Below are 72089 nucleotides of genomic sequence, written 5' to 3' on the forward strand. Positions count from 1 at the left end.
CTCATTTAGCTAGAGTCATGGAGTTCAGCTTTCTGCCTTGGAAGAGTGCGGGTAAAGAGAAGGCTTGAGCAGTCTGCAGTCTGTCACTACTTCTCAAGCCCTCTTTTTTTATATGCCTGTCCATTCTGTTATTGTGCTGTCGTATCTCCATTGATCTCAATACCATGCTGTTGTAGCTGAGCTCGAAGCAGTGCGTTGTCATTCTTCAGCTCCTCAATCTATGACAACAGTATATCTCAATTAAACAACATGAACAACCAAATGCGAACACTGACAAAAATATTTTACTTTACTATATTCACTATCAAATTGGCTGAAATGGAGAGAGACAAGTTAACTTGCCCAAATAAGATATTTCATTTTTCATACCCAATTTATTATACTGTGGTATGCACTGAGAAATACACAACCGAGTGCAAGGTGTTTCACATGAGTGTGTACCTGTTGTTTGAGTAGCTCGTTGTCCGCTTGAACTCTGACTACTTCTTTGAAGCTATCTTGAAGTCGCTGGTTATTTTGTCTCAGCTCTCGGATGTAGTCACATGCTTTCGACAGGATCCCTCCTTTACTCTGAAGAGAAGACACTGCATATGACTTCTATTACAAAAAGAAATATTTCAAAACAATCTGTCATGGAGGACCAGTTTCCCAGAACTGGATTAAACATAGAACTGTATTAGAAATGTATTTCAGTTAAGAATTTCCAACAGAGCATACTTTTCCAAGACCAGGCTAATTCTTTACCCATGAATCTGACCTAAAGGCTGCGTCTTAATTGAGCTGGTTTTATGGAGCTAATTCGGCATAGGAGAATTGACAACACTCACTGCTCCAGTCTTAGTGCTGTCTATGTTGCAGTCGGGGATGATCTTTGAGAGAGTGACAATCCAGTTGTTAATCTTGTCTCTTCTCCGCCTCTCCACTGCAAATACAAGAATCCCATAGCTAAACTGTTAAAGCTATACACAGTTGAGATAAAAGATTTGTGAACCTTTTTGATTTACTGGCAAAAATGGTTCCTAAACTATTGTCTGATCTTCATCTAAGCCATAACAATAGATAAACAGTGTGAGTTAACAAAGAATACACGAAGATGTGTAGTAGTCTTTATTTAACACATAGGATGAAAAAAGAAATGGCCAGAAAATGTATGTGATTCTCTAGGACAGACTTCTTCCTCAGTAGGTCATTTAAATCAGGTTTCCCAGTCAATGAGATGACATTCAGATGTTGTTTAAAGGTGTCCAGTCATGTATATAAAACACAAAGATTGGTTACCAACAAAGTCTGCCCACAAAATCAGATCTGTTGAAGTGGAATATGGCTCAGTCAACGGAAACTGCTGCAGACTTCAGAAGACACGTGCACTACTGAAAAAGAGTTAGCATCACTGCTACTCCCCTGGAGGTGGGCTGCCAGCAGAGATCACAGCAAGCGCATGCTGTATTATGGTCAAGGATGTGAAAAAATCCAAAGTTAACAGCTAAGGATCTGCAGGCATATCTTGCCCTTTATAACATCTGTGTCCTTGAGACTTTAATAAAAAAGACACTAAACAAGAGTGAGACTTAAGGGAGTATATAACAGAGGAAACCACTACCCTCCAAAAACAACATTACTGCCTGTTTCAGGTTTGCAAAAACCAGAAAAGAAACCAGGCAAGCCTAGTTCAGCCACCCAGCAGTTAAAAGTGATAACTGTTGTTGCCCTCACTTGACACAAACCCCAGTCTCAAACGTGAGAGACCTCAACCACCACGTCATGGTGCTATACATTTGCCCAGTGTCGGTATAGCATCTCGACATTAGATGCATTTTGTCACGCATTAACATCACGCCAAATTTGAATATTTCGCTAGACATCATTTTACTACGGTTACCGGCACCACAAATAGCATAAATAAAATGTATAGCTTTTGTCACCGGCCGTTATAACAGCTTATTAACCAGTAATAGGCATACTAGTATCTACTAACTTACTACGGGGAATAGTCATAAGAATTGAGCAATTGCTAGTGAGACTAAAGGTACACTGCCAAAGCTATTTCATTTCATGGCACAAAAACATTTGTTTTTGCCGGACCGCATAAGCGGAGCCGGCTATGAAGAGCAAATATCTCTAACATAGTGATTGACTGACTGACTGACTGCCCCTTGTTAAATAGCATAGTGGTTAGACAAGCAGACTTGTGAACTATAGGTCCCGAGTTTGTATCTCCTCGCAGGAGAAGTGAAGTACACATTGTGAATTATAAAATTTTGCCAAAAACTTCACAGGCTAAAACTGAAATTGTATATGGTTATATTGTGACTGTTTCTGGCATGGAATAGTTAATCTTCAGTCTCGCTAGTAATTGCTCAATTCTTGTGATTATTCCTAGGAAGTTAGTAGATACAAGTAAGCCTATTACTGGCTAATAACCTGTTAAAACGGCCAGTGGCAAAAGCAATACAGTTCATAGCCGCTATTTGTGGTGGAGGTAAACTTAAGAAACGTTAGTCAGTTTACCCAAACCTCAATGGAGTCTAGCGACGGCTAAAACACGTAATGCCGTCACGTAATGGTTAAAGACAGTGCCTCTCATGTGGAAGACCTAAGTTTGAATCTATTGAGAGCAATGACATTTATTAATTATTTCTGGTAGATTCCACGATTCTCTCGTCTTTTCACTTGATGAAAAAGTTATCGTCGCCTTTATTGATAGTTATTGTATAAATGTCATTCACAAATGAAAGAAAAGAGTATGTTGTTTTGCCATGAAAGAAAGAAATATGTTATTATGCCATGAAATGAAATAGCTTTGGCAGACTCAAGCAATTTCTCAATTCTTATGACTATTCCAAAAAGTTAGTAAATCTTATTACTGGCTAATACGCTGTTAAAACTGCCAGTGTCAAACGCAGTACATGGCCACTATTTGTGGTGGAGGTAAACTTAGTAAGAAACGTTAGTCTGTTTAACTGTATCAATGTCATTCACGATTGGCCAAATAACTATTAAAAGAGCAAGTGGCAAAAGAGGATTTGTTCAGAGACAAGAGGCTATACTGACAGCCAGCAAATGTACAGCTCCCTGGTGTAGTGGCTAATGACACAGCCTTTCACGTGGGCGACCTGATTTGAAATCTCGAGGTGGCAATGTTTTCTATTGCGGGACGGCTGAACTAGGCTTCTCGTTCTTTAATTCGTGAATGACATTGATACAATAACTATCAATATAGGTCACAATTACTGACTTTTTCATAAAGTGAAAAGACGAGAGAATTGTGGAAATCCCAACTCTTTTACTGCCCAAGGGGTTTTGGCCTAGCCTATGTTACCCCAAAAAGCATGCACGGATGCATACTTCAAAACTTCACCAGAAATGGTCACAATAGAACCATAAAGAGTTTTATTCAAGGCTTACAATAACGTAGCTACTGAAGGTTTTTGTCTAGCCAGAACAAATCCTAATGCATATTTTGTTTTGACTGTGACGAGATTTGAACGCGGGACCTATTGTTTGCAAGTCTGCGTCTCTAACCACAATGCTATTTAAACAAGGGATAATCAGTCAGTCAATGACATTCGCTCTTCTAGGCTAGCTCTGCTTATGCGGTTCGGCAAAAACAACTTTGATTCTAAAACTCTACAGGAACTAGTGTTTTATGGACAGACATGACATATACATTTTTTGGCAGAAGGGCACAATGTTGTGTATTTGTGTAGAAAGAATACTGCGTACCAACACCAAACATCATCCCAAACGTGAAGCATGGTGGAGGACGCATCATGGTTTGGGCTGCTTTGCTACCTCGAACCTGGATGGCTCCTAATCATTGTGGGAATTAATTCAAATATGTATCAGGAAATTCTGCAAGAAAGTATCAGGGTAACAGTCCATCATCTGAAGTTTAAAGGTGGTTGGGTCATGCAGCATGACAATGATCCATAACAAATCTAAAACAGCTTTTCTTCTGTATAAGCCATTCTAAATCAAAGTCCTGACCTAAACCCTACAGAGCAGTGTTTCCCAATCCTGGTCCTCGGGACCCAAAGGGATGCACGTTTTTGTTTTTGCCCAGGCACTCACACACCTGATTGAAATGAAAGACTTGATGATAGATTGATTACGTCAATCAAGTGTGTAACTGGTAGGGCAACATTTGAATCAGGCATGTTAGTGGTAGGGCAAAAACTAAAACGTGCACCGTTTGGGGTCCCCAGGACTAGAATTGGGAAACACTGCTATAGAGATATGGCATGACCTGAGTCAAGCCGTTTAAGATTAGAATCAACTTTACTGTCATTGAACAAGTATGAGTACCACAAAATGCAGTTAAAATCTAACCAGAAGTGTAAATAGAAGTACTTAGAAGTATATGTATATTAAAAGTGTAATGCATAGATGTGCAATGAAGGCAAATACAGTACAAATGACAATACTAAATGTGCAATTAAGGCAGACAGATGTTGTATTAAGTATAGTGTATGTTACAAGTAGGATTATAGTTGTGCAGGTACAAATGGCAATTCAAAATAGCGTCCTATATGTGCAATTGAAGCAAATTGAAGGACTAAGGTAGCATGTGCAACTGGGATGCAGAGATAGCAGCAATGAGGTCCCTGAGGTAGACATGCTTAAGTAACAACTGTAAAAATGCAAGCACGATGGCAATTATAGATTTGCAAAAAGGCAAAATTAATGTGCAACAGAAATGCAGAGATAGCAGCAGTGCGGTTCCCGAGGTAGACACGTACCTGTAACAACAGAAAACTTCTATTATCAGACATTGCAAGGCAGTGTCAGAGTAGTACAAAGCGAGTAGTGCAACAAGGTCCCTGAGAGGCAGGGGTATGTTTAGTGATGGGTCATAGAGTTCACCAAGTTCCTTGGTTCTTTGTGTTAAGGGCCAGGTTGTTGTCAGCGCAACATGCTGCCAGGCACTTGACCTCCTCCCTGTGGGCTGAACTCGTCATTGTCACTGACCATGGTGTCATATACGAACTTGACGATGGTGTTTGAACTGTGTACAGGAACACAGATGTGGGTGAAGAGGGAGTACAGGAGAGGGCTCAGCACACAGTCTTTGTGGAACACCAGTGTTCAGGATCAGGGTGGAGGAGGTGATGTTGTCTAATCTGACAGACTGGGGTCTGTTGGTTAGGAAGTCCAAAATCCAGTTCCAGAGAGAGGGGCTGATCCCCAGGTCATGAGGTTTGTTGACCAGCCTAGAGGCCATGACCGTGTTGAATGCTGAGCTCAAGTCTATGAATAGCATTCTCATATTGGTGTTGGTTTTGTCTCGGTGGGTCAGGGCAGAGTGTAAAGTTGTGGAGAAGGCGTCCTCTATAGATCCGTTTGACCAGTAGGCAAACTAGTATTGATCCAGTGTTGGGGGAGGCAGGACTTAAGGTGAGCCAGGACTAGTCTTTTGAAGCACTTCATTATTGTGGGGTTGAGTGTGACAGGTCGGAAGTCATTCAGGCTAGATGCAGTCGACTGCTTCAGAACAGGCACAATGGTTGTGGTCTAGAAGCACGTTGGGACAACCGCGATTGATTGAAAATGTCAGTAAAGACCTCGACCAGCTGCCCAGCACATGCTCTGACCACACGCCCGGGGACACCATCAGGACCAGCAGCCTTTAATGGTGGTCTTCTTGTTGTCCCTGTCGAAGTGTGCGTAGAATCTGTTTAACTTGTTGGTGAAAGAGATGTTGCTGGCTGTAGGGGTAGGGTTCTTTGGCCGGTAGTCTGTGATGGCATGGATGCCCTACCACATGCGTCAGAGTTGTTGTTGAAGTGTTCCTCAATCCGCAGTTTGTGGTCATTCTTAGCCACCTTGATGCCCCTTTTCAGGTTGTCTCTGGATGAGCTGTAGGCCTCTGCATTGCCGGATCTGAAAGCAGTGTTGTGTGCCTTTAGCAGTTGTCTGACCTCTCTGTTCATCCACTGCTTCTGATTGGGGATGGTCTTTATTTGTTTATGGGTGGTGACATTGTCGGTGCAGATCTTGATGTAATCCAGAATGGAGGAAGCATATGTTTCAATGTCCATATGGGAGTCAAGGGTGGCTTGAGTGGCAAACAAACTCCAGTCTGTGTTGAAACTTGTGCTGTAGAAGTGAGTCTGGCCACACTTTGACTGTCCTCACTGATGGTTTCACACGTTTAATGAGGGGTAAATACTTCAGAAGTAGGAACAGTGAAAGATGGTCAGACTGTCCTGGGTGGGGGAGGGGAATGGCTTTGAAAGCCTGTTGTATGTTTGTGTACACATGGTCTAGTGTATTGTCTCCTCTGGTGGGGCAGGAGATAATTGGTGGAATTTCAGAAAAATATTTGAATGGTTAAAATCCCCTGAAATCACAGAAACACCATCCAGGTGTTCCGTCTGGTGTTTACTAAATGGCAGCCTGCAGTTCCTTCATTGCTAGTTTTGCATTAGCATTCAGGGATATGTAGACTGCCATAACAACAATAGACGTAAACTCCAGAGGCAAGTAAAACATCCTGCATCTAATCATCAGGTACTCCAGATTGGTTGACCAGTGACTATCAGTTTAAGCAACACATCCCGATAATATTAATGAACGGAAACAGTTCTGTGAGAATGAATAGTAAAAAATACCTCTTAACCATTGTGCAGGTACTTTCAGCAAATGTCTGTTTGAAGTTATTGCAGAGTACGGAAATTCTACAAGTTAATTAACATTGTAGTTCAAGTACTCTTTCCAGCCTATGCTGTTCATGTTTGACCAATGTTTTAACTAAAAAAATTAAATCACACTGTTCCTCTATTGTAAAGATTTAGATGAAGACCAGACTAGATTTTAGGAGATATTTATTCAGGAATCCAAACCTTTTCTAGCAACTGCAACATGACTCATGCTCCCTTTTGTGAGGCTAGTCGTTACCACTCACAAAATATACTTATCAATGGCTGAGTTTCAAAATAAGTGTACAAATGGCTTTGATTTCAGGAAATAATTTGCTTGAAGCCAACACTTTGAATTGCAAGGGGCATGAAAAAAGGTATCCACCACACTGGGAACAATCCGTGTGCCTTGGTGGATCATCAAGAGTTGATAAATTACTCCCATTCGCAAGAAATTGCTATAGTATTCAGACTAGGGGAATACTTAGTGCCGCCCCCTCACTTTGTCAGTGAAAGTAGTTATTTGAAAGGAAGCTGTACAGCCTGGAAAAAACTGAGATTATGTTGTGCTTTTTTACACATTGATTATGTGGTATAATGGCGTATTGACTAGTTAAACAGTTTAATGCTGTTATTTGCATTTTTGCCCCAAGTGTTATATACTTTTTTCACCTTCGTTGTGTTGAGCTCTCCTCCTCTCATCCCGTGGTGCCCGTGGGCCATCGATCTTCCTGCATAGAGATACAAAGGCAAATAGATGGTCACATATAATGCCAAAACTATGTACAATTCTTTCAAATAAATTCTTCACAAATCCAAAGTTTTATGATGAACACATTGCTTGTAGTATTTCTGCAATGTACTCTTTTTCTAATTCTGCAAGATTTCTGTTCCACACCAAACACTTAACATGACTGCACAACACGGTCAGATTGGAGTTTTTCCTTGCCGTGTTTAAGAATACTCCTTCAGTCAGCCTATGACCCAAATATATATGTAGAACTGTATCGTATTCATCAAGGGACACTAGGATATATCATTCACGACTAGCGGATTCACATTCACGTCTGACTGTCTAACAAATATGGGAAGGAGGTCAGCTTTACAGGATGCGGAAGTAATCCTCACCAGTTTGAACTGCCATGGTGTAGCATCTCATTTTCACCGAGGTCTCTGGGGATGGCAGGTAAGTGGGACAGTTTTTGTTTTCTCACGTTTTTATTTATTTTGTCAAGGTACACACAATAACAAACCAATTATGCCAAAATCAAAGGTAAAATAAAAGAGAGGTGAAACTGAAGGTTCAGCCGGGAAAGTCGGTTCCAATATGGATCTGGGGGGCAGGAGAAGTGGGCCAAATCACATAGATTGGGGAGCATTGCGGGGCACTTACTGTGTATGTACTACTAAACTCCATGGCAAGTAGTGCAATACTCACGTGGTGTAATTGTGTGTGCGAGGGGCAATAGTCCGTGGAGTTCCTGCTTGCAACATGTCCGGTGAGCTCATCATCACGTAGAACTGACCTGGTATCAGATAAGGGGATTTATATACTGAACATAAATATGAATGCAACATGCCATTGTTTTAATAATTTTTTCCCCCACCATAATGCCATGTATAAGCATTACTAGTGAATGGTCACACTATAAGGGTTTTTTATACTTGAATGAATGACTACACACCTCCGGCCTGCGTGAGTGTTGGGTCAGACTGCACGGATACTGCTGTGGCTGTACCATCACTGACTGTGGCAGCAGGGAAATAGGCAAAACGTGTCTCCCCTCCCACTGTCTCCCCCGCTGGACTACCTCCATTACTGAATGGGTTTTGAATGACAGCCTAGGGAAGGGAGGTAGAGAGAAAGAAAAGAGAATCAGCGGGAGGAAACGAGAGGATGGCGGTAAAATTAAATGAGACATTAATACGTCCTTAAGATTACGTGGCAAAACATTCCCACTTTAGTGCGTTTGCACACACAATCACATACATACCTGTGCAACTGCTTGCTGTGTTCCAGTAAATGCAGCTGTAGAGACAACACTAACTGCCCCTGTGCCATCGCCAGCTGCCTCTAGCTGGTCATCGGTCACCTGAACCACTCGATAGGTCACCTGGAAAAAAGGAGGCGAAGGGTCAGGACTGGAGGACACATTTTTTTTTTAGAGAGAATCTATGATTTTATGTGCAGGCAATAGATGCAACCTGTATTTGACCTGGTGAAATGTAATGTCTTGGCTGACCCAGAACTACAGTCTGATATAATTAGTCCAGTACTAAAGTTTTAGGTGCATACCTGTAAATAAATTAAATGAAAAAAGGATGGGAACCTGAGCAAAGAGTTTCATTCCTTTGAATCTGCAAGGTTAAAGCAAGGCTGTGTAACTAATGTCCCATCCCCTTTTGAAATTTGAAAAATGCTCACATCTGAAAAATGTGATTGTTCAGTGTCATGTATCCCTTTGACCTGTGACAGACCTATGGTACCATTTATGTTTAAGTAGTTTATTCACATATTGCACTGACCAAAAAAAGGGAATATGTAAAAAATAAATAAAAATAAAATACACAAAACTTCAAACCTCACCCAGGGACAACTAGCTATCCATTTGTTTGATCAATTCCAGAGCTGGCACCCCTATAAAATATGAAAGAGCTGGCTACAATAAAATATGAAAACTCTGAAAGAGAGTGTTAAGGACCTAGGATCTACAGATTTGTTTTAATAACTGTTTATTTAATCCTGGGTGTTAATGTTTTTGAGCTCACCTGTCCTCCACTGTTCTCTGTGCGAAACTGGTATTGGACATTATGATCCGCAAAGGCTGCAGCCTGCGGTACACTTGTTATGGTAACTGCAGTCTGCTCCTCTGTTCCCACACCCTCTGTAAATATATATATTTTTTAAACAGCATATTGGTACACACACTCACGCTCTCAATCTCTCACACACACCAGAAATCCCAATATAAACAGAGGAAATCTCTCATGCTCTCACTAAGAGAGACCTAAATTGGGAGAGCATGGTCCTTGAAACACCAACGTTGTGGGTACAAGTGAGATTATAAAAGCCAGTATAAAAACAAATGCTGTTACGAGTCAGTTACTCTGGAATAAGACCATGTAAGATCATTTTATTCAATTTTTTTCATTGCAACTCTCTAATCAGGGACTTGTTAAGACCTGGGACACCAGATAGGTGCAATTGATGATAAGTTAGAACAGAAAACCATCAGTCTCTGGCCCCTCTAGGATAGGAGCTGAATAGCCTGGTTTTAGTCAATTATCTTATACAGAGTGACACGTGCATACTAAAATGTATTTAAAAAAAAGTAGGAACACACAGATGCCCCCTGATACCTACCTTCCAGTTGGAGAACCTCCTCTGTTTCCTGTTTCTCGTGACTGATGGAGAAGATAGTATTCGGTTATTAACCAAATTATATTGAACAGCAGCCCAACAAATATCCATAGCAACACCGCCCCCCAGTGTTGTGATTACAGTTCAAAGTACTTGGAAAGTGGACTAGTCACCAAATTAACTGAATAAATTAAATTGTTAGATTATGTTAGAGGTTGGCTACCAAACAAACACAAAAGTTTTTGTAATCAGTTAATACAACTCATGCATCACAGTAGGGCAACACTAAACTTTCCCTACAATTTGAAATAAAGAATGATGTCAATAACGCCCCCCTAATGTTTCAAACAGAGGCTATTGACTAAACCCATATGGACGATTGGAAACATTTACAAAATTTTTGCAAAGGTAATTTCGTATATATTATAGCCAATTCTACCTGCACATTATATCATATCATGATCATCACTGTGGGTCACAAACAACTGAAACAATAACAGGACGATAGTAAAGAATACAATATTTACTGACCTTACAATATGAAGTTCTATATAGTAACGGTTGTAACTGTTAGGACTCTTATTTTGATACGTTTTTTTATTAACTAAAATATTATCAAGTACATTAAAATCGGTTGTACAGCTAGGTGAAGCTGAACTACAATGTCAACTGTCGCTGGTCTCGTTTGACAGAACATCTAAAAAAATATTTGTTGCAAGTACATCATTACATTAATGCAAAGTACAAAATGTTAACCACAACACGATAAAAGTTTCCTCCATAGATTTGTGCTTTACAAAACCAAACGACAGAGAATAAGTTGTTTGTATAGCTAGCGCTAATGCTGCAAAGGAAGATGGTTGCTGAGCTAGGCCTTGGAAGCCATTGCGAGAACTGAGCATAGGACGCGTTCTTACCTCGTAGAGCTGTCCAAACTCTGTTCAAGCATATCCATGAAGCTTACAGTTCAAAATGTGATATTCAGCAACACTGATATGCGGAGATGGAAGTACTGATCACGGGGACAAACACACGGGTCATGTGAGAAAGACAATCCAGGACACGTGAGGTACCGACTGGGCAAGGAGTTAAAATGGAGACCGATGAAAAACTAGGACTAAGTGATTTTCGACTGTCGGTTCTCTCGACCATTACATGTTTCCTCTCTCGCGGTATAGGCAAGACTTCTGGCATTTAAAGTGTATGTATTTGTTTATCTAACGTATTTAATATTGTGACCTTCTAGAAAATATTTCCCTCCGTTTAATTTCTTACGTTTTTTTGTGTGTGTACTTGTTATAAGCTTTCCCCCAGTTTAGCATGTTCACTGAACGCTAGTGGTATTATTGTGTATCCATCCGCAAGTCAGCGGCAACAGCACAGCAGGACTACCTTAGTACAGTAGTGTAGTTACACCAAGGCCGTTATTATAATACATATTATAACCCCCACCCCATATACTGATATAAAAAATATGAATACAATAAAAATGTGCCATGCTACGGCAGGAAACCACACACCGCTGTCCAAAAGAATTATTAGCAAATGTAATCATAATCATAACTAAACTCAACAAATTGCCATTATTACTGCAATAATGTAGTAATTAGTATTATTGTGTACTGCTGATCTGCGTGTGGTTTGTCCAAATGGTGTTGCCGTACCCCAGCAGAAGCCGTTGCACAAGTACTGTGAGTAGCCTAGGTAAAATCCATAAATGTCTAACAATGTATTGTCTCTATATTTCGTTATTTTCAATGATGTTAAACAATTGAAAACTAAAATGTAATATGTGTTCCGTAGGCTGTATCACTGTCGATTGTGATAGTTTTAACGACAATGTCAATACGTCATTTTGCGCGGGAACTTTAGCCTTGCGGTAGTAAATAATATTTTGCTAAAATGTGTCAGTATTGTGTGTGGAAACAAATGTTTTTTGTGAAAACGGCCCGATTTGCTAGTGCTAATCATTCAACCACCACTAACGTTAGCTATCATAGATACGTTACCTGGAAAGTTCATTAGCCACACATTCGACCAGCAACCGTGTTAACGTATGGATTCAACTAACGTTTGTCTTCATTACGTTATATTTGTCAGAAAGCCCACGTGTAAAAGTGTCAGTCATTTATGTTGCGCTGCATGTGTAATTTATGGAGACAGTAGTAGCTTTCATTTATTGCATACTACAGTATAGTATATAATGTCAATGGACGTAACTTAATATTAAGGAGCCCTATATTAAGTTATGCCCCCGACTTGCGGTCTGTAGATATACCCTCCGTGTGCGTCCATTGATTTCCATTGGTGTGGTGTTTTTGATTTAGGGCATGCGTTTTTCAAGGAAGAATTACAGGGTCATTGACGAAGGTTTCGGTAAGTTCTTCCGTAGACAAACTCTAGCTATATGTTTAGGGATAGTTAACGTGTTCACTAAGATCGCTTATCTACTAAATTCTTGGAATCTGAGATTCGAATAGATTGCCAGTGACAGAAAACAGGACAAACCTTATAGCCACGTTTAAAGATGGCTAGCTACGCGACGAGGTAGGCTACATGTCAGCCAGCTCTAGTCAATTAGGGGGTGCGTTATAACTAGCTAAAGATGCATGGTGCACCTGTCACTATATGCAAGCAGGCAAGATCTATTTATTTTTTTAGCTTCATAAACACTATGTTGTCATTATTTAGAAATGTAAACAAAATAATAATATGCCATGACCATCTTCTATGCTGTGGTGTACAAAGTAGAATTATGTGGCTGTGTTCACCAGTTTTGTGAAGTTGCTAAGGATGTGCTAAATTACCTAAACAAAGTAACTAACCAATGACCTAACTTGATCATTTTCCTGAATGATGAGGAAATACAGGGTGCTGTGCAGATGCTCAGAGAGGCCCGTGAAACATTCATGGATGAATTAGAGAAAAGAGGACTTAGTGATAATTTTTAAACATCAGTTGTTTAGCAAGAGTAAACTGGACAGTGTTTTGGAAGTGTTCACCTGGCCATACAACATGATAGGATGAAACCACAGCCTACTGGGCAAAGCTGAATACACAGTACATAAAGAAACAGTTTAATTTTGTCAGTGTTGGAATGTAATGTTTTGAATATTTGATCAAGTGATTAAATGTTTAATTGTCTAACTGACATATCATTTAATTTTGTATTTTTAGGTTATGCCATTAATTTCATGCTTTTGGACTACATTAATTGACTTTCAATGTAATGTTTGTTGTGCTCTTTTGGACCTGTTTTACTTGTAATTTATGTAATTCAATCAACTTTTAGGATAAGGGTTAAATTAGACCTCAGATAATCAATTTCAAGACATGTAACACTTACATTCCTCCTAACAATGTTTTAAGTCCATAACCACTTCTTTACTCTAGAATTAAAAATATGCTTGTTCCAGGCACCCCCGGAAAAATTAATATTTTTCTAAACAGATGACCTGACCTCTACATGGTGCAAATTGAAACTTGCCACCTATCTGCAACAGGCTATAGAAAATAGCCTATAGAAAACACATCCAGTTACTCATTTCAACTTTATAGAACAATGCTGTTAAATTGAACAGTGTAAGTCAAAGGAAGGAGAAACCATTACATTGATTTGTATGAAAACTGGTCAGATCTACACAGCAGATCCCACAGGTCTCGGCAAAGGATCTTCAGAGCAGTTTAGCTGACACTGAAGTTGTTGCTCACATGTCCACCGCACAATGTACCCTACACAGCATGTTCACATTTGTGTAATATGTTGAATAATGTACATGCATATCACACGAGGCATGCCGTTATTGGTAAATATATTATTCCAAAATCTAGAACAAACTCAAAACAATGTGCTGTGTTGTATAGAACTATGGTTGAATGGAATTCTCTTCCAGGTCATATTTCTAAAATTCAAAATAATGAGTTTTAAAAAACATATATATTTTTTTCGTATGTATATTTATGTGTATGCATGCATATGTGAGCGTGTGTATGTATATTTGTATTTCATGAGAATTTGTTGTTTCAGTGTATGATTGTGCATTGTATTTTTTTGTATTAAATTTTTTTTTGTGTTTGTATTTGTGTTGTGTGGACCCCAGGAAGAGTAGCGGATGCATTTGTTGCATCAGCTAATGGGGATCCTAATAAATAAATAAAATGGAAAATGCATAAATGGTAATCCTGTATAAACTTTGTAACATGTAGAGCTCAGATCAACTATATTGTAACTGCAATAAGCAGCATTCTCAACCATCAACCTCCTAATGATGGCCCTCTACTGTATCACATATAACAATGCAATGGCTACTCAAAGAAAAACTGACCATGTCAGGCAAAGTGAGTATGACTGTGCGTGTCTATGTATGCATGTGTCTATATTATAACTGCCCTCAGCAGCTTTCTAAACCACCAGTGTCTCATTCTTGACTATAACCGAAACATTTAAAACTATTTTTAGAGGCACTTCATTCTTCAAATTAATATATTTCAGTTGTATGTTTTCAAACAATTTTAATCCTGAAACAAAATGCAATTAAATGGTATTGGAAAATACATTTAATTTTACATAATTGTTACATGCATAATCAGACCAGAGCACTTTTTCAACATGTAGTCAAAGCAAATACACTTATTTTCTATGTAAATGCTTGAACCGCTTGAGCCTAGTGCTTTATCTTGTCAAAAGATATTGAATTAAATCACATGGACTCTGAGATAAAGTTGTAACATTAGTTAACTCTTCTTCCTCCATTAGCATACTCAATGTAATGATGTCATACCCATACATGACACCTAGTGTCAAACCAGGATGTCCCCAAACTGATCAATGGCGAACATCTGTGGGCGTAACTTAATATTCAGGAACGCCCATATTAAGTAACTCCCCTGACTTGCGGTCTGCAGATACAGTGGGAAGAAAAAGTATTTGATACACTGCCGATTTTGCAGGTCGTCCCACTTACAAAGCATGTAGATGTTTGTAATTTTTATCATAGGTAAAAATTCAACTAAGTGACGGAATAAAAAAGAAAATCCAGAAAATTACATTGTATGATTTTAAGTAATTACTTTGCATTTATATATTATTAATTTATAATTTCTATAAGGCTCTCATTGATTATTGTATGAGCAGGAAGCCAAAAAGAGATTTTGATATATTTCCTTAATCCTGTCATTACATTTAATGATAAATACTCATTTACATTTTACAGATTTAAAAACTACACAAAATAAATTCAGCATCCTTACCTATCATAAACTGTTTTTCAAAAGAAATGTAATATGTGTATAATGTAGAATAATGTCCTAGCAAACATGATACAAATATACTGTCATAACAGAGTACATTAGTGTAACAAATCTGAAATTCCCCAGGTTATTTATATATAATAAAAATGTGAATTTAAACAAATGAGGCATAAATCACTACATGACTTTGCCAGATCTAAATGCCTGAAAAATTCTGAAAAAAAGAAACAATATAAGAATGCATGTATTACACTTACCATTAGCACTTTAATTAAGAAAAATACAGAACAGAGACAAACCATAACATCAGTGAGGCACAAAAATGAAAAAGGTTTATACAATGAACAGAAAAAGCTTATACAATGTGCAACATTAAAGAAGTGAAGTTATCTACAGTAATAAAATCATTTTTTTGTGTATTTTATTGATCCATGCAAAGTTATTCTATTCTACTCTTTAAAAGCAAGACTGAAGGCATAACATGCATAAATCCATTACAAAAATGTATTGCTGGCATGGCAACAGTGGTCAAATATAATGTTCAGCCCAACAAATGAATGTGCTTTGTCTGGAACTAAACAACATTCAAATATAAAGTACGCAGATAGAAATACTACAAGGTAAATATTTGCATTTTTATAATTTTTTTTTACATACTGTATAAAGAGTATAAAAAAGATATATGTATGTAAAAAAAGAAGCAAAAGTACGATAGCTATAATTGCACTGCCTCACATGATGGGGCAGTTCTCCATTCTAGAGCCACTCTGCAAAAAGAGACAAAAAAATCAGTATACCCTACATTTTTTATATGATGTTTGTGCTGTTAAATTGTACCCCAAAAAAGTTGCTCTGCAGAAGGGCATGTGCCAAATGACTTGAATGTAAATGTTATGTAGCTCATAGATTTTACAAGCAGACAAATCAAACCCAGAACACTAGGCTTTACCTTACGTGGCGTGCTGCTGCTTACAACATAGGAGTGTGGGAGGAGGCCATCAGTAATTCCCCCACTGCGGATGGAGCGGGAGGCAGAGGACAGAGAGAAACCGCTGACGGACTTGTTTTCCGATGGCAGGCCACAAGAGCCACATCGGCTCCGCAGGTTATACTCACCATCTCCACCGCATGTGCTATGGGCCACCTTCAGGGGGTGATAGAGACACATAAAATAATTACAGTTGTTTTACTACCTTCCTATTGGAAGTGCTAAAGGCACACCTGTTTAATTCTTGAGTCTATTCATTGCACTCACCATATCTTCGTCATCATCCTCAAATAGGATACGGGTCACCTTCCTCATAGCCATTTCCTAAACAGAGAGAGAGCTTTGTTGCATGACATTTGTTCATTTGTCATTGCTGTCATGGCATTAGACATTATGCGAATGCCCACCTCTCCACTGGCACTGATCAGAGTGGTCTGGAACTGGTCTCCAATGCCCCATGATGTCTGGTTCTTCCACACCAGGTCGGAAGGGGGATTGTGGCTACCACCTGCTGTAGATGCCCAGATCTGATGCCACCCAAAATGTAATTTAGTGTTTGATTGTTTTTTTTAAATGTCAGTCCATAGTTATTGGTTTGATGAAGTTATCTTCCATTCACATCCTTGCAATAATGGTATGGTTTTGAGGTCATTTTGAGATTATTACCTTATGATTTGTTTTTTTAGGTAACCACATGTTCTTACCGTGACCCGTTGGCCGGCCTTCAGGGAGAATTTAGGGGGAAACTTGAACGTGATGGTGGCGCCTGAGCCCACCTGTCGCTTCAACAGCCAGTTGCCCAGGTTTTGGTCCTTGTGAGTGATATAATATATTACTATACTATAAATGTACTAAAGCAGCGGTAGTCAATTTATCCAGTTTCTCTAAACATCCTATGAAGCTAACAACAAAACACTAACTGACTTCCATGCAGCCCAATAAATACTGCTCTCACCTCATCTGCTTGATTGCTGAGCCGCACAAACTTCCCGTCCAGGTCCACTTCACTCACAGTGACACGTCCTCTAGCAGACGCCTGCTGGGTGATGCGTGTTCGTGCCACACTGCCACCTATCAGGCTGGAGACGTCGCTGTCATTGTCATTGAGACGGCGCTTTTTTGTAGAGGAATTGCAGTGGACGGTGCGGGCACCCGAGCCAGAGGGGCATCTTTCCGTTGCTTGTGGAAAAGGGCTTGGGGACAGACGTAGTCTTTGGGAGTAGACCCGGCACATGATGAGAAAGGACATTGAAAAACAGAGAAAGGAGGAGAGCAACAGTAGTATGTTACTATGTTTGAGTTTTTGTGCAAAGAACGTCTCAGTATGTGGCATTTCTTGCAAATGCAAAATGAGCTAGTTATCTTTTAGGCCTGTGGGCCTGGTGTTAAAACTGGCTTTTGTGAAAAACAAAAATGGTTGGTGTTAGAAATGCATGGGTCCTGGTCCCAGGCCACCCCCTGATTAGTGCATCTGATCTGTTTATTCAACTAGTCGCATTCTATTCAACCAGTCCCCGTATAATTCCTCTCATTTTCTTACTTTAAAAGTGCAGCGAATAGAATTCAGCTGCCAGCCCATGCCTCTCTTTTACTCAAACAGCATGAATAACTTGATCTAGACATCACTGCTCAAATTTCTATAATTACAGTCAGGTGCGAGCTTTGGAATTTCACTTAATCCATAGTCTGGCAGCTGGATGGCTTGTTTGGAATTACTGGCCAGTGTGGGTGAAATAAAAACGATTGATCCACACATCACTATAATGACTAGGGTTTTTATATGGAGGTGGGATATTAAAAAACGTAACGACAAAGAAATAAAATTAATCAAATCTATTTCAAAAAGAAAACAGATTTTTAAGCGCCCTACCTTTTGCTGGACTGCGTAAGCAGAGCCGGCCTAGAAGAGCAAATGTCACTTACCTACCTACATACCCACCCACCCAGTGGGGGTAATAATATAGGCTTTATCAAAACCCCTTGGGCAGTAAAAGAGTTGGGGTTTCCACGATTCTCTCATCTTTTTACTTGATGAGAAAGTCAGTTATGGTCACCTATAGTTATTGTATCAATGTCATTCACAAATGAAAGAAAAACAAATGTTTTTGTGCCATGAAATGAAATAGCTTCGGCAGGGAAAAGTTCATCTTCAGCCTCGCTAGAAATTTCACAATTCTTATGACTATTCCTAGGAAGTTAGTAGATACTAGTAAGCCTATTACTGGCTACTAAGTTGTTAAAACAGCCAGTGGCATAAGCCATAGTTCATAGACGCTATTTGTGGTAAACCTAGTAAGAAACAATAATAATAATAATAATAACTTATACTTATATAGCGCCTTTCATAATACCCAAGGTCACTTAACAAATGAAGGGGGAGGGGGGACTTGGGGGTTAGGGATCAAAGGACTTATTGAAAATAAATGTTTTATGGTGCTTTTTGAATATGGGCAAGGATGGGGCAGAGCGGATGTGGAGTGGTAGACTGTTCCACAGTTTTGGAGCACTGGCAGAGAAAGCCCTGTCTCCAAAAGTCCAAAACCTTGTACGGGGGGTGTCCAGTAGGTCTTTGTCAGAGGACCGCAAGGAACGTGACTGTGTGTAGGGGTGGAGTACTTCTGTGAGGTATTTAGGTGAAAGTCCATGGAGAGATTTGTAGGTAAGCAGGAGGATCTTATAGGTGATGCGAGACTTGACTGGCAAAATGAGAGTAATATGCTGCCAGGGCTTTGTGTGGGTTAGAACCCCGGCAGCAGAGTTCTGGACATACTGGAGTCTGCTGAGGGTCTTGGTGGGCAGTCCGGATAGGACACCATTGTAGTAATCCAGACGGGAGGTGATAAATGCATGGATGAGTGTCTCGGTTACTGAATGTGTGAGTGAAGGCCGGAGTCGTGAAATATTTCTGAGGTGGTAGAAGGCAGACTTGGTGATTTTGTTGATGTGGGACCGGAAGGAGAGAGTGGAGTCCAGGATGACACCCAAGTTGCGCAACTTTGTTGACGGGGAAATGGAGCAACCATCCACAACCAGGGGTTTCCAATTTTCCTGAGCAGTGGTGCATGAGCCACCACCATGAGTTCTGTCTTGTTACTGTTGAGTTTGAGTAGGTTTGTGGTCATCCATGATTTGAGTTCCTGCAGGCAGTTGACAAGTTGTATGGGTGGAAGCTGGGAGGAGAGGTTTGTGCTGATATAGAGCTGGGTGTCATCAGCGTAGCAGTCGAAATTAAGTCCATGTTTACGGATAATATGATATAAAGGGGCCCCTCCATGAACTGGCACCTTAACGTGGTGGAGGGGTTTGAGTACCCGAGTGACCCTAGGAGCTATGTTGTCTGGGGCTATATGCCCCTGGTAGGGTCTCCCAAGGCAAACAGGTCCTAGGCGACGGGTCAGACTAAGAGCGGTTCAAAACCCCCTTAATGATGAGTACAATTCTGAGATCCGTGACGTCGCCCGGTATGGCGCAGCCGGGGCCCCACCCTGGAGCCAGGCCCGGGGTTGGGGCTCGTATGCGACGTGGGGCCGCCTTCCCGTGGGCTCACCACCCACAGGAGGGACCATAAGGGGCCGGTGCGGAGAGGATCGGACGGCAGTCGAAGGCGGGGGCCTAGACAACCCGATCTCTGGACACGGAAACTAGCTCTAGGGACGTGGAACGTCACCTCGCTGGCGGGGAAGGAGCCTGAGATCGTGCGTGAGGTTGAGAGGTTACGACTAGAGGTAGTCGGGATCACCTCTACGTACGGCTTGAGCTCTGGAACCACACTCCTTGAGAGAGGATGGACTCTTCAACCCTCTGGAGTTGCCCATGGTGAGAGGCGGCGGGCTGGTGTGGGTTTGCTTATAGCTCCCCAGCTCTGCCACCATGTGTTGGAGTTTCCCCCTGGTGAACAAGAGGGTCGTTTCCCTGCGCCTACGGGTTGGGGATAGGTCTCTCACTGTTGTTTGTGCCTACGGGCCGAACGGCAGTGCAGAGTACCCGACCTTCTGGGAGGGGTGCTGGAAAGTGCTCCGACTGGGGACTCTATCGTTCTACTGGGGGACTTCAACGCCCACGTGGGCAACGACAGTGACACCTGGAGGGGCGTGATTGGGAGGAACGGCCCCCCTGATCTGAACCCGAGTGGTGTTCAGTTATTGGACTTCTGTGCTAGTCACAGTTTGTCCATAATGAACACCATGTTCAAGCATAAGGGTGTCCATCAGTGCACGTGGCACCAGGACACCCTAGGCCGCAGGTCGATGATCGACTTTGTTGTCGTCTCATCTGACCTGCGGCCGTATGTCTTGGACACTCGGGTGAAGAGAGGGGCGGAGCTGTCAACTGATCACCACCTGGTGGTGAGTTGGATCCGATGGCGGGGGAGGAAGCTGGACAGACTCGGCAGGCCCAAGCGTACTGTAAGGGTCTGCTGGGAACGTCTGGCTGAGTCTCCTGTCAGAGAGATCTTTAACTCCCACCTCCGGCAGAGCTTCGACTGGATCCCGAGGGAGGCTGGAGATATTGAGTCCGAGTGGACCATCTTCTCCACCGCCATTGTCGAAGAGGCCACTCGGAGCTGTGGCCGTAAGGTCTCCGGTACCTGTCGAGGCGGCAATCCCCGAACCCGGTGGTGGACACCGGAAGTAAGGGATGCCGTCAAGCTGAAGAAGGAGTCCTATCAGGCCTGGTTGGCTTGTGGGACTCCAGAGGCAGCTGACGGGTACGGACAGGCCAAGCGGACTGCAGCCCGGGTGGTTGTGGAGGCAAAAACTCGGGCCTGGGAGGAGTTCGGTGAGGCCATGGAGAAGGACTATCGGCTGGCCTCAAAGAGATTCTGGCAAACCGTCCGGCGCCTCAGGAGATGGAAACAGTGCCCTACCAACGCTGTTTACAGTAGAGGTGGGCAGCTGTTGACCTCAACTGGGGATGTCGTCGGGCGGTGGAAGGAGTACTTCGAGGATCTCCTCAATCCCGCTGTCACATCTTCCATTGAGGAAGCAGAGGATGAGGGCTCAGAGGTGGACTCGTCCATCACCTGGGCTGAAGTCACAGAGGTGGTCAAGAAACTCCTCGGTGGCAAGGCACCGGGGATGGATGAGATCCGCCCTGAGCACCTCAAGTCTCTGGATGTTGTGGGGCTGTCTTGGTTGACACGCCTGTGCAACATCGCGTGGCGGTCGGGGACAGTGCCTCTGGGATGGCAGACCGGGGTGGTGGTCCCTCTTTTTAAGAAGGGGGACCGGAGGGTGTGTTCCAACTATAGGGGGATCACACTTCTCAGCCTTCCCGGGAAAGTCAATGCCAGGGTTCTGGAGAGGAGAATATGGCCGATAGTAGAACCTCGGATTCAGGAGGAACAGTGTGGTTTTCGTCCAGGCCATGGAACACTGGACCAGCTCTATACCCTCTACGGGGTGTTGGAGGGTTCATGGGAGTTTGCCCAACCAATCCACATGTGTTCAGTGGATTTGGAGAAGGCATTCGACTGTGTCCCTCGCGGCATCCTGTGGAGAGTGCTTCGGGAATATGGGGTCCTGGGTTGTCAGGTCCCTGTACGACCGAAGCAGGAGCTTGGTCCGCATTGCCGGCAGTAAGTCAGACTTTTTCCCAGTGCATGTTGGACTCCGGCAGGGCTGCCCTTTGTCGCCGGTTCTGTTAGTAATTTTTATGGACAGAATTTCTAGGCGCAGCCAGGGGCCGGAGGGTGTCAGGTTTGGGGACCACACGATTTCGTCTCTGCTCTTTGTGGATGATGTTGTCGTGTTGGCCCCTTCAAACCAGGACCTTCAGCATGCACTGGGAAGGTTTGCAGCCGAGTGTTAAGCGGTGGGGATCAAAATCAGTACCTCCAAATCCGAGGCCATGGTCCTCAGTCGGAAAAGGGTGGCTTGCCCACTTCAGGTTGGTGGAGAGTGCCTGCCTCAAGTGGAGGTGTTTAAGTATCTAGGGGTCTTGTTTACGAGTGAGGGAAGGATGGAACGGGAGATTGACAGACGGATCGGTGCAGCTTCTGCAGTAATGTGGTCGATGTATCGGTCTGCCGTGGTGAAGAAAGAGCTGAGCCGCAAGGCGAAGCTCTCGATTTACCGGTCAATCTACGTTCCTACTCTCACCTATGGTCATGAGCTTTGAGTCATGACCGAAAGGACAAGATCCTGGATACAGGCGGCCGAAATGAGCTTTCTCCGCAGGGTGGCTGGGCGATCCCTTAGAGATAGGGTGAGAAGCTTGGTCACCCGGGAGGAGCTCAGAGTAGAGCCGCTGCTCCTCCACATCGAGAGGGGTCAGCTGAGGTGGCTTGGGCATCTGTTTCGGATGCCTCCGGAACGCCTTCCTGGGAAGGTGTTCCGGTCCCGTCCCACCGGGAGGAGACCCCGGGGAAGACCTAGGACACGCTGGAGGGACTATGTCTCCCGGCTGGCCTGGGAACGCCTCGGTGTCCCCCCGGAAGAGCTGGAGGAAGTGTCTGGGGAGAGGGAAGTCTGGGCATCCCTGCTTAGACTGCTGTCCACCCGGCCCCGGATGAGCTGAAGATGATGGATGGATGGATGGATGACCAAGGGGCAACATGTAAATGTTGAAGAGCAGAGGACCAAGCACAGAGCCCTGGGGCACGCCATGGTTGGCGGGTGTTGAATCAGAGTTGGAGCCATTTAGGGTTAGTGAGATAGGAACGAAACCAGGACAGTGCTGTGCCACTGAGGCCAATGAGCTCAGAGAGGCGGTGGAGAAGGATGGAATGGGAAACTGTATGGTTAGTTAGTTTCACCCAATGCTGAATGGTGTCTAGCGACTGGTAAAATGTGTAGTGCCTTGGCCTAGTGGGTAAAGACAGTGCCACTCATGTGGGAGACCGAGTTTGAATCCAGTGAGGACGGCGGTGTTTAATAATTTTTATTGCGGGCCGCAAAAAACTGTTCACGGTTATAGTGCGACTACTTGTGGAGTACGCATCCGGGTATGCTTTTTGGGTCAGGATAGACAAAAACTTATCTGGCTACAACATTCAGTAGCTACGATATAGTAAGCCTCAACTAAAATTGTTTATGGTTATACAGTATTGCAATTATTTCTGGTGGATTCCACGAATCTTTCATCTTTTTACTTGACGAAAATGTCAATTATCGTCCCCTATGATGGCCACTCAATGCTTCATTAGTGTTATTTTAGCAGCAGGACATTATGCTGGCAGCACTCAGATTTTCTTTATCACAATAAATGCCATCATTGAAATGTATGAGGCAGTATAGTTAACAATCTAGTCTGTGAAAAAGAACAGACAAGAATAACATTGGAACATAAAATGTACAGACTAGATTGTTAACTATTTTACCTTATATATTTCAATGTTGGCTTTTATTTAGAAAAGGAAAATCTGAGTTAGGAGTGCTAGGAAAATATCCTGCTGTTAGAAGAACGGTAATGAAGCCTTGAATGGCCATCACTGGTTATCTTCACCTATATTGATAGATACTGTATAAGTGTCATTCTAGAATGGCTAATCAGCTGTTAAAACGGCCAGTGGCAAAAGAGGATTTGTTCAGGATAGACAAAAACTTTGCTGGCTAAAACCTTCAGTAGCTACATTATAAGCCTAAAACTGTTTACTGTTATGTTGCGACTATTTCTGGTGGATTTTCTAGTTATGTCTTAGACAAAAACTTTGCTGGCTAAAACCTTCAGTAGCTACATTAAAAGCCTAAAACTGTTTACTGTTATGTTGCGACTATTTCTGGTGGATTTTCTAGTTATGTCTTAGGATTTGTTCAGGATAGACAAACACTTTGTTGACTACACGATTCTCTTGTCTTTTCACTTGACGAAAAAGTCAGTGGTACAGTAGTTATTGTATCAATTTCATTCACGAATGGCTAATAAGCTGTTAAAACAGCCAGTGGCAAAAGCCCTACAGATGCTATTTGTGATGGAGGAAACTAAGAAAAGTTACTCAGTTTAACACAATGGTTTACGGTGTCTTAAGAAATATTAAAACTTGACGTGATGTTAATGTGTGACAATTATATGTCAAGAGGCTATACAGACTCTTGGGAGATGTGTAGCTTGGTGACGTAGTGGTTAAAAACACAGCCTTTCACGTAGGCCCTCCGGGTTCGAATCTCGGGAGGGCAACAACGATCAACGCTTTTTATTGTGGGCCGGCTGAACTAGGCTTGCCTGGTATCTTGTTATATTGTATGCCCAACATGTCTGTTTTTAGACCTGTAAGTGAACTGTGTTTTTTCAGTGTGTAGGAATGAAAAAGTTGCAATAAAATTGTATCTGTCATTTATTTTAGGTATTCAATATACCTCTGCTCCTCTCCCTCCAATAGTTTCCTGTAAGCACAGATCTCCATGTCCAGGGCCAGTTTCACATCCAGCAGCTCCTGATATTCATCCAACTGCTGCTGCATCCTCTGTCTCATCTCAGCCATTTCTCTCTCCTTCTCCCCTAGCAGACGGCGTGTGGTTTCCCTCTCGCGAGACAACCCCTCCTCCAGGTCCCTGACCTTCGCTTCACGGGCTGCCAACTGGAATGGGTTTAAAGGTTTTAATGGCCTACACTATTTTCCATTGGGTTATCAATTTTCTTTTTCAGTTACTAGATTAATTTCCTTTGAAATACGTATATCCTAAATAAATCCTTCTAAATTCTACAACTTCTACAACTTGACAGGGTACAACAAACCGGAACAATAACAAAAACTACCTGTTTTTGCAGCTGGCTGAGTTGAGTGGACATGGATTCGACGCGTACTCTGGTCTGCTGAAGCTCCTCATGGGCAGCCCCCAACAGGTGGCTGTTCCTGTCAGCAGACTGATGGGCATTCTCCAGCTGGAAGAGAACAACAACAGGATGGACACCATTCATTACAAATGTTATTTAATCAATCAATCCAAAAAATAATTATCATCAACCAACCAATCAAATACTTGACATGAAATCTCTCAACCAGTAAGATGCATGCAGCCCTATGCATTTAGAGTACATTATAGACGCACTTCACATCAATAACATCTCTCTTTCATAACTTCAAAATCCTGTGGATGGGCTACCTTAGATGTATAGGTCTTCTCTATATCTTCCTTGTACAACTTGATCTGTAGCTCTTGCTGAGTGCGCATCTCCATCAGGGCCTCAGCCAGCCGGCTGTCAAAGTCCTCCTGTTTTCCATTACTCAGCTCTACAATGCGGGACTCATGACGTCTCTTGGTCTCTTTCAGCTCCTTTAAGAGTTTTACCAACAAAACAAAGTCTTTACAACTAGTTTCTTAGACCCCTAAGCATTATCCTGGATCAATAATGATTATGTAGGGTAATCTAAATCTTAATCTGACTGGGATAAATTCCGGGCCTATGACTGCTACTTGTTTAATACAAATTAGTCACAGATGTCAAAAATGATGATTTTACAATAGTTGTCATCATAATAGCCTGACATCTGACTTTTTTGTCATTTTGCAGACACTTTCAGACAGTCTGACCTCATTGTAGAGGTTCTTCTGGAACTCCAGCTCTTCCTTAAGGGTCTGGATGCGATTTTCTCCATCTACTCTCCTTAGCATCTCATCTTGCAACTGCTTCTTAGCATCACTCAGGCTGGTCTCCAGCTGATCAAAAAGAAAAATAAGATGTTTAGATATGACTGACTTTCACACCCAGGTACGCAAGCATGATCCGGCTGTTATCACATAAACCTGACTTGTGTATGCAAAAAATATACTTTGCAAGGGAAACCCCCCCACAAACACAGACATTGAGAAGAGATGGTTTATATCACTGTTCAACAGATCAAGACATTAAATTAGAATGAACTGGAGTGACAAAAGTCAGTGACTCTCAAAAACAATGGTGAGATGCAATACTGCATAGAACCGTAACAATGGTGAGTTCACCTTGGCTAGCTGGGTCTTCAGGTCCCTGACTTCAGCCTCCAGGTTGCGTTTCTCTCCTAGGGCAGTGGTCAGAGACGCATCCTTAGAGTTCAACAAAGCCTCCAGGTCCTTCAGACGGAGGAGTGCCCCGGCCAGGTCAGACTCCTTCTTTGTGTTCCTGAGATGGAATGAATTTGCTGGATTCATTGTTTTTTTTTTTTAGACTCATAACATTTTACATATAGCACATAAATGTTTCAACAACTGTATCCACTAACCTCATCCCCAAGTGCAAATAAGGATCACATACTCTTTTAACTTAGCTTATGATATATTACAATATAGTAAAATATTTGAAAAATGTAGTAGAAATATATTTTAACCGTTTCCTTATTTAATTCATAAAGATATTTCAATGGGCTATTTTAGAGAAAGGGAAGCCTGAGACCGGAAGGGTGTTTCCAGCCCTGTGCTGTGATTCATGTTTTTATCTATACCCAGCTAGTGTGATGCGTCCGGCTGCCACAAGCCACAACTCTCTGTGTTTGGCTAAGACGTTGCCATGGCAACCCTCCAGGCTTTGCCAAACACCATCTCAATATTTATGGAAAAAGAACAGAGGCGGGTATAGGAACACTCCAAACACTGCCACGTATTCTCCATTTAGCCTACGTCCCAAATGGAACCATATGTCCTACACAGCACACCACATCAGAGCCCTGGTCAAACACTAATAGGGTGCCATTTGGAAAGCAGATATAAGGACTGTGGTGAGCAGAAATGGGAAAGCATTAGTCACTGAGGCTGGATGCTGTACAGTGGGAGCGGATGGGAGCTATTCTCTTCTGGCAATGATTTAGGGTAATATGTAGATGGATGGTCTGAGCAGTGTTCACGATTGTGAAAATGAAGACATTTACAGCTTACCGCATAGGTTCAATGTAGCTCAGCTGGTAGAGCATTATGCTTGCAACAAGAGGGTTGTACGAAAATGTGTTTGTTCACTCACTACTGGAAGTTATTCTGGTTAACAGCATCTGTTAAATTACTCAAATTAAAATCTTATTTAGAAGCTGTTTCACTTTGACACACAGTACTCCCAAAATCCTAATTGTGTAAGTTTTTATTTAATTACCTACCTGCTTATTGATGATAAGTGACAAATATTTACAAACCCAAATGTGAATAGGGTTGTATTCAATTGTATGTGAGGTCAAAGACTATTTAAGTCAGAATCAGAACAATGTCTTCAAAAGCTTTTACAGTACCCACATAAAATAAATGTGGAGGCAATACAAAACATCTGAATGTTCAGATCTTAAAAAATGCTATATTTCCATAGTGTTGTTTCGATCCACAATAAATTGTTTGCATCTCAGTATGCCAAAGGCTGGTTTAACAAAGAGAAATGTTAGAAGGGTTGAGTCCAGAATGCCTCCCTATTTCCTATGCGGTGCACAACTTTGGACCAATTGGGAACTACATTGAAAACTTTGACGTCTTAAACATATTTGGGTGAGTCAGGCAGCCCAAATTGGAAAGTAGGATGTCAAGGCATGGAAAGTCTGAATCCAATGCTTAACCATTTACATTTACCCATAACAAAATGAACACGTAGACACACATCACATACACATTTAAAAGTTTCAGTGAATATAACCCTAGCTCTTCTGCTTATCACAGAATGGTGATATTTTACTCTAATAGCTCCTGTTACTAATTGTAAAAATAATGGTAATACAATTAAAAAAATTCACACTAACATACACAGCCAGTCCATAAAAGTCTCTGTGATTGATGAAATAACAGTGGTATCTGGCACCAAAATGTTAGCAACAGATCCTTGAAGTCCTATAAGTTGTGAGGTGAGGCCTCCATGGATCGAGCACATCCCACAGATGTTTGATTGAATTGAGATCTGGGGAATTTGGATGCCAAGTCAACACATTGAACTCGTTGTTGTGTTCCTCAAACCATTTCTGAACTATTTTGGTTTTGTTGCAGGGCGCATTATCCTGCTGAAAGAGGCCAATGCCATCAAGAAATACCGTTGCCATGAAAGAGTGTGTAACAATGCTCAGGTAGGTGGTACGTGTCAAAGTACACACAAATGGAACCTTGGCAGGACCCAAGGTTTCCCAGCAGAACATTGCCCAAACCATCACACTGCCTCTGCCGGCTTGCCTTCTTCCCATAGTGCATCCTGGTGCCATGTGTTCTCCAGGTAAGAGACACACACACACTTGGCCATCCATTTGATGTAAAAGAAAACGTGATTCATCAGACCAGGCCATCTTCTTCCATTTCTCCGTGGTCCAGTTCTGATGCTCACATGCCCATTGTAGGCGCTTTCGGCAGTGGACAGGGGTCAGCGTTGGCACCCTGACTGGTCTGCAATTACGCTGCCCCATACACAACAAACTGCAATGCCCTGTGTGTTCAGACACCTTGAGCTACATTAGCTCGTCTGTGGGATCGGACCACATGGGCCAGCCTTTTCTCCCCACATGCATCAATGAGCCATGGCTGCCCATGATCCTGTTGCCAGTTCACCGCTTTTCCTTCCTTGGACCACTTTTGATAGGTACTGACCACTGCAGACTGGGAACACCCCACAAGGGCTGCAGTTTTGGAGATTCTCTAACCCAGTCGTCAAGCCATCACAATTTGGCCCTTGTCAAAGCCGCTCAGATCCTTACACTTGCCCAATTTTCCTGCTTCTAACACATCAACTTTGAGGACTGAATATTCACTTGTTGCCTAATATACTGACAGGTGCCATGATAACCAGATTATCAGTGTTATTCACTTCACCTGTCAGGGGTAATAATGTTATGGCTGATTGGTGTATATTGCTATCCTATGGGGACCAGAACCCCTGTTACCTAACCCTTACCCCAACATTAACCTCAATAACTCAAACAAAATCCTTTAACTTAACGCTAACACCTAACCTGAACCTAACCCCTAATGCCAAAACCCACATTCTAACACTAACCCCAGTTAACCCTAAACCTAAACACAACATTGGGGGGGACAACCATAAATGGTGTCCTATGCCCAGGCTGGGGGGGGGCATTTGGTTGGCTTGATAACAATTATAAATGTTTCAGTCAATGTTAGTCAGTCAAGGGATTCATGTTTTTTTACTCTTTGCTGTTTTTGCTGGTCCGCGTAAGCAGAGCCGGCCTAAAAGAGCAAATGTCTCTTATTGAGTGAGTGAGTGAATGCCTGACTGACTACCCCTTGTTAAATAGCGTAGTGGTTAGAGATGCAGGCTCCAGAACAACAGGTCCCACGCTTGCCTCCTGTAATAGTCAAAACACATTAGGCCTGAGGTTCAGGACAGAAAAAAAGTCACTGGCTACAAACCTATGTAGCTACATAATAGGAAGCCTAAAATAAAATGGTTCTGGTGGATATTAGGATTTGTTCAGGATAGACAAACACTTCGCTGGCTTCACGATTCTCTCGTTTTTTCACTTGACAAAAAAAAAAAAAAAGTTATCGTTAGTGATGGCCATTCGAGGCTTCATTACTTCTTCTAGCAGCAGGATATTATGCTAGCAGTGCTAACTCAGATTTTATTTTTCAAAATAAAAGCCATCATTGAACTACATAGGTTAATATAGTTAATCTAGTCTGTACATTTTGTTAAATGTCCGTTCCAATGTTTTTCTTGTCTGTTCTTTTTCACAGACTAGATTGTTAACTATATTGCCTTATACATTTCAATGATGGCTTTTATTGTGATCAAGAAAATCTGAGTGCTGCCAGCATAATATCCTGCTGCTAAAATTACGCTAACGAAGTCTTGAATGGCCATCACTAGTTATTGACACCTATATTGACAGGTACTGTATCTATGTCATTCACGAATGGCTAATTAGCTGTTAAAACGGCCATTGGCAAAAGAGAATTTGTTCAGGATAGACAAAAACCTTGCTGGCTACAACCTTGAGTAGCTACCTTATGGGAAGCCTAAAATGAAACTGTTTACTGTTATATTGCGACTATTTCTGGTGGATTTTCAAATTATGTCTCAGGATTTGTTCAGGATAGACAAACACTTCGCTGCCTACACGATTCTCTCGTCTTTTCACTTGACGAAAAAGTCAGTTATCATCACCTATATTGATATAGTAGTTACTGTATCAATGTTTTTCAGGATTGGCTAATAAGTTGTTAAAACGGCCAGTGGCAAAAGCCATAAAGTTCATAGATGCCATTTGTGGTGGAGGTAAACTTAATAAAAAACGTTAATCAGTTTAACACAATGCTTAATGGTGTCTAGCGACATATTACTTACTAATAAGCTTTTAAAACGGCCAGTGGCAAAAGTCATACAGTTCATAGATATTATTTGTGGTGGCGGTGAACTTAATAAGAAACGTTACTCAGTTTCACACTAGTTAATGGTGTCTAACAAAATATTAAAACTTGGTGTGATGTTAATGAGTGAAAATGATATTATGTCAAGAGGCTATACTAATACCCAGCAAATGTGCAGTTCGGTGGCGTAGTGGTTAATGACTCTGTTTTTCACGTGAGCGACCTGTGTCAGATTCTTGAGAGGGCAGCCATGCTTATCACATTCTACTGCGAGCCGGCTGAACTAGGCTTGCCTGGTTTCTTGTTTATACATCATTATGATTAAACCTTTTTCTGTAAAAATGGTTTGTTCTACCAAAAGCCAATCAGTGATACCCTAACACCAACAGGCAATCAGGGCAATACCCTAAACACTAGATAGTATTTATTAAGTAAAAAAAAAAAAAAAAACTTCAGTGCCAGTGGAATGTCATTTTATCATTTTTGGAGCACGCAGCTACTTCCCAGGCAATCCCGTTCCAGCCAATCGCCTTCTGCAAGGCAGGCTTTCCTCCTTGGCTTATTTTGTGAACATGTATTTTAACTGGATGATATTATACAGTGGGAAGAACAAGTATTTGATACACTGCCGATTTTGCAGGTTTCCCACTTACAAAGCATGTAGAAGTCTGTAATTTTTATCATAGGTACTCTTCAACTGTGAGTGACGGAATCTAAAACAAAAAAATTATTTTATTGCATGACATAAGTATTTGATACATCAGAAAAGCAGAACTTAATATTTGGTACAGAAACCTTTGTTTGCAATTACAGAGATCATACATTTCCTGTAGTTCTTGACCAGGTTTGCACACACTGCAGCAGGGATTTTGGCTCACTCCTCCATACAGACCTTCTCCAGATCCTTCAGGTTTCGGGGCTGTCGCTGGGCAATACTAATAATTGCACCAACTGTTGTTGCCTTCTCAACAAGCTGCTTGCCTATTGTCCTGTAGCTCACCCCAGCCTACAATTTTATCCCTATCTACAATTTTATCCCTGATGTCCTTACACAGCTCTCTGGTCTTGGCCATTGTGGAGAGGTTGGAGTCTGATTGAGTGCGTAGACAGGTGTCTTTTATACAGGTAACGAGTTCAAACAGGTGCAGTTAATACAGGTAATGAGTGGAGAACAGGAGGAGAACCTGTTAGTTTTTCTTAAAGAAAAAATTAAGTATTTAAAAATCATACAATGTGATTTTCTGGATTTTTGTTTTAGATTCCGTCTCTCGCGGTTGAAGTGTACCTATGATAAATATGACAGACCTCTACATGCTTTGTAAGTAGGAAAACCTGCAAAATCGGCAGTGTATCAAATACTTGTTCTCCCCACTGTATATAGCATAAGTATGCCATAAGGAGCGATGTTTGCTAACTGTAAGAAACTGTAATGGCAGCTAGAGACCAGGACGACAGTCAATTCTTCACCTGTCTACTACAGAATAAACAAAACAGCAAAGCGAACGACGGCTTAGACCAACTCTCTGTAGCTAGCTACCAGGAACCTTAACCTAACGTTAGTAAGGCTAAGAAGAACGCTTTTTTTTCATCAGGTAATTCAATTTTTCATATTTTCATTCGGAACATGATTCTCTATCGGCATTGCGGAACCACTTTCTGACAGGTGAGTAATTGCAAAATGCTTTAATTGTTTTTTTACTGAAAAAATCCTACATAGTGCAGCTTAAAAATAAAAAACTTATTTAACCAATACATTTGTCTAATTACAGTACTGTAGCTATCTGGCTAAAACATTGCAACCATGCCACCATGCAACCAAAACTAGGAGCACAGAAATGGAAGGACAAATCTAAAAGAGAACGACTATGTGTAGCAGTTAAGTAATGGCTGATTGGGACTGAGTAGGTTATGAATTGAAAAGAGGTGACAATTAAATACCTGTGTTGGAAACAAAGGGATTTGAATGTGGCCGAATTAAAACATTAAGCAATAAAACGTTTTTTAGACAGTAATATAATTACTATTAATTAAATGTTTTTGGCCGGTGGTTTGGGTCCTAAACGTTCAATTCTGTCCCAGGCCCTGTCATTCCTGTTGGCGTCCCTGCTAGTAGGAACAAAAAAAACGGTAGGGACCACTTTGTCAGGTTTAATTGCCTTTGAGGGGACTAATAGTATTTTGAACCTGGATCTTCACGCACGCACACACACAGGCACGCATAAACATACACTGTACCTGGCCTTAAGCTCCTTATAGTCCTCCCGCACTTTGCCCAGCTCCAGCTGCAGGCGTGCGCGCTCCTTGGCCACCGAGTCCAGTGTCTGCCGGGCATCAGCTAGCTCGGCCTCATAAGCGGCCTTCATGCCCGTCAGCTCCCGGCTGATCTCGGTCTCCGACTCAGTAATGCGCAGCCGCAGCCCCGCATTCTCCGATTCCAGAGAGCGCACCTTGTCTATGTAGACGGCCAATCGGTCGTTGAGGTTGCACAAGTCGTCCTTCTCTTGAAGACGCGTGATGCGGTTTGGGGAGAGAGGCGAGCTCTCGACGCGAGGAGTTCGACTCTGGTTGGGTGTCGCCATTATAGGTCAAAGTAACCCGGTACTCTATGCAGTAGTATATGGATGGAGTCTTTGAACATTCATGTAATTGCAACAAAAACACAACTAAAAATAAACTAATACAGCATAGGCAGACTTATTGGGGGGAAAAAAGCAAATTTTAACTGTATAAGTATAAATATCAGCAGAACATTGTTTTTGCTACATTTAAAAAGACATTGCTGCTGTTATTTCATCAATCACAAATTCATAACAATATTTATTGAAAACTTTAAATTAAAGGAGTACATTCTGGTCTGATGACTGAATGTTAACTACATTAAAAAAGGATATAATATATAACCCTTCATAGGAAATTATAAACTCCACGAATAACTAACATTGTTGACTCAATTTAATTGTTCTGTTTAAAATGGCTCAGATACAGATAAAGTATAATAATTACCTTTAAAGTTGATGTGGAAAATGTAATGTATATCTGAATTCGTCAGTTGCTCACCTTGTCTTTCAGACTGTGAAAAAGCTATGTACTGTTCCCTCCCAGCCTAATAACACTGTCTGAGAACCAGACTTCTCAGTGCCCATAGGCCTGTTTGACCAGGAGATTGAAAAGAACCATAGAGATGGAAAGAGGTCTCATCTGCTCCGCTGAGAATGAATCTGTGCTTACCTTTGCATGGGCAAAAATATTGAAGCTACAGTGCCTGCATGCGAATGGTTCATCAGGAAACAACAATCAATGACCAACTGGGTATTTAGCAGAAGTCAGACATTTAAAATTAGAAGTTCATCTTACCTTGACTACATTAAAATTGAGGATGACATTAAAACAGTTATGTACATGCTGGAACATAATTTGAAATGATGTCCAAATTTGGGTCACCAGAGTTAATTTTTTAGGGCTATTACACAGGTGCGGAGTGCACCACTTGGTTAAAATTTTATTTTGAAAGTTCTATATTGAATAAAAGTGTGACAATCTGTTGTTCATTCAATGCTTTTATTTGAATTCCCTTCAGTTCAAAATACATGTAAAATTTGGTTGTACCACCTTTTTTATTTAAATTTGTATCAGGTCAAGCTGCCTGCAAAGTGTATGCCTAAATATTTCAGTTTCATTCAATGCATGTTTTTTTAGGTGAGCCAAAAAGGATTTGACAACACCATAAATATTTCACAAAATGTTTGCAAGAAGCTTGTTTAAATATATTGGGGTCTTCATGAACACATTATTTACTTTATCTTTTATGAGAATGTATTAATATTCTTTGTTTCTAACCTAATCCAATCTGTATGCAGTTGAACTTATTGCACCCACTACTGAGTTGCTAGTCTTTTTCAGAAAGTACTTCTCAGTAGCAAGTCTAGGCATTATATGGATGATAAAATTAGATTAGATTCAACTTTGTCATTGAACAAGTACAAGTACAGTACAATGAAATGCAGTTTGCATCTAACCATAAGTGCAAATAGAGGAGGGCAGAAAAATAATTTATATGTATGTATAAGAGGAATGTATAGATGCGCAGTTTATGCAAATGCATTACATATGGCAGTCCAAAATGTGCAGTGGAAAATGTACAAATGTACAGAACATTTACAAGTATTAAGTATAATAAATGTGCAAGTGGGATATATAGCTGTGTGGGTACAATTGGCAATACTCAATAGCATTCGGAATTTGCAATCGAGGCAAATTGAAGGAGCAGGGTAGCATGTTCAATTGAAATGAAGGGATAGCAGCAATGAGGTTCCCGATGTAGACATGTGTATGTAATAATTGAAAATGCAAGTACAGTGGCAGTTCTAAATATGCAATGAGGGCACGTTTAAGGTGCATTTTGGCATGTGTAAATGAAATACAGGAATAGCAGCAATTAAATCAACAACTGAAAATTTCCTTATCAGACTTAAGGCAGTGACAGAGTTCAATAGTACCAAGTGTGGGTATAGTTAGTGATGGGAAGTCACAGAGTTCAGCAGGGTTACAGTAGATGGAAAGAAACAGTTCCTGAGCCTGCTGGTGCGAGAACGGAGAAACATGTACCATCTGCCTGATTCGAGGAGGGCAAACAGTTTGCGGCATGGATGTGAAGGGTCCCTGGTGATGTCTGCGCAGACACCGCTTGCGCTGGAGGTCTACAATGGCTGGCCGTTTTCAACACCCGTTGCAGGGTCTTCTGGTCGGACTGGGTAGACGCTGGGCCTTGCAATGTACTCTTGGTCAAAAATACTGCAATAGTTGGTTGTCCTCTCAGCTGGATCCCAATTGGTAATCTTTTACATTCCACAAACATGCTTACTGTGACTTGCATGTCTGATGTGGACCAGCCTTTGTGGAATTAAGACCACACTGTTCATTTGCAATATATGTAGATAATGAATTTGTTTAGCACTCTGTGAAAGCTTCAGATTTGTGACTTTGAGTGCAACAACCTTGTCTCTGTCACTAACAAACACACTCAAAGGTGTGTATTGCTCACATTTATGTAAAAAGGCATGCTGGACTAAATGGAAATAAGAATTAAAACTAAGAAATAAATGTAAAAGAAAATACAGGTTAAACCAAATTAGTTGATGTACATCTGAAATATGTGAAACCTGCAGTAGGTAGACTCCTGTGTCAATTGCTGCTATGCACAGCTGATTGAAAATCATTTTACTAAATCTAAATTGTAGGACAGTCTATATCATAAAATATTGGGTCACAACTGAATTATCATTGTCAAATTTGGGCCCTGTTTTTGTGGACCACAGCTAAGCATTTGGAAAGGACTAGGCTAATGATTCTTTGGGGGGGAAAAAACATATTCCAGCATGGATATTGGCACTGAAAGCCTCCTCCATTTTGGATTCTATTGTCTGATTCTCCCTAAAGACTCCGTTGGTCACGTGAAGACAACTTGAACCAGGATGTCAGGCAACTCCAAGTTATATTTCTGGTCACAAATTTAACAATATTTTTTTTAAACGTAAACAGTTAAAAAACAGTTAAAAATACCATTTCGTAGTTTGTAAAATGACAACTCTTTGGCTAAAGACTGCACTCCAATCCACAAAATCTAATTACTAGATCCATAATAACATCCACAGACACCTCCACACAAATTCTAAGCACACAGCCAACTCAACGCAGGAGTGGGACAAGTCTGTGAATGTCCTTGAGTGGCCCAGCCAGAGTTGGGACATGTACCCTATCATATGTCATCCTGAAAATGGCTGTGCAATGATGTTCCAAATCCAACCTGACTGAACTTGAGAGGAAATGCAGAGAAGAATTAAGTTACAATTTCAAAGTTGAAAGTAAATTCTGATTGTATGATAAATACATTTTACCCCTCATTTTACCCCTCAGAAGCGAAAAAGCGCTGCACACTACTACATTACTGAAAATATTGCCCTCCTGCTAGATTTTTTAATTCCTTCAATAATTATGGAAAAAGATTAGCTTAAGCATGGTGATGGCCTCAATGGCACTGCTGATGATGGAATACATTCAATAATGGCTCGGTTTGAAAGATGAGACCTCTTTCCATCTTTATGCTGAGACCTTTTCTCTCAGCTCCTCCTTTCTACTTTCCTACCCTCTCACTATATTGTGGGCGTGACCTTTGAGAATGAATTTGGAATGTTGTCTTGCCAAGCAATGCTTTCATTCAAGGCTGTGCAACATTACGGCTTAGTAGTCAGCATTCAATTCCATTAACGATTTTTTACATTTTTAGCCGCATTTGGTTTTTAACAGATATGTTACCACTGAGTACTACTGAGTATAACTCCTAATTTTGTTGAAAGCATTTCAAATTCATAAACACTACATATAAAAATGTACTAAAGTTAAATGGGATGTTACTGTTTTCATAGGATGTTGAACAATATTAACATCTTGTAGCAGGCATACACTACCATTCAAAAGTTTTTGGTCACTTAGAAATGTACTTGTTTTTTTAATTAAAGCACATTTCCTGTCCATTAAAATAACATCAAATTGATCAGAGATACTGTGTAGACATTGTTACTGTAAATGACTATTGTAGCTCGAAACAGCTGATTTTCAATGGAATGCCTATATAGGTATACAGAGGTCCATTATCAGCAACCATCACTTCTGTGTTCCAATAGCACGTTGTATTTGCTAATCCAAATATATAATTTTAAAAGACTAATTGATTATTAGAAAACCCTTTTGTTTTTTTATGTTAGCACTGCTGAAAACTGTTGTGCTGATTAAAGAAGCAATAAAACTGACCATTTAACAAGTTGAGTATCATCAGCATTTGTGAGTTTGATTATTTGCTCAAAATGACCAGAAACAAAGAACTTGCTTCTGAAACTTGTCAGTCTATTATTGTTCTGAGTAATAAAGGCTATTCCATTTGAGAAACTGCCAAGAAACTGAAGTTCTCATACAACAATGTGTAGTACTCCCTTCACAGAACAGCGCAAACTGGCACTAACCAGAATAGAAAGAATAGTTGGAGGCCCCGACAAATACATTGGAGTATCTAGTTTGAGAAACAGTCACATGTCCTCAAATGGGAGCTTCATTAAATAGTACCCGCAAAACATCAGTCTCAATGTCAACAGTGAAGAGGCAACTTCGGGATGCTGACCTTGTAGGCTGAGTTCTTCTTCTGCCCTGTGTCTGTGTTCTTTTGCCTATCTTAATCTTTTCTTTTTATTGGCCAATCTGAAATATGGCTTTTCCTTTGCAACTCTGCCTGGAAAGAGAGCATCCCAGAGTCGCCTCTTCATTATTGACATTGAGACTGGTGTTTTGCAGGTACTATTTAATGAAGCTGCCAACACCTACTGTAACACTAAATTCTTTCATCATTTGTCCTCTCTGGTCTTCATTTAAAAAGGAGGAGATTCTTTAGTAGTGAAAGTATCTCCTCCCTGAAAGTAAAGTGTCAGACCATTGAGAAATGTTGTACTCATTTTCTTTGTCAATGTCTAGGCTGGTCTGGGGTCTAAATTACTTACTTGTGTGTGACCGACTGCAGATTGAGGCAAACAAGACCAGGAGCTGGGTTTGATAGCTGTAGTGTGCTGGCTGTAACAGAAAGATATCACAGTAAATAACAGGCTTTTGACAAATTGGTCACAGCATTCACTGCTCATCAGTTGCATCTTTGGAATCTTTTGTGATCACAGTGTAAATTTACACTAAGATATAAAGCATGAGTAAATTAAAGACACAAAACGGATACAGCAAAGTGACATACCTGTAGCAGAAAGACAAGGCTTTGAACAAGAAAGGCATGGCATTAACTAACGTGACAGATTACATGATATCTTTCAACTAAGTGCAACACATTTCCAGGTTACACAAGTGATGGGAGAAACGAAGCTTTCCGAGCCAATTGAAACAATTGCATTAAAAAAAGATTCTGTTTCGAAACACTGCACGCTGGCGACATCCACTTGTCAAATACGACTAATGCAAATGGAAGACTCAGGAAAACCAGGCAAGCCTAGTTCCGCCTGCCCGCAATTAGAATGGATGAATGTTATTGCCCAGGCTTGATTTGATCTGCGGTTTACTATGTGACAGACTGTGTTTTTAACCACTACGCTATTGAAACAGTGGGTTCGGGTGCATGTGATACGTGTGTAGAGATGTGGTGTCTGTTTATTCCTTGCATTGTCAAACCAATTAGTCAAAACTCCATGGTTCTCAAAACTAGTTCCCTACATCAGTTAACATCCAAACCAACAACAGGTATACCATGATTGTTACGCTACATTCAACATGTTAAATTAGAAAGAGATTACTGTAGATGGCTAGCTAATATCTTTGATGACTTTAATGAAAACAATGACTCTAATCACTCCATGGCTTGTTTGTTTCTTTACAAAACAATGACAGTTGAATAGCCAACCACTGCTATGTAAATCAAGAGCAATAACCTTGGCAGAAGATAACCCTCCACATACGACGCCCCACATCAAGAGTGATTAACTGCTTTTGCCTTTGAACTTTGGAATCTGTGACTGCGATGAAAGGTCAAAAGTGTTATTAGAAATGTATTTTTTAATGTATGGTAATCTATGACTGGATGTCAATAGGTCTTCTAAGTAAGTCTTGAGATGAAAGATGGAGAGTGGCAGAGCAAGGGAGGGGATTTTAGCAGGTGGTTCCGGGGCTTCATTTCTCTGGGAGGAGAAGGTGAGCAGAGGTGTTGGGTTACTTGAGATGCTACCTTAGACGAGCTGTTTTTCAGAGTACCAAATAAATAAGAGTTAAGCTTCCTGCTGTTCTGGAGTTAAATTTGTGTTTAAGTTCAAGATCTGTATAAGAATCAATAATGGCATTTATGCTTAGTGACACACCGGTGACAGCCCTGAGGTCGCAGAATGGAGGATCGAAAAGAATACATTCCAGAAATATATAATGCTCCAAATATGTTTTTTTTGTTTATTTGTGTAGAACTCAAATACCTCCCTTAAAGCTGCTGATGGATCAGGATGACATGCCAAATGGAAACATGGTCGGCTTTGTGTTTGATTACCTGGCTTCTAAAGTGAAGTTGTACACTTTATCCATAGGAACCGAACATACAAACGCAATATTAGGCTTGGATATGTTTAAACAGGTGTTGACTATGAAATATGTTACCTCAACTGTGATCCCACAGATTGTATGTTGCAAATTAATAACACTTATGGGTGATTTCTTCCCCCCAGGGTGTAAGATTATCCCATGACAGATGTGCTGATTAGGGCTGGCCAGTGGTAGTTCCTGTGATTATAAATTATTAACAAATAAATAAAACTCTGGGGATGTTGTCTTCCCATGGTATAAGATTATCCATGGATATGTTTTTAACAGATGTGTCTATGATGATTAGGGTTAGTTTTCAGCTCCTCCCAAGGGGGAGTGTTACAACCTCTTTGCGGCCTTTACTCCTTAATACATGGAAAAGGTTTTGAATTAGTCAATATGTCAGCTAGAATAAAGATGCATTCTGCCCAAAATTGACTGGCTTTACAGATACAGATATTGATATTATCATTCATAGACTACTGGATAATTTAGAGTGCGAGATCAATAGTGATAATAACATTAAATATATTTACAATCCAATAAATTCACTATTAAGGAGCCAGGAATGCATTCAAATTCAGAATTTCCCCTGTTCATTTAAAAAGGTTTAAATGAACAGGGATCATTTAAACCTTTGATTGGAGTTTACGAATGGGTGCTATGTGTCCCGTACAGCTCCAGACTTTACTACGGAGTTTGAAGAAAATGGAAAAGTGCTGAGATCCATATGAGTGGCATCCGAAAGACAGGATACGAAAATTTGAATCTTCATATTAGGATCTGTGACATAAATGTTGACGCAACGGTTATGGCTAAATCTCACATGTACGTTACAACTGGGATAATAGTTGTTTGGGTACAAATGATGGGTACACATTTCAAAATGGTATTCAAGATGTGCAAACTAGGCAGATGAAGGAGTGATGTATTAAAGTAGCATGTGCCCACGAGATGCAGAGATGGCAGCAATGCGGTCTTGAGGTAGACGTGTGTGTAACAACTGTAAGAATGCTGGCACAATGGCAACTCTAAATGTGCAAAGAGGCAAATTGAATGTACAAGGTATATGTGCAACTGAAATGCAGGGATAGCAGCAGTGAAGTTCCTAACAACTTTAAACTTCCATTATCAGATGTAGCATGGCAGTGTCAGAGTAATACCAAGGGAGTAGTGCAACAAGGTCCCAGAGAGGCGGGGGGTATGGTAAGTGATGGGTTACGTCGTTCAGCAGGGTTACAATAGATGGGAAGAAACTGTTCCTGAGCCTGCTGGTGTGGGGTGCAGGACCTAAGAGACCTGTGCCGCCTGCCTGATGGAAGGCAGGCAAACAGTTGGTGGCATGGGTGTGAACGGTCCCTGATGATCCCGCATGCCCTGTGCAGACACCGCTTCCGCTGGAGGTTTGCGATGGCAGGAAGCTGGGCACCAGTGATGTACTGGCCGTTTTTTTATGGCCTTCCGGTCGGCTATGGAGCAGCTGCTAAACCACACTGTGGCGTAGTGTAAGGGAAATTTCATTGATAAGAACTCTTAATGGAATTAATTACAGAGATTAAATAATCTTGGCACAATTATGGTTTAATTTACTTGCATTGAGAGACGCATCAAAAACTTACAAAATAAATCTGTGAGGAATCTCTGAGGAAAAAACAGAACAGTCAGTATTTATTACAGTTAAAAGGGATGAGATAAGATACTGCCCAGCTGTCTTATGTCAACAACACATAGGTTTTACCCAAAGGGCGTGCTGTCCTCCCACCTTATCCCAAGGAACTAAAAACACTGCTTATTCATTCTCTAAAGACAACATTTGTTCATATATGTTCACCCAAATAGGGGCAAGGGGAATATCATAAAACACAGTCAACCACATTCCTGAAAAACAGAGTACGGTTCCCCTTTTGGTTCAGGCAGAATAACAGATGGTCATAGTACCCACTGATATCATTTAGACATGTCACCCTGGAGCCGCCGCCTCGTCCTGCGGCGCCCTCTCCTGCCCTGGAGCTGCCGCCTCATCCCGCGGAGCCCTCTCCTGCCCTGGAGCTGCCGCCTCATCCCGCGGAGCCCTCTCCTGCCCTGGAGCCGCCGCCTCGTCCCGCGGCGCTCTCTCCTGCCCTGGAGCCGCCGCCTCGTCCCGCAGCGCTCTCTCCTGCCCTGGAGCCGCCGCCTCGTCCCGCGGCGCCCTCTCCTGCCCTGGAGCCGCCGCCTCGTCCCGTGGCGCCCTCTCCTGCCCTGGAGCCGCCGCCTCGTCCCGCAGCGCCCTCTCCTGCCCTGGGGCCGCCGCCTCGTCCCGCGGCGCCCTCTCCTGCCTTGGAGCCGCCGCCTCGTCCCGCGGCGCCCTCTCCTGCCTTGGAGCTACCGCCTCGTGCCGCGGCGCCCTCTCCTGCCCTGGAGCCGGCTCCTGACCCTCCGCCGGCTCCTGATCTGCCGCCTGGCCCTCCGCCATCTCCTGGCCCTGCGCCGGCTCCGGGCCCTCCGCTGGCTCTCCCAGCTCCTGATCTTCCGCCTGGCCCTCCGCCATCTCCTGGCCCTCCGCTGGCTCCAGGCCCTCCGCCGGCTCTCCCGGCTCCTGACCCTCCACAGGCACCTGGCCCTCCGTCAGCTCCTGACCCTCCGCCGATTCCGCCTCCCGGCGGCTTCGCATCCCCGGCCCGTTCCAGCCACTCCGGGTGCTGAGCCTCCACCTGTCCTGGTGCCATCATCCCGCCCTCCCCCACTGGGTTGTTCCCGGTCTTGCGGTCGGGAGCCCGTGCCTTTGGGGGGCCCGTACACATCCAGTTCCCATCATTCCACAAACACATCCCGGACTTGTCTTTGTGTCAACTATTCACACCAGGTCCCAATCATCTCGTTAGTATGTGTTTAAATGTTTCCCCTCTTCTCCCCACATTTGTCGATCATTGTTGTTGCTGTCTGTATGGCTACTTGTGTTTCGTTTGCTGTTTAAAGATTAAGCTCCCTTATTTTCCTTAAGTTTATTTTTGTATGCTCTGTGTTTGTTTTCATTAAATAAGGCTACATCGAATATATCCGCATGCGCCTGGTTCCTCCACTACCACCATTGTTACATAAAGGCCATTCTATCACCTAATAACTACAGGCGACAATACAAAGCCTACTCTAGTGGGTCCATCCAGTGGTTGGAGGCTGAGACAAAAAACATCTTTATTCAGCATAACTTAAAGGGGGGTGATTTTTTTTGGAGCTTATCATTCTGATGGCTGTGCAGTCATCAATGTTGTTGGGACAGCTTTTGAGTACAACGCATGTTTCTTTCACAGGTTTACATCCTGATTTTTGCCACAGTAAATGTGTGCTTTAACCCAAAAGAGCTTTGGTGACATGTATCTAGAGTTCCAAGAGAAACGGAAATCCTTAGTGTGATTATAGTCTGAAAGTGATGCTTTTGTGGGAGCATGAGTGGGCTCAGTTGAAAAGGTCAGACCCTCAGGTTGGAGCTTTTATGGATAATTTTGGCATGCAAGAAACCCTTGACCCTAGAGAGGCCTTATTTGGTATTTTGACTATATAGGCAAACTATTTTGGTCTGATTAAGGCAAAAATGTTCCCTCCTCTGGGTTTGTTTCTTCTGGTGTTACCATTCCATGGTCCTAATGGAAAGCTTTTCTTTTCTCTTTACCACCCATGCAACAACAACAATAATCTGCAACATCCCTGTGATCATTCTGATGAAGAGAGAGCTCTGACAGGTATATGGGTTACAGAGGAGTTCAATAAGGCCCTAGAGAAAGATTACATTGTGGCAAAAATCTATGAAGTGTGGACCTTTGTCAGAAAATCTGATACTGAAATGGGTTTTCTCAGAAGGGTGGCTGGCTTCTCCCTTAGGGATAGGGTGAGCCACTGCTCCTATGCATCGAAAGGAGCCAGTTGAGGTGGTTCGGGCATCTGGTAAGGATGCCCCCAGGACGTCTCTCTAGGGAGGTAATACATTTAAAAACTTTTGATATTTTCTATCAAAACAATCTACCATGACATCATTACTTGTTAAATCATTACTATTAAGTGGGATATAACATCTTCATATGAAAATACTATGATGGCCACAGGTTGTAGAAAATTCCTCCTGTACTTGTTTATTACTGCAACATATCTTGAATGCAATTATTTTATAGATTTGGGAAAATTAGAAAATCCCAGGGGAAATCTGTAGGAATTGAAAGAATTTGTGATTTTTCTGCCAAGTCACGGTGAGTCAGTGTTCGCCTGGCATTTATTTTGGATGGGTATTAAAAATGAACATAGCAGGTCTATTAATTCGAGTGTCTGTATTCATTCATCACACGCCCATACTCCACAGCCCAAAAACAGGTTGTCCTGACAAGCAATTCTAGATGCCCTGGGTATGCTGACTGTTTTTATGGTAATTCTTTGAAGTGGGTAAAGGGCATTTCCTTTAAGGCCTGAGAATGGCCCAAATGAATGGCCGTAGATACAAAAACTTTTTTCACAAACAGAATGGCACTCATCACTAAACTAAAATATCCGTCTGATGCAACCATCAGACAAAATGTATCTTTTGCTCTTGACAACTTGATGCTTAAATTAACGACATTTAGGAGTAAACACTGCTGAAAGAAAATGTCATTGTGTGTTGCTCTCAAAAGTTCAACGTTTTGACAATTTCTAGTGTAGGCAGAATGAGATATCAGCCCTCTATTTGCAGCCGGTGGAACGGCTGTGGGGTCGACGACTCCATTCCGCCTCCTGCATCTTTGTTAAACAATCCGGCGGAAAATAGTTTGTATCTACAGAGTAATTGAGTAAACATTCCAACGTCACCCTGTAGGGGTAGGTTGAGCTGTTTTGACTGATGAGTTGATCTCCTAATGTCACATCCTCTTGGGAAAAGATGGTGGCCAGAGGATAATTAATGAGAGCCATCTTGGCATCTGCTGAAATATTGCCGCCATCTTTCTTGGACACTTTGTTGCTGATGTGTAGCGGAGTGTTATTCAGATCCAATTATTGCTCACCGTTACCGGGGATAAAAAATTCTATAGGGCTGTTCTCTGTAAGGGTTGAGATTGGCATGATCTTGACAAATGTACAGTTGTGCTCATAAGTTTGCATACCCTGGCAGAAATTGTGAAATTCTGGCACTGATTTTGAAAATATGACTGATCATGCAAAAAAAAATCTTTCATTTAAGGATAGTGATCATATGAAGCATTTTATTATCACATAGTTTTTTTGTTCCTTTTTAAATCATAATGATAACAGAAATCACCCAAATGGCTCTGATCAAAAGTTTACATAACCTTGAATGTTTGGTCTTGTTACAGACACACAAGTTGACACACACAGGTGAAAATGGTAATTAAAGGTGAATTTCCCACACCTGTGGCTTTTAAATTGCAATTAGTGTCTGTGTATAAATAGTCAGAGTTTGTTTAGCTCTCACATGGATGCACTGAGCTGTCTAGATATTGAGCCATGGGGAGCAGAAAATAACTGTCAAAAGACCTGTGTAATAAGCTAATGAAACTTTATAAAGATGGAAAAGGAAATAAAAAGATATCCAAAGCCTTGCAAATGCCAGTTAGTACTGTTCAATCACTTATTAAAAAGTGGAAAATTCGGAGGTTTCTCGATACCAAGCCAAGGTCAGGTAGTGATGGGCAGAGCGACGCTTTCCAAAACACAAAGACAATCGAAACATTTGTGTTGAGGCTTTACGAAATGCTCGAAACATCTACTTGACAGTGACATCTGCCGGTGAGAAATAAAAATCTGATGTTCAATGTCCATAGAGATGCATTTTCCCACATTAACAGAACGTATTTGAATGTGCTACTTGAAAAGTGAAAGTAAAATATGGGGTTCGCTTGCTTTTCATTTAACCATTCCTCCATCATAATGTTTTGGATGATAAAGGCGAGTGGGTGAGAAGAGTTTCAATCCTATTACTTTTGCAGTAGCCTAAAAAAAAAATTAAGATCAGCGGAATTCAAACCAGGGTGGCCTTGCTCAATAGACAGTGATCCTACTTACTACACCACAAGTGAAACAGACTGATAGGAAACGTTTCTATTTCAATTACTAAATAGAGCTGTGGAATTGTGGATATTGTTGATAGTCTATATATTCCCCCCTTTGGGGCTTCCTCAAGCCCCATAATCTAGGCCTGGGAATGATGAGTGAGGAGGGGAATTCAGTTCCGACAAAAAGAGCTGAAATCGGCTCAATCAGTAAAAAACAACCCCCTCTCTCAATCACCATCCCAGAGGGTTAGGAAGCCAAACCTCTCCCTCCCTTTTGACTGTGAGGAAGTAAAAGACTCTCCAAACCTGTTGATAAATCAATTAAACATAAGTGTAAGCATGTGCAACTTAGTTTCCAGAGCCTTGCAATTGTGTCTCAAATTATTATACATATAAATTATATACATGATATATAGAGAAAAATCAGCACATCAATCACTTGTAATCAGGAATATACATGGGTAATAAAACTTGTAATAAAACCATCATCTCCAACCAACTAAAATCCTCGTATTAAGTTGGCTACCAGCCACCTAGATGCCCTTAACCTTCTTTATATTTTTCAGCACATAAGTTCTCAGTTCCATGGTGTTACGCTGCTATATTATTGTGCTGGGGGATATGAGGAATGCACTTTATAACTTTTCTCAGTCTCCTCCAGTTTTACATTTTAGGAGGAGATGAGGTCCTGGTCCACACCTGCGGAGTACCTGGTTTGGGGGGCCCGTTGCTGTCCCTGTCCTTGTCCACCTGGTCATACTTTTGACCTAGTCTAGAATCAAATAGACTCTGGATTTAGCCCAGAGAAATGTATTTATTATTCCAATTGGACTCTTAATATCTCACCCGGCACAGCCAGAAGAGGACTGGTCACCCCTCTGAGCCTGGGTCCTCTCTAGGTTTCTTCCTAAAATTCGGCCTTCTTAGGGAGTTTTTCCTAGCCACTGAAATCCAACACTACTGTTGTTTGCTCCTTGGGGTTTAAGGCCGGGTGTCTCTGTAAAGCACTTTGTGACAACTGCTGTTGTAAAAAGGGGCTTTATAAATACATTTGATTGATTGATTGACATAATGCGCAATCATAAGATTTTGGGTAATGATAATGTAATTATAATAACAGGTTTGTCTGTAGGGGAAGGTGTAATGTTTTGTGCCTAGTCAATCTTGAAGCTCCATCTCCTCATAGCCCTGGTTAATCACACTCCCATCCGTCATTGATCATGACGCAGGATGGCTGTTCCATCTGTTTTCCTAAAACCTCTTTGTTTCCACACAGCTCCAAATAAATTACAGACACCATGCGCATAGGCTGAGTCAGTGTAGATGTTCACTACCTTATCCCGTCCTTCCTTACAGGCGGCTGCCAAATCTTTTAGTTCTGCTAATTGAGCAGAACACAGCTGAGAACATGCCTGACTAACTATGGTCTGAAATTGGCCCTTACTGTTTCTACTGACCACCGTGATTCCTGCATGATTTCTCTCATAGTCCTTATAACAGGATCCAACTACAAACAACTCAGGCCTTAGCCTAGTAAACGTTAAGGACTCTGCTACACAAAGGTTCTCCCTCATAACCAAGGGGAACTCTTTTGGCTGGGTTAACTGTTGTGCATCATTTGATAGTTATGTCTGGGTATGTCAGCAGAAGCAAATAGTCTAACAACCTTGATTTCGTCAAAACAAACTTTCCTTGCTCTATCATCTCTGCCAACTTGTGATGGGTGTGGATGATTACTGGATATCCCATGGTGATAGTTGAAGCCTTATCATATGCATATTGGACTGCTGCCTAACCCTGATAGCAGGGTGGGCATCCCTGTGCCACTGAATCCAATTTAGTGCTATAGTACACAATTAGTTGTTTGTTCCTGCCACTACAGGTGTCCTGCATTAAGACTGGTGTTGCATATCCCCTGTCTCTATTGGCAACATACAATAAGAATGATTTGGTATAATCCGGTGTTCCCAGTGCAGATGCAAACTGAATATTTTGTTTTATTGTCTCAAAAGCTGTCAAAGCATCACTGTTCCAATTCAACTTGGTGCTTAACTTTTGCTGTCCAGCGTTTTTCATCAGTTCCCGTAGGGGTGCCACCTTAACTGCATAGTCCTCTATCCAGTCTGAGCTGAATCCTGTATTCCCCAGAAAGGTCATCATTTGCCCTACCGTCTGAGGCAACGGGGCCTTGCGCACACATTCTAGTTGAGCTGGGCTTATGGTTTTTGACTGATTAGCCACAGTCCTACCCAAATTTTAAACTTCTGTTTGGCAATACTATAACTTTTTTTTGGACACCTTGTGTCCTCCCTCAGCCAATTTCTGCAGTACTTTTATGGAGTCTTCATGGCATTGCTCCAACGTAGGAGCACATAAACAAATAGTCTACATACTGGATTAATGTTCCCTCTAAGACAAGTTCCTCCAAATCTGCCTTCAACACCTGGTTGAAAATGTGCAGGGAGTGTTTGAAACCCTGGAGTAAGCGTGTATATTTGTATTGTTTCCCACCATAAGTGAAGGCAAACCGGTGTCTACACTCTTCTGCTAAGTGGACACTGAAAAAGGTGCCACACAAATCATCGTAAAGTACTTGGCGTTGATTGGTTTGTTTGTCAGCAGCGTGTGTGGGTTCCGAACCTCTGCCTGGCAATCCTGCACAATCTCATTTATTGGTTGTAAGTTGTGGACCAGCCTCCACTTCTTTTTATCTGCTTTCAAAACAGGGAACAGTGGGGTATTACAGTCACAAACTGTCTCTTCCAACACATCGGCTTCCGCCAGGCCTTCAATGGTTGGCTTAATGCCGGCTTATGCTTCTGGCTTCATATAATAATTTTGTCTTTTTCACACAGGCTTAGATCCGGGCTTCACCTGGATATATACCGGGTTTGCTGATTTAACCAATCCAACATCTGTGTCATGTTATGACCATACCTGCTCTGAAATTACCTGTTCCATTTCCTTCCTTAACATTTCTTGTCTATCAATAGCTTCCCCTACTTGTACTTGCTGGCATGTAGCGATCTCCACTTCCTGTGGTTCTCCAATCATTTCTGCAAAACAGAGAACCTTGATTAAATCTTTTTCAGGAAAGCAAAGGATGACAGGGTTATCTGTTTTTTCACACTATTCCTGCTTTGATCGTTTCATCATTGGACCCAGATCTTTAGCTTTGAAACCTTTCTTTACCACAGAGTGACATGTGGGGCTGACCTAGGCACATCAAACCATTTAGTTATCAATTCTGATCCCTGTGTATCACATACATCCATCGCTGTCCCTTGTTTTCCTATCACAAAATACTGTGACGTAATAGGAGCTGGCTTCCCATTTACATTCATCAGCCACATCTGTTCCAGAAATATGTCTTGGTATGGGTCATACCTTAATGTACAAAGGTAATCCATTGAGGGCCTTCTAGCCTCCGGCATTTGTGTCTCAATATACTTTTGGAAGTAACCTTTCCGACTCCCTCCTCTATGTCTCCTATCCAGTAGACATTTGCTAAAGATGGCTGTTGCATCATCATCTGCCTTTTGATCCCTGTTTCTTCTATTATTATTCCATCCGGTGAGCATTGAATCTGTGGTCCCAATTGACACAATGCATCTCTTCCCAATAAGTTCATTGGGGTATGTGCTGAAACCAAAATGGGAAGTTTAGCTGAGCGTCCGCTCGTGGCTAGGTGTACTGGAGAAGTCATGGGTATCAGCTGCGTTTGTCCCGAAAATCCTACTGTCTTAGCATATTTTCCTGGCATAAGGAGGTGTGAGGCATAATTTGGACATACAAATGTAAGTGGCTCCAGTATCTACCATCATTGGTTTCCCTCAAATGTTTACTTGAACCTGCAGCATTGGTTCCTTATCAGTTTGCACTGTTATTCCTATAAACTGACCCTCCCCTTCAGGATTCTCTGGGCACCCTCAATATCTCTGATTTGGTCCTGCCCAGGGGTTCACAGAACCCTGAGGGGGTTGAGACTGTGGGTGCTGCCATGCACTATACCAATTATTTGGGCCTTGGCTTGGCCCAGTTCTATCAGGCCATGGGTTTGTGGGACAGCTTCCTCTGTTGTGCCCTGCCTGGTTACATCCCCAGCAAACACCCACTGGGCCCCTCAGCCCTCTAAACTGATTTCTTGGCCCGTTTCCTCATCCCCTACCCTGCCCTGGGGGCTGGGTAAACACATGCACTACTGGTGCAGGGGGTGACCGAGGGGCCTGCGGCTGTGGTGGTGGTTGTAGGTTTTCCCTTCTCCACTTTATTTTTGGCTGGAGTGGAGGTCTTTGCAATCTTCTTTCCCTCATCTATCTCGACTTCTCCTTTGACTCTCATCATCCCTGTCACCATCCCTTATCTCGCTTCCGCTTACTTTTTTCTGTGACGTCATTACTCTTATTACTTTTATGATTGTGTCCATCTCATCGCATAACGAGACATCAAATGTCCCTTCTTTTGGCCACTTCGTTGCCATTTTCCTGGTCATTTTCTCTCATAAATGGCCTTAATCTCTTCTCCACACAAGGGAAACCTCTCCATAAAGATCTTAACTGGTGTCCCATTTTGCTTTTTACCTCTATGTTCTGGATTGGGATGTTAGATACTGTTCTCAGCTCTGCCAAACTCCCTTTTATTCCCGGGACTCCCTCTCTTGGCTAGTTCTCCTCCTGGGATGCCTGCCACTTAACTTGGCACATTCTCTCCTCTGGGACCACTGCCTAGAGCCACCATATCTGTCTAAGTGTTTTTAATCAAACTTGACAGCCCCACCAATGGCCTGGTTCTCTTAAGCTATGATCAGGCATACAGACAACAATTATCATCTGATATTTCATTTATTTTACTTTTGCCACATTACAATGAACAAACTCAGGATTACACTCTCCTCGCCAATCTTCTCCTTTCAGAACGATACACACTCTCTTGGTCTCTGCATTTGTCTAGTGAGGGGTTCATCTAGGTTTGGGTGACTGAACCACACTCGCCTATCCTGCCACGACAACCAAATCACCTCTTCATCTTGTAAGCCTGTGACTACTCTCCTTGCTATCACTTCACCTGTGTCCTCATACCATTGTTCATAAACCTCTTCTTTATATATTCTTGTCATAAACAGAGTAACCGAAAAATCTTCTCTCCAAGTCTGGTACGTTTCAGAAGGTTGAAATTAATGGCCTGCATCACCACTAAGGAGATTTCTGAAATTACTTGAATTGGCTTAAGAACTGTCAAAGAAGAATAGTGGAAGAATCATGTTGAACCATCAACTTTGAACTGTCAAAATTGGACTCTGGAGCAATGCAGAAAGGTCATGCGGTCTACTGACTCAATGGGCATGTCAGGGTAAGAAGGGAAGTGCATGAAAAAATAAACCCATCATGCATATTCAGAGTTGGGGAGTAACGGATTACAAGTAACTGATTACAAGTAACGGATTTAAAAAAAATCTGTAACTCTAATCCGCTACGTTATCAACTAAAATATTGTAATTGGATTACAGATACTTTTGAAAAAAGATATGATTACTTTTGGATTACTTCAATTGAAAAAGAAAAGTTTAGCTAAATAATTTGGACACTTTGTATGTTTGAATTTTTTATATAATGTTTTGAAACAAAATAGCAATTGCGCACCTCAGTTGTTGGGTGTGATCATCATGCGCACGAAAGCGGGCGCACATAACCAGATTAACACATCTTTCTCAGAACAATGATAGGCGATAGGCCTACCTGGTGTTATATATTTTTCAAGTTTCAAGTTCTATTTGTCAAAAGCACCGAACAACACAGTCAGGAAGAGTTTCGAATATTAGGCCAATATTTGTTTAAAAGCTGTAAAATGGAGCTACCTTCAAGATAAAACATTATAAGGAATTTATCACAACATTTGAGGAGAAAATGAGTTGGGAAGCACTTTGCCAAAGGATGATGATTTCCATTTGACACAGCCACCTCAACTCCATCCAAACCGGTAGACCGTGATCCTGCTTTTGCTTTGCATCTCAGAAAATTGTGACTATCATTGGCTGCTGACCGCAATGAATTTAAGCTAAGAGTGCAGATGTATAATCAGTTTATTTCATTTGCATTGTGAAAATCCATCGCTGGTGGCCCTAACAATCACAGGTTACGTTCACGTGGGTAAAATTTGTGTGCGGGTGTTCACGATTGCAAATGTGCATTCGCGTGCCTGGGGCTTTTGCAATGTTTTGACAACATTTGTGGTTGTGGAGCAAAACATCAGACTCCTGCAGATTTAGTGTACGCAAGTGTATGCACATTTTGTTTTTGGCCAGCTATGTAAACTCTAACATTGATTGATCCCGCAAAATGTGTTCAATTGGTTATAAGCTATTCCTATTTATTTGTTTTCTAATACCTCTTAATGGTAAAGTAATCTAAAAGTAATTCAAAGTAATCGGATGATGTTACTGAGTTTGAGTAATCAAAACGTTTTGTTACTGATTACAAATGTGGACAGGTAACTTGTAACAAATTACATTTAAAAAGCCTATCTAACCCTGTGCATATTTCCCACTCTACAAGCCTCGGGAGGCAGTATTGTGAACTGGGGTTGCTTCATTTGGTTAGGTCCAAATGTGGCACAAAATACACTCACCTAAAGGATTATTAGGAACACCATACTAATACTGTGTTTGACCCCCTTTCGCCTTCAGAACTGCCTTGATTCTACGTGGCATTGATTCAACAAGGTGCTGAAAGGATTCTTTAGAAATGTTGGCCCATTTTGATAGGATAGCATCTTGCAGTTGATGGAGATTTGTGGGATGCACATCCAGGGCACGAAGCTCCCGTTCCACCACATCCCAAAGATGCTCTATTGGGTTGAGATCTGGTGACTGTGGGGGCCATTTCAGTACAGTGAACTCATTGTCATGTTCAAGAAACCCATTTGAAATGATTTGAGCTTTGTGACATGGTGCATTATCCTGCTGGAAGTAGCCATCAGAGGATGGGTACATGGTGGTCATAAAGGGATGGACATGGTCAGAAACAATGCTCAGGTAGGCCGTGGCATTTAAACGATGCCCAATTGGCACTAAGGGGTCTAAAGTGTGCCAAGAAAACATCCCCCACACCATTACACCACCACCACCAGCCTGCACAGTACCATTTGTTACCAACAAGGCATGATGGATCCATGTTCTCATTCTGTTACGCCAAATTCTGACTACCATCTGAATGTCTCAACAGAAATCGAGACTCATCAGACCAGGCAACATTCTTCCAGTCTGCAACTGTCCAATTTTGGTGAGCTTGTTCAAATTGTAGCCTGTTTTTCCTATTTGTAGTGGAGATGAGTGGTACCCGGTAAGGTCTTCTGCTGTTGTAGCCCATCCGCCTCAAGGTTGTGCGTGTTGTGGCTTCACAAATGCTTTGCTGCATACCTCGGTTGTAACGAATGGTTATTTCAGTCAAAGTTGCTCTTCTATCAGCTTGAATCAGTCGGCCCATTCTTCTCTGACCTCTATCATCAACAAGGCATTTTCGCCCACAGGACTGCCGCATACTGGATGTTTTTCCCTTTTCACACCATTCTTTGTAAACCCTAGAAATGGTTGTGCGTGAAAATCCCAGTAACTGAGCAGATTGTGAAATACTCAGACCGGTCCGTCTGGCACCAACAACCATGCCACGCTCAAGATTGCTTAAATCACCTTTCTTTCCCATTCTGACATTCAGTTTGGAGTTCAGGAGATTGTCTTGACCAGGACCACACCCCTAAATGCATTGAAGCAACTGCCATGTGATTGGTTGATTAGATAATTGCATTAATGAGAAATTGAACAGGTGTTCCTAATAATCCTTTAGGTGAGTGTAGATCCATCCCTACTACCAATTCTCTGTTTTTCATGTCTGTCCTGAAAAGATGGCCAGTGCGGGTTCAGGAAGGCGCAACCTGTAGCCGTATTTGTCATTGTTCTGCATTCACTCATGGTGTCATTTTCCATTGACTTAATGAAGTGAAGGCAGGGGGGATGTATGATATGATAATTGATTATGATTGGAAAGAGTTGAGCTTAGGGCTCAAGGCAAATCAAATTGGTATTTATAAGGAGTTTTGTAAAAAATTTAGTTTTTCCTGTTTGCATAGTTATAATAGAGCATTGGCATCTGTTATGTTTTATATTTTTGTTTTGTTTGATGTAAGGTCTAACATTTTAATGGTTGAATAGAATAGATCTAACCATTTCTGATTTGGCTAAGCATAGTCAAGTCTGACAATCTTATTCCACTGCTAGTTGCTATCGGGCATTAATATAGCACAAGGAGTCAAACATCAACCAAGCCAGTTCTGGATGGAAAAGGAACTTTGACATAGACTTTTATGGAAACTTGTCTGAATAGGGTGTAAGCTTCACTCTGATTATGGAACTTCTGAGATCCACAAGTTTTCAGGACTGATCTATTGTCTTCATTGTTGGGAGTTGACGGAACCATACCCAGTGAATGAAAGTCTGATGGACTGTTGAAACAAACTAATCGTTGTTTTGCAGTTATACTTTCAACAGATCAGGACACCACAAACCCTTTTCTGATGATACATCACGTCACTGACTGGACACAGACAACTGAGTGTGTGAGTACCAGCAACATGTTCAAGAAGGATTTCTACAACTACACTGGTTGAATCTGTTCCAAATTTTTCTGACCACTCACATGGCAGAATGATGCCAGGGTCAGATCACTTGGCTTCACACTCCATTTCTAGATGAATCATTGACAGCGAGATGTGAGGAGAATCCACCTGAGTCCTGAAGGACTCCACATACTACAGGTCAGAGTACCACGGGCCAGTTGACTGGAAAGGTCACATGGTCCCAACACAGTGGAAGACATTGTTGTGGTGTTCATCTTGATTTAGTGAAGTGTTGGAAACTCACTGTTCCATTATACACCTACACTGACTTGTTAGGACAACCAGGCAATTTGCTGGGTCTACATCACACCGACTGCAATAACTGATATTGGAACTTTCCTCACTGATGCAAGACAAAGAAAACTGAAGACAAGAACTGAAGGACACTTGATTGGAAACTAGCTTCTTTCCTTACAATCTGAGATTTTTTCCTAAATGAACTGATATGGTGATTTTATATGTATGAAGGTTTGTTTCTCGCAAGACAGGTGGGAAATTCTATAAGATGACAATCCCAGTATTGGACTTCAGCGTATTTGTAATGATGCTTAATGATCTATATTATGATGGCTATCATGGTTTGTTTGAACTGTGAATTGTTCCCTAATAAAGGTGGTCCCTGTCAAAGGTAGATGTTTTCCATATTTTAAAGGTAGAAATCTGTCACAGTTACAACAGGATATGCATAAGTTTTGGTTGTTCAATGGACTTTGGGGGACATGTTTTAATCATGGAGTCATGTTTTTCGTCAGATTTTCTGCTGAACACCGTTAACACTGATAATAACCTGTTGATGTCATAATGTTTCTTGACCTTTATAATCTTAGGTGGGGACAGGATTGATGACTGTCATACATTGAGTTATGTGTCGGAGTGTGATCACTTGTTCTTATTTACATTCATTTTCATTTGAGGAACAATAAGATACTCTTTTTGTTGTTTCATCTTAGTCATTTGTAACAAGTGTATGGGCCTTTTCTTTTCATTAGGAATTGAATTGTACATGTAATGTTTTCCTTTAAATGTTTGATAGGGGGGAGTGTGGAATCTGAGCATTAACAATTACAATGTGAATGTATGTTTCATTGTAGGTGAATGTGCCTAGATAATGAGAACAACAGAAACCTCTCTGTTTAGATTATCTCTCTGTAGGTTGTGCTCTAATGACCATAGGAATGTTTACGATGGCCATATGGCATTGGGGTTACTGTCTTGGAAACCTGATCTTTGCTATGTAGAAACGCCCTTAATGTATAGGCTAGCTGGTAACCAACATTACAGTGAGAAGAGTGACTGAGATGAGATTGAGGTTGTGTAAGGAAGAACAGGTCTGTAACCTCATGAACAAGACTAATGCTGCAATAAATAATATAATTTCTCTCTCCCTTGACTAACGGGTATGCTAATTATTACAACCACTATACAAAACGGCCGATTTCTAATATAAAGGACATTTTGGTGTTTCCCAACCAACACAGGAATCCGCTGCTGGGGAAATGTTTGGGTTGGGGTGTTCGAGTACAGCACGTAAAGTGTGTTGGTAAGTTTTGATTTGAGATGCCATTAATGTTATTTCAGTTCTTCAGGTCTTTTCAAGCTTGTTTTTCCTTATTAATAAGGTTCATGGCATGTCGAATGTGTAATGAGAGTTCATCAACTGTTTTGGCTTCATATTCAATGCAAGAGTTCATGACCCAATTTTTTATTACATCTGGTAGACCGCCTTGTACTAACTGCCCAAACATTACCTCATGTGCGTGGTTATCAGGGCCCAGTCCGGTCCCTGATTTCCAGGCTTTTCTTTTCCTAGAGGTGCAAGGACTTGTTCATTACCTGATTCTTCAAAATCTCTGTGGGCGCGCACCAAGGGCAGATTGAGGTAGACGCTGTGGATTGGGATTGTAACCCTTGTTTGACCGCTTACTCACCTGCATTTCAGTATCTTTGCTTGAGGCAAGCCCCTCCCCGACAGCTGATGTATTTTCGAGTATTTTGTAACAAAGTTTTCTGAGCTGGTTATGTGTTTGTTTTGGAGTTAGTTCCATGAGGTCTTCGTCTCCGTCATCCGTGCAGCTGGCAGAGGAAAGTTTTCTGGAATTGTCATGTGTTAATTTCTGTGTTCGTTATATGTGGTCTTCATCCAGGGTATCCATGTGATTGGGGGAGGCGTCTTTGACTGTAGGCGTCGGTAAGCCGGTGCATGCTGGTGGAAGCAGAGAGCTAATAGCGGAAGATGTAGTGCTCCGGGCTGGTGTGCCGATGGTCTGGGTCTGTCTGTTTATTGTGAACCCCAAGGCTAATGCTGCACAGGCTAGTTCATCCTCTGGGGATAACAAAACTGCCTGTGTGTTAGCCTTTTTAGTTTCTTCCCTCCATACGGCAATAGGTAGCCACATTTTCCTGGTTTTTATTTTGTTGAGCAGGCCTTGTTCATGGCTTCTGCAAGATATTGCTCCATGGACCTCAGTCAATATTACAGGGTCAAAAGTGCCTTTGTCATTTCACACCATTCTGTTTAGGCATGTATTCGGCTTGGGTCTTCGATTTTCTTCATGTTTTTCTCTGTCTGGGCTTCCATCTTGCTTTTATCTTGGACTTCCATTTCTTAAAAAATATTTGAAATTCTGATTCTTAAAAAGTTTGAAGATTTTTCTACTCAGAAAACGACTGGCACGTCCCTACCTATGTTTTTAGTTAAATTATTAGTTACTTGGCTTCTATATTGATGGACAATATTCAACAACTTGGGTTTCTGTCTAAATGGCTTCACCGTTTTGATAAATTGCGGAACATGTCTATTTGGATTTCGTCTGGGTGGTCTGAGTGTACTCTTTGTATCTCAAAAACAATTTCTAATGGGAACCCACTCTAGTGTTGTGTTTAAAAGACTAGATAAGACCTAGATCAGAGAGCTAGTGACACAGACTGTAACTAGACTGTACTAGTTGCACTAAATAGTAAAAATTACATTTTGCTATAATACCACAAAAAGAAATTTTATCCTTTGTTTCTCATAAAACTACAAATATGTTTAAATAGAGAAAATAAAAATGATCCGTGTCTGAGTGAGAATTACCAGCATATGTGGCGTAAGTATGGCAATTGCCACAGTGTTTATTTGGAGATAGAGAACTTGCAAAATATAAAGAATACCCAATACAGCACAATATTATAGTCAGTGTTTGTCGTTTATGCTGAACCTCCTTCAAATAGCCATCAGGTGGCGTCAAAGCAGAATAGAGAGCTGTGACGTAATTTAAATGTCCGGCTACACCGTTACAGGCCCAAATGGTTTATATTCATAATAATTTGTAACATACACCTAATTTTCATTAGAACAATGAAATGCCAAAAAGAGACTACAAGTGTAGTGGTGCGATAATAAGGAACGCAAACCACTCACCCGTTTTATTGAGCACGCATTCTCATTCACACACACATCCAGTCCCCAACCGCGCACACACACAACTTGGGCTCACTCTCACACAAACACCCATTCAAGGTCGACCATTCATACTTCTGTTAACAGTGTAGAGATTTTAGCTCCCTCACCTAAAGCTCTTGGGTATCCTCACTTAAGCATCTTGGATATAACAGATTTGAATTATTAAAATGTTCCCTAATTTAGGACCAGCCTTGGCTTGGCACAAAAGGGTTTGTGTCACATACCTATCTTATCTAATGCAAGGGGGACTCTAACAACCTCAACAGCAGTTGATAACCGGTTGCTTCCCTCACATATAAGTTCTTGGGAGTCTCTAATTAGTTATTCCCTCAAAAACAACAGAATATTGCGAACCTCGAATTGGCTATACTATTTTACGTTTAGGAGTTCTTTTAATGATAATTCTTTGTAATCAAATATACAGTGACAGTCCAATCAACTCTTTTTTTTTTCTATATTTTTTCACTTAGTACAATACAACATTATGTCAATGAAACAACAATAAAACATGTACCATCAAGAATCAACTGTTATTTTATATGTAATAAATCTCCCAGCTCCGGTGCAAACAATTCAACTCTCAAAACAGACTGATGTGAATTTTGTCAAGTAGGTTTCGCTTACCTATTTATGATGCGCACAGTTCAGTCAGCTGGAGAGAGTTGAAAAGGAGACACTGTTGTCGTGAAGTTATTGAAGTCTCATCCGGGGTGCCACATTGTTGAAGATGGAAAATGTTCGCGATTTGTTAAAATAAAAACTTTTCAGTTGTTTGTTTAACAGTTGATTGAGTTTAATTACGTGGATCCATGGGAACAATCGTCACAACACTGACAAAGAATGAGTTCAGAGACCAGCAGAGTAACGTAATGACAGATTGTTCTGTTTATGCATTTCAAGTTACAAGCTTATATACTCTTCCAACAGTACAGATGATGGAATTAGCATTTGCAGAATGTACGTACAAGGAATAGTAGCCACTATGAGGTAGTCTAAAATGCAAGGTTACACAAATAGCTCCAGGAGGCACAGAAAATCATAGAATGTCAGTTGCCCAGACAACCTGGTCAAAGGGTGAGATATACAGGTGCTGGTCATAAAATTAGAATATCATCAAAAAGTTGATTTATTTCAGTAATTACATTCAAAAAGTGAAACTTGGATATTATATTCATTCATTACACACAGAGTGATATATTTCAAATGTTTATTTATTTTAATTGTGATGATTATAACTGACAACTAATGAAAATCCCAAATTCAGTTTCTCAGAAAATTTGAATATTACTTAAGACCAATGGTGGAGGGGTTTGAGTACCCGAGTGACCCTAGGAGCTATGTTGTCTGGGGCTATATGCCCCTGGTAGGGTCTCCCAAGGCAAACAGGTCCTAGGCGATGGGTCAGACTAAGAGCGGTTCAAAAACCCCTTAATGAAGAAGAAAATTGTGTGTCCTGTGACGTCGCCCGGCATGGCGCAGCCGGGGCCCCACCCTGGAGCCAGGCCCGGGGTTGGGGCTCGTTCGCGAGCGCCTGGTGGCCGGGCCTTTCCCCATGGGGCCCGGCCGGGCCAAGCCCGAACGAGCGACATGGGGCCGCCCTCCCGTGGGCTCACCACCCACAGGAGGGACCATAAGGGGCCGGTGCAGAGAGGATCGGGCGGCAGTCGAAGGCGGGGGCCTAGACAACCCGATCCCCGGACACGGAAACTAGCTCTAGGGACGTGGAATGTCACCTCGCTGGCGGGGAAGGAGCCTGAGATGGTGCGTGAGGTTGAGAGGTTCCGACTAGAGGTAGTCGGGATCACCTCTACGCACGGCTTGGGCTCTGGAACCACACTCCTTGAGAGAGGATGGACTCTTCACCACTCTGGAGTTGCCCATGGTGAGAGGCGGCGGGCTGGTGTGGGTTTGCTTATAGCTCCCCAGCTCTGCCGCCATGTGTTGGAGTTTACCCCGGTGAACGAGAGGGTCGTTTCCCTGCGCCTACGGGTCGGGGATAGGTCTCTCACTGTTGTTTGTGCCTACGGGCCGAACGGCAGTGCAGAGTACCCGACCTTCTTGGAGTCTCTGGGAGGGGTGCTGGAAAGTGCTCCGACTGGGGACTCTATCGTTCTACTGGGGGACTTCAACGCCCACGTGGGCAACGACAGTGATACCTGGAGGGGCGTGATTGGGAGGAACGGCCCCCCTGATCTGAACCCGAGCGGTGTTCAGTTATTGGACTTCTGTGCTAGTCACAGTTTGTCCATAACGAACACCATTTTCAAGCATAAGGGTGTCCATCAGTGCACGTGGCACCAGGACACCCTAGGCCGCAGGTCGATGATCGACTTTGTTGTCGTTTCATCTGACCTGCGGCCATATGTCTTGGACACTCGGGTGAAGAGAGGGGCGGAGCTGTCAACTGATCACCACCTGGTTGTGAGTTGGATCCGATGGCGGGGGAGGAAGCTGGACAGACTCGGCAGGCCCAAGCGTACTGTAAGGGTCTGCTGGGAACGTCTGGCCGAGTCTCCTGTCAGAGAGATCTTTAACTCCCACCTCCGGCAGAGCTTTGACTGGATCCCGAGGGAGGTTGGAGATATTGAGTCCGAGTGGACCATGTTCTCCACCGCCATTGTTGAAGCGGCCGCTCGGAGCTGTGGCCGTAAGGTCTCCGGTGCCTGTCGAGGCGGCAATCCCCGAACCCGGTGGTGGACACCGGAAGTAAGGGATGCCGTCAAGCTGAAGAAGGAGTCCTATCAGGCCTGGTTGGCTTGTGGGACTCCAGAGGCAGCTGACGGGTACCGACAGGCCAAGCGGACTGCAGCCCGGGTGGTTGTGGAGGCAAAAACTCGGGCCTGGGAGGAGTTCGGTGAGGCCATGGAGAAGGACTATCGGCTGGCCTCGAAGAGATTCTGGCAAACCATCCGGCGCCTCAGGAGAGGGAAACAGTGCCCTACCAACGCTGTTTACAGTAGAGGTGGGCAGCTGTTGACCTCAACTGGGGATGTCGTCGGGCGGTGGAAGGAGTACTTCGAGGATCTCCTCAATCCCGCCGTCACGTCTTCCATTGAGGAAGCAGAGGATGAAGGCTCAGAGGTGGACTCGTCCATCACCCGGGCTGAAGTCACCGAGGTGGTTAAGAAACTCCTCGGTGGCAAGGCACCGGGGGTGGATGAGATCCGCCCTGAGTACCTCAAGTCTCTGGATGTTGTGGGGCTGTCTTGGCTGACACGCCTGTGCAACATCGCGTGGCAGTCGGGGACAGTGCCTCTGGGATGGCAGACCGGGGTGGTGGTCCCTCTTTATAAGAAGGGGGACCGGAGGGTGTGTTCCAACTATAGGGGGATCACACTTCTCAGCCTCCCCGGGAAAGTCTATGCCAGGGTTCTGGAGAGGAGAATACGGCCGATAGTAGAACCTCGGATTCAGGAGGAACAGTGTGGTTTTCGTCCAGGCCGTGGAACACTGGACCAGCTCTATACCCTCTACAGGGTGATGGAGGGTTCATGGGAGTTTGCCCAACCAGTCCACATGTGTTTTGTGGATTTGGAGAAGGCATTCGACTGTGTCCCTCGCGGCATCCTGTGGAGAGTGCTTCGGGAATATGGGGTCCTGGGTCCTTTGCTAAGGGCTGTCAGGTCCCTGTACGACCGAAGCAGGAGCTTGGTCCGCATTGCCGGCAGTAAGTCAGACTTGTTCCCTGTGCATGTTGGACTCCGGCAGGGCTGCCCTTTGTCACCGGTTCTGTTCGTAATTTTTATGGACAGAATTTCTAGGCGCAGCCAGGGGCCGGAGGGTGTCAGGTTTGGGGACCACACGATTTCGTCTCTGCTCTTTGCGGATGATGTTGTCGTGTTGGCCCCTTCAAGCCAGGACCTTCAGCATGCACTTGGACGGTTTGCAGCCGAGTGTGAAGCGGTGGGGATGAAAATCAGTACCTCCAAATCCGAGGCCATGGTCCTCAGTCGGAAAAGGGTGGCTTGCCCACTTCAGGTTGGTGGAGAGTGCCTGCCTCAAGTGGAGGAGTTTAAGTATCTAGGGGTCCTGTTCACGAGTGAGGGAAGGATGGAACGGGAGATTGACAGACGGATCGGTGCAGCTTCTGCAGTAATGCGGTCGATGTATCGGTCTGTCGTGGTGAAGAAAGAGCTGAGCCGCAAGGCGAAGCTCTCGATTTACCGGTCAATCTACGTTCCTACTCTCACCTATGGTCATGAGCTTTGGGTCATGACCGAAAGGACAAGATCCCGGATACAGGCGGCCGAAATGAGCTTTCTCCGCAGGGTGGCTGGGCGATCCCTTAGAGATAGGGTGAGAAGCTCGGTCACCCGGGAGGAGCTCAGAGTAGAGCCGCTGCTCCTCCACATCGAGAGGGGTCAGCTGAGGTGGCTTGGGCATCTGTTTCGGATGCCTCCGGAACGCCTTCCTGGGAAGGTGTTCCGGTCCCGTCCCACCGGGAAGAGACCCCGGGGAAGACCTAGGACACGCTGGAGGGACTATGTCTCCCGGCTGGCCTGGGAACGCCTCGGTGTCCCCCCGGAAGAGCTGGAGGAAGTGTCTGGGGAGAGGGAAGTCTGGGCATCCCTGCTTAGACTGCTGCCCCCGCGACCCGGTCCCGGATAAGCGGAAGATGATGCAATGCAATGCAACTTAAGACCAATACAAAAAAATTATTTTTTTGGAATGTTGGCCAACTGAAACGTATGAACATGAAAAGTGTACAGCACTCAATACTTAGTTGGGGCTCCTTTTGCCTGAATTACAGCAGCAATGCAGCGTGACATGGAGTCGATCAGTCTGTGGCACTGCTCAGGTGTTATAAGAGCCCAGGTTGCTTTGATAGTGGCCTTCAGCTCTTCTGCATTGTTGGGTCTGGTGTATCGCTTCTTCCTCTTCACAATACCCCATAGATTTTCTATAGGGTTAAGGTCAGGCGAGTTTGCTGGCCAATTAAGAACAGGGATACCTTGGTCCTTAAACCAGGTACTGGTAGTTTTGGCACTGTGTGCAGGTGCCAAGTCCTGTTGGAAAATGAAATCTGCATCTCCATAAAGTTGGTCAGCAGCAGGAAGCATGAAGTGCTACTTCCTGGTAGACGGCTGCGTTGACCTTGGACCTCAGAAAACACAGTGGACCAACACCAGCAGATGACATGGCACCCCAAACCATCACTGACTGTGGAAACTTTACACTGGACTTCAAGCAACGTGGATTCTGTGCCACTCCTCTCTTCCTCCAGACTCTGGGACCTTGATTTCCAAAGGAAATGCAAAATGTACTTTCATCAGAGAACATAACTCAGCAGCAGTCCAGTCCTTTTTGTCTTTAGCCCAGGTGAGACGCTTCTGATGCTGTGTCTTGTTCAAGAGTGGCTTGACACAAGGAATGCGACAGCTGAAACCCATGTCTTGCATACGTCTGTGCGTGGTGGTCCTTGAAGCACTGACTCCAGCTGCAGTCCACTCTTTGTGAATCTCCCCCACATTTTAAATGGGTTTTGTTTCACAATACTCTCCAGGGTGCGGTTATCCCTATTGCTTGTACACTTTTTTCTACCACATCTTTTCCTTCCCTTCGCCTCTCTATTAATGTGCTTGGACACAGAGCTCTGTGAACAGCTAGCCTCTTTAGCAATGACCTTTTGTGTCTTGCCCTCCTCGTGCAAGGTGTCAATGGTCGTCTTTTGGACAGCTGTCAAGTCAGCAGTCTTCCCCATGATTGTGTTGCCTACAGAACCAGACTGAGAGGCCTTTGCAGGTGTTTTGGGTTAATTAGCTGATTAGAGTGTGGCACTAGGTGTCTTCAATATTGAACCTTTTCACAATACTCAAATTTTCTGAGATACTGAATTTGGGGTTTTCATTAGTTTTCAGTTATAATCATCAAAATTAAAAGAAATAAACACTTGAAATATATCAGTCTGTGTGAAATAGATACAAGTTTCACTTTTTGAATGGAATTACTGAAATAAATCAACTTTTTGATGATATTCTAATTTTATGACCAGCACCTGTATCTATCTGGACAGTTACTATATGGGGACTTAAGTTGACTATTCTGTGCACCTGTAGGATGTAAGTAATAATAACCTGCTGTTCAAGAGAACAGTTTCTTATGGCGGTTTTATGGCACAGGCAGAGGCCTGTTTCTCTTACTGCTAAAAGGAGCCAAGGCCCTGCTCAGCTGACATTCCATTCATCACTGCCCCTGAACACAAAACACTGGCCTTATAAGTTGGAGACAGAGAGACAGACAAGTCTTTCAGTATATGTGTAATTGATCAAGCATACAGAATACAAAATCATTCTAATAAGATAATGGCATTTAATAACTTATAGGGGCTAAAAGGCCTATAAAGCCTTTACGCCAATTTCTGAGATGTCAAGATCACCTCATACACAGTGATATGCCTACAGCTCTAAGAGCTAAGTATGTGTCTGTTGTTACGCATGAGAATCTTACACATAAAACCTCATTGTGACCAGTCATGCTTTGACCTGAAAATTAGCTGAATGATACCAGTGTGGACATTATCCTAAACAGTTGCAATGTTGATGAGGTGTCAAGTGGGTGACATTAAGGTGACTGACAAGTTGTCACCAACAGCATTGTAGAAAGTGATGGGGCATATGGGGCACTTACATGATACTTGTTTAGTTAAAAGGCCTATAACCACCAAAACACTTACCCAATATTTTTGGGGGGTGCTACACAGTGCATCACTGTGATATTCAACACTACTGTTGTTTGCTCCTTGGGGTTTAAGGCCGGGTGTCTCTGTAAAAGCACTTTGTGACAACTGCTGTTGTAAAAAGGGCTTTATAAATACATTCGATTGATTGATTGATCACTAAATTTGAGATTTTGAAATAACCATATCTTTGAACACCTTTTACTTACAGTCACCAAATATATATATATTTTTTATCATATTCTAATTACAAAACATGTGCACCTGTTGGTTACAGACCACTGTATGTGGTCCATAAATGTCTAGAGACAAACCAACTGTATAATCTATTTCTGTGTAATCTCCTTATAGTTTGTTATACTATTTCTAATAATGGTATTTTTTCTCTCATATATCACTTCAAGCAAAATTGCACAAAAAAATCTGATTCAGAAACAGATTTATTACCAACCCAGATAGCACACACACGTCTTGCCGATGTCAGTATAAGATCGGAAGATCGAAAGCAGTTTAGAGTGTCAAGTGGAGGACCGAAATAAATGTGTTGCCAAGAAATGGGTCTGCGATGGGTAGTTCTATGCATTTTCTCTGTACAATCCTGCGCTGTCTTTTCCGTGGTAACCCTTTTACTGACCTAAGTCCGATACAGACCTCATCCGGCAACAAAATCTAGTTAGCTAGCTTAGTTATATGTGTAGGTGTCACGACTCCCTCCCCTGGGCCTCCCACTGCTGGTGCGCCTGGGCTCCAGCGGTCAGTGTTACCAGCCTTCTGAAGCCACCGCCCCCTCCCTCTGCAACACCAGATGCACCTGTTCATTCATTGAATGTTTGGCTGAGTGGACTGCCATTTCTTGCGGGCCTGCAGTGTCGGGAGGAATTGTTTCCTCCAGCGGTCCCAGAAGGTGTTGGACAGGTGCTGAACCTGCCGCCATTGGGACTTGTAGAGTTCTGCAACTCCAAACTCACCAGCAGGAGCATGCACACTGTTCGTTTTTTGTGTGAGAAGCGCAGCTGGCGTGAGTATTAACGAGTCATCAGGGTCCATAGTCACTGGAACAAGTGGCCTGGCGTTGATGATCGCTGCGACTTCTGCCATTCAGCACTTCGTGCGTGAGCTTGTCTTTCAGCTGGAGAAACATTGCGTCCAGAATCCTCCTTGCCAGCCCTATCATTCTCTCCCATGATCCACCCCAATGGGATGCATGTGGGGGATTAAAAGACCAGACGCAGCCCTTGTCTGAGAGGTAAGTCTTTACAGCAGTGCTGTCAATGTTTGAGGCTATCTTCAGTTCCTTACAGGCACCAATGAAGTTTGTGCCGCGGTCGGAACGAATGTTTTTGACCGGCCCACGCATTGAAAGGAAGCGACGTAGCGCTTTGATGAAGCTAGAGGTGTCGAGGGATTCTATGACCTCAATGTGCACAGCTCTTATGCTCATGCACGTAAAAATCACTGCCCACCTTTTACTTTGAGCGCAGCCGCCTCTGGTTTTGCGTGAGGAGACGTTCCATGGGCCGAACACATCAAGACCCACATTAGAGAATGGAGGATCTGTTGAAAGACGATCGGCTGGCAGGTTAGCCATTTTCTGGATACTGAGTGGAGCTCTGAGCCTTGTGCATGTTATGCATTGGTGAATGATGCTGCTTACTCTTTTCTTACCTCCAACTATCCAAAGGCCAGCTGAACGGACCGCCCCTTCGGTAAAGTGACGGCCTTGATGCTGGACTTGCTTGTGGTAGTGTCTGATAAGCAAAGTGGCGATGTGATGCTGGCCAGGAATAATCAGGGGAGTCTTTTCACTCTGATCGACACTTGAATGATGTGAGAACTCTGAGAAGGCCGAGTGTGTCGATGAACGGGTCCAGATTTCTGAGAGGGCTTGTTTTTGGCATCCTTTCATGTTTTTGAATGCACTTTATCTCTTGGCTGTAGACTTCCTTTTGAACTGCTTGGATGATTACAGCTGACGCTTTCTCCGATTCCTCAACTGTGAATTCAGCTTTGCAGTAATGCCAGCCCTTGCATGCTCTGTTCTCTCTGTGAGCTGTCTTGAAATGACAGGCTATGTGAGCGAGGCGAGTGACTGCACGAGTTAATGACTTCCAGGTAGAGAACTTTGCAAAGCGTTGTGAATCCAGATGCTGGTTCGAGGCTATAGTGCTTAAGGCAGACACCAGAGGGCGGATATCTGGGTCTGAGCTTGGGTCAACAAGGTCATAAGCGCTCTCAGAAATGCTGGGCTCCGGCTTGGAGAGAAATTTGGGCCCACTCAACCAGTTAGTGTGTTTCAATTGGCCAGCAGGGACGGAACGTGTTGCGTGATCTGCAGGGTTCATGTCTGTTGGCACGTAACGCCACTGGTCTGGTCGGCAGGATCTTCGGATGCGTAACACTCGGTTGCTGACATATACATAAAAGCGCCTGGTCTCATTGCAAATATAACCCAGGACTACTTTACTGTCTGAGTAGTAGGTTACAGCATCAAGCTGTAGGTCTAGTTCTGCTGAGACCAGGTCTGTGTAAATGTATTGATTGTATAAGTTAGTGAACTGTTATAAGCTGTTGTAACCAATGAAGCAGAATATTAATTGTTTGTAATATGAGCTGAAACTGAAGGAGCAAGTAGGAGAATAGGAAACCCTGTTCAAGCGGTTGCCGGGGAGAGAAAGATTTAGTATGTCTGTTTTGTGAGAAACAGGTCACAGGTCAGGCTCTCCATGACGTCCAGGCGTCTTCCATGGCAGGAGGTAAGGGCACGTCCCAGTCACCGTTCTCCGTCGTGAGCTCTCGCAGGATAGCCTTGCCCTGGACTGTGACGGGCGCAACGAATCCAAGTGGGTCATAGAGGCTATTGATTGTGGACAAGACACCCCGCCGTGTGTAGGGCTTGGTCTCACTGGAGACATTAAAAAGGAAACAGTCTGTCTTGAGATTCCAGTCAAGACCGAGGCTGCGCTGCAACGGCAGCACGTCTGCGTCGAGGTCAAGGTCTTTGAGGTCACTCGCGTGGTCACCGGATGGAAAGGAGTCCATGACTTCTTTGTTGTTCGCTGCAAACTTGTGAAGTCTCAGATTTGACTTGGAGAGCACTTCCTGTGTCCTTTTTAACAGGCGGATAGCAGCTTGAACTGTGGGCAGGGATTTCAGCCCATCATCGACATAGAAGTCATGCAGCACAAAGTGCTGCACATCTGGGTCGACATGGAATTCGTTGCCTTGGACAGACTTGTGTAGACCATGAATAGCCACTGCGGGCGACGGGCTGTTGCCAAAGACGTGGACGTTCATGCGGTAATCCACGATGGCTTTTGAGAGGTCGTTATTCTCGAACCAGAGAAAACGTAAGAAATCACAGTCTTTTTCTCTTACCCGGAAGCAATAGAACATCTGTTCTATGTCGGCTGTGACTGCGATGGCCTCTCTTCTGAACCGAATCAGCACTCCCAGTAGTGTGTTATTAAGGTCAGGTCCTGTTAACAGCACGTTGTTGAGTGATACGCCGTTGTATTGGGCACTGGAGTCGAATACCACACAGATTTTCTTAGGTTTTTTCGGATGATAAAGTACCACCTTTTCCTCATCCGGGCTGAGAGGGGGGGCTAACTCTGCATGACCGTTCCGAAACATGTTGCCCATGAAGGAGAGAAAGTGGTCTCTCATCTCAGGCTTTTTCTCAAAGTTACGCTTGAGAGACATGAGACGCCTCAGCGCCTGTGGCCTGTTGTCTGGGAGCCGCGGCCGTGGGCTCTTGAAGGGTAATGGTGCCACCCAACTGTTATTCAAGTCTTTTTGCAGTCCCTCATCCATTATCTCCATGAACTTTGAATCTTGAATGGAGGGAGCTACCTGGTTGTCATCCTTGGTCCGCCTGAACACTGTGCATCCAAGGTGGTCGGTTTCGCAGATCCTCAGGATACGCTGGAGGCTCACTGGTGGCTTGGGTGTTGCTGAACCTCTCCTTCACATGGAACACATTCGGGCATGCGTCAAAGAGAGTGGGCTGTTGCAGCTCTGTGGTTTTCGTGTGGAACGTGCTAATTGTCAGTGGCCTGTGAACATTACCTAGGCACACATTTCCAACAATGACCCACCCCAGGTCTAACTTCTGTGCGTAAGGCAGGTTGTGAGGGCCATTCACCTGTTTGCAGACTTTATGCACTCCGATAATGTCCCGTCCTAAGAGAAGCATGATTGGGGCTTGTGGATCAATGTCTGGGATAAGGTGTGCAACTGACCTTAGATGAGCATGATGAAGAGCTACTTCGGGGGTTGGAATCTCCTATCTGTTGTTCGGAATGTCGTTACATTCTATGAGGCATGGCAAGGGGATGCGAACAGCTCCATCTAGAGATTCCACTTCATAGCCACTGGCCCTTCTGCCTGCTGATTGCTTCACTCCAGCACATGTTCTCAGTGTGTAAGGAGCACTTGGACCTTGATCATGGAACATTTCAAAGAACTGTGAGCGAGCCAGTGACCTATTGCTCTGCTCGTCCATAACTGCATACAACTTTACGGCTTTTCCTCTGTGGCCAGCTGGGAACACTTTAACGAGGCATATTTTCGAGCAGGAGCGGTCTGTGAGTTCCCCTCCGCAGACTTTCGTGCATTTATTGGTGACCTGAGACTGCGCTGAAGCTTCATCCCCTCCCCGCCATGCTCAGAAGCAGGGCCAGCCTCCTGCTGCCAGGGTGCGGGTCCAGGGTGGAGCGCGGTGTTGTGCCTGTTGCTCTTACATTCAAAACACTGGACATTGAGTTTGCAGTTCTTTGCTATGTGAGACGAGGAAAACAGACATTTAAAGCACACATTGTTTTCTTTGAGGAGTGTTTTGCGCTCGTCAATGGGCTTCTCTCTGAACGCTCAGCACTTACGGAGAGGGTGTGGCTTTTTATGCAACAAACACAGTTTTTCGCTGTCGTCAGATTTTGTAGGAGGCTCACCCGTGTCAGATGTGGCTCTGAGTGATACATCTGTCTTGTGGACGGAGACTTCCCGCTGTCTGTTCGGCTTCCATGCTATCTTCTCTGTCCTGGGGGCTATGTATGTGTTGGTGAAGGCTGAAGCTTGGGTCATTGGCAATGCGAGCCTGCCGGCTGACAAAATCAACAAAGAAGCAAAAGGGAGGATAGTTCACCTGGTTTTGATTCTTGTAGGCTGCACCAGCGATCACCCACTTTTCCTGGAGACCAAACGGGAGTTTCTGTACAATCGGGTTCACGCCTCTCGCAGTGTCAAAGAAAGCCAGGCCTGGTAAGTCTCCTTCAGCCTTAGCGGCCTGCAGTTCCATTAGTAGATCACCCAGCTTTGTCAGCTTGGGTCCATCTCGGTTTATTAATTTCGGAAAGCAGTCAATACGTTTGAACAGAGCATTTTCTACTGCTTCAGCTGAGCCATATGTTAGCTCTAGTCTTTCCCATGCCATGGCCAGTCCTGCTTCTGGCCGATTAATGTGTATTGCTCTTATCTGCTCAATATGCTCTGCTGACTCCTTCCCGAGCCACTTTAGCAGAAGATCCATCTCCTCACTTGGTTCCAGGTTAAGGCCTCTGATGGCAGTCAAAAAGGAACGCTTCCATGCTCTGTAGTTTTGGGGTTTGTCATTGAATTGAAGCAAGCCTGTAGCCACAACCTCACGGCGGGCTAGAAACCTGACAAAGTCATTTATGTGTGAGCTGCCGTCATGTATGTATGGGCTGCAGTCATAGGAGTCTGGCAGTATGGCATGATGTGTGGGAGGAGGCTGGGTGTCGTGGTTGTGTGTTCTATAGTGGTGTGTAGGAGAAGCATGCTCACCGCTGGACTTGAAGTGAGGTAGACGAATGTCTCCAGGTGTCCTGCTGAAAGGCTTTTGGCTGTCCTCGTATGTGCTGACGTAAGGCTGCTGTGAGATGAGACGATGTGGAGCAGTATTGTTCTGATGTGGATAGAAGGGTATGGCTTTAGGCTTTAGTGATGGAGGTGACACGTTGTGGTTAGTGACCGGCTCTGTCTTTGCTGGTGTGTCACCGTTTTCACATGACTTAAGTTCTCTTAGTTGATCAAGCACATACTGCTTTGTGCGTTGTGAGGCTTCTAAAGGAACAGAGTCTTTGTTCAGGTCACAACTATGTTTCTCACTCTTTACATCAGCAGCAGCTTCAAATGCCTCTGCTTCAGCAATGGCTGCTGCAGTCTCTTTTTTATGTATTAGCATTTCTATTGACACTTCCAACTTAGCTTGTTGTAGCCTCAGATTAGCTTCCTCTTCAGCATAGCATAGGCGTGCCTTTACTGCTTCGGCCCTCGCTCTTGCTCTGACGGCTGCAGACCCAACTGATGATGAACTGGATCTCACAGAACAACATACTTGCGAGTGTGTCCTTATCGATGCACTGTATGGGTTCTCCTGTGCTGCTATATTTCCATGCAAACTCTCCTCTATAGCCTTTAGCTCGTTGGCGTGCGCTGCTCCATTAGCACTTGCCTGTAGAGTATGGTCCGTTGATCGTCCACTGGATGCGTGTGACGACATGTTTGGCTAGCTTCCAACTTTCTCTGCTCTATCTCGCTTGCTTGATAGGCGTCGTTTCACTGTGCTGTCCTCGATATGTCTGCTTAATATCCTGACAGCCAGCTAAACTTCTTCCCAACACCAAGACTCTGAAGATTGATTCTTAATTCCACAGGTTTAATGGAGTTACAAGGAAAATAGTGAAACTGCAACACACAAAAGAGCAATGACAAATTACACATGAATAAAGGCAAATTTACACTACTACTGTTCTATTTCGTTCTTACTCATTTTAAAACTAATAAGAAATATGTGAACTACATTCAGGATATCATAGCACCTTTACCGTGCAGCTCGTTAACAAACAAACACGTGAGAGCTAGCATATACATAGCCGACGTGCATTCAAACCATCCTCAGATTACACTTTACAAACTTAAAATTATTGTCAAAAATAGCTAATAATACTTCCAGGATAATTTCCCAAAACAAAGTATACATACCGATGATGCAACGTCAGACATGAGAAGTAGACAGATGGGACAGAAGCGTCGTGAAATTAACACACTCGAGCAAACTGCTGAAAATGCGCACGAAGAGCGTGAGTGTTCGCTTCCCAACTACGGATCACGCCATAGGAAATTTAGAACCATGCGATCATCAAGTGACCATGACCTAAATAGAAACACATAAGAAATGCATATTCATTAGAATACTGAAATGCTGACTAAAAGTAAGCACGTTTATCTTCTATAACTTTAAACTTAATGCTGATTTACATGTTGCCATAATGTTGTTATTAAGAATAGAACAATGCGTTTTGGCCTTTCATCCAAACGCCAACTGCTTTTAGGTAACAGAAAACCTTTTGAAAAACTAGTTCCAGGGTGAAGATATTCAGAAACTCAGTTTACAGGGAAAACTGAGGTTGTGTCTGAGAGACCCGTAGGCAAGGGGAACAGGCACTCTCTCGTATCGGAGAGACCCGAAGGTGATGGGAACGTGGGCAGGCCAACGGTCGTGTCTGAGAGACAACAAGGCAACGGGAGCAGGAACTCGCCCGTGTCTGAGAGATCCGAAGGCTAGGGGAGCATGCAGCCTGCTCGTGTCAGAGAGACCCAAAGGCAAGGGGAGCACGCAGCCTGCTCGTATCAGAGAGACCCGAAGGCGACAGGAACACGAGCTGGTGTCTAAAAGACTTGAAGGCAAGGGGAGCAGGAACTCACTCGTATCGGAACTTCGCTGGTGTCTGAA

The 72089-nt window shown here is 43.0% G+C and overlaps 2 protein-coding genes across 13 annotated transcripts in view; both read right to left on the bottom strand.

The window, feature by feature from the left end:
• usf2 (upstream transcription factor 2, c-fos interacting) overlaps window positions 1–11279 on the bottom strand; it is a 14021-nt gene extending 2742 nt beyond the window's left edge. The window contains exons 1-12 of one of the 8 annotated variants that reach the window (XM_034294800.1): window positions 10917–11278; window positions 10003–10043; window positions 9408–9508; window positions 8633–8752; window positions 8324–8480; window positions 8077–8164; window positions 7767–7811; window positions 7311–7369; window positions 3724–3810; window positions 828–922; window positions 442–597; window positions 1–218 (exon numbers count right to left, since the gene is read on the bottom strand). The exon at window positions 1–218 is cut by the window's left edge and continues 2742 nt beyond it. In XM_034294800.1, coding sequence (XP_034150691.1) covers window positions 129–218; window positions 442–597; window positions 828–922; window positions 3724–3810; window positions 7311–7369; window positions 7767–7811; window positions 8077–8164; window positions 8324–8480; window positions 8633–8752; window positions 9408–9508; window positions 10003–10043; window positions 10917–10954 — 1077 coding nt within the window. In that variant the 5' untranslated portion in view covers window positions 10955–11278 and the 3' untranslated portion in view covers window positions 1–128. Of the gene's footprint in view, window positions 219–441; window positions 598–827; window positions 923–3723; window positions 3811–7310; window positions 7370–7766; window positions 7812–8076; window positions 8165–8323; window positions 8481–8632; window positions 8753–9407; window positions 9524–10002; window positions 10044–10916 lie in introns of all 8 variants that reach the window. The other 7 variants (XM_010867052.5, XM_010867053.4, XM_010867054.5 and 4 more) reach the window with 7 other exon arrangements.
• Window positions 11280–15546: 4267 nt separating this feature from the next.
• LOC105007923 (lamin-A) lies at window positions 15547–37991 on the bottom strand. Of its 5 annotated transcripts, XM_010867051.5 has the most exons (13): window positions 33436–33544; window positions 32668–33035; window positions 26122–26278; window positions 25711–25836; window positions 25282–25452; window positions 24935–25060; window positions 24535–24755; window positions 17193–17448; window positions 16942–17049; window positions 16645–16764; window positions 16505–16561; window positions 16199–16393; window positions 15547–16016 (listed from the first exon to the last, which is right to left on the bottom strand). In XM_010867051.5, exons 2-13 carry the CDS (start codon window positions 33009–33011, stop codon window positions 15981–15983), a joined length of 1917 nt encoding a protein of 638 aa, XP_010865353.2. In that variant the 5' UTR covers window positions 33012–33035; window positions 33436–33544; the 3' UTR covers window positions 15547–15980. The 5 variants fall into 5 exon arrangements, with proteins under 5 accessions (XP_010865353.2, XP_010865352.2, XP_010865350.2 ...); XM_010867050.4 differs by lacking the exons at window positions 15547–16016; window positions 33436–33544 and adding an exon at window positions 37977–37991 and having other exon boundaries at window positions 16037–16393; XM_010867048.4 differs by lacking the exon at window positions 15547–16016 and having other exon boundaries at window positions 16037–16393.
• Window positions 37992–72089: the final 34098 nt, after the last annotated feature.

The sequence above is a fragment of the Esox lucius genome, chromosome 10, assembly GCF_011004845.1.
Source record: "Esox lucius isolate fEsoLuc1 chromosome 10, fEsoLuc1.pri, whole genome shotgun sequence".
NCBI classification, from domain to species: domain Eukaryota; kingdom Metazoa; phylum Chordata; class Actinopteri; order Esociformes; family Esocidae; genus Esox; species Esox lucius.

Bases quoted from the DNA above. Each gene is read 5' to 3' on its own strand.
- LOC105007923 (XM_010867050.4), bottom strand. From the start codon at position 33,011: ATGGCGACACCCAACCAGAGTCGAACTCCTCGCGTCGAGAGCTCGCCT. The intron at 25,837-26,121 runs GTGAACTCACCA...CTTTTTGATCAG, and splicing joins TGAAGACCCAGCTAGCCAAG to CTGGAGACCAGCCTGAGTGA. The intron at 25,453-25,710 runs GTCAGACTGTCT...AAACTCTTAAAG, and splicing joins AGAAGAACCTCTACAATGAG to GAGCTGAAAGAGACCAAGAG.